Here is a 72,089-nt window from a genome sequence, read left to right as displayed (position 1 = left end):
CTGCTTCTCACGATCGGAATCGACTTAATTTTGTGACCCACATATCTAAAAAGCAATACGATCTGACGGCTAGATCTTACCAGATCTACAAATTATTTTTTTAAAAAAAAATTGGTAGTTTCTTTTTCTGGTCGCCGGACACCGTCCATTGCAGATTTCGACAATTAGAACTGACCATCGAAATTGCCTTGGCTTTGTGATCCATGTACCCAAAAACCAAAAGGATCGAACAATTGAATTTTATTAAATCTGAAAAAAAAAAAAATCTAAAAACTTAAGTGCTTACCTTTAATTGGAGAACTCCAATCGCCAGAGTCTAGCACGACAATCAAGTGATCGAAGAAGAGAGATCGGACTATCAAAAGAGAAAAAGAGAGAGCGGGTCGACGAACAACGACTGTGGGCATGAGAAGTAGAATAGACGTGGGCCAGAGAAAAGAAGATGGAGATAGAGACACAAGCGAGAGAGAGAGAGAGGAAGCAGTGATGGCGTTAGGGTTTCTTCACCTACTATTTTATCATTCCTATATATACGAATAATAATAACATAATATACATATATATTGTTGTGTTCCCGTGTTTTAACTTTTTAAAATTTTACCATATCATCGCGTTTATGTCGTGTCATTTACCATGTAGGGCTTACCACGATTCGATTTGAATCGTGGCTGAATTGAAACCATTCCTTTAAAAACAAAATCAAAATCTTCTTTTCAATATCAGTTCAAAAATCGAAATCAAAATCAAAAACTTATAGTGTGATTTAGTTTTTAAAAATAAATAACTAGAACTGAAATCATAATCGTAACTAGATTTTGATTCCAGTTACAATTCAAATCATAAAAACAAACATTTAAATGTGCAGCGGTCAAATTTTCACCATTACACAACTTACAGTTAAAAAACAAAACAACTATCAAAAACATGACCATTGTTTTTTTAATAATTACAATTTTTTTAAAAAAATACTTAAAAATCCATAAATGCCAATTCAATTTCATTTTTTTTATTAACAAATCAATTCTACTTCTTGCTGTTAATTCATTCTCTCAATTTTCATTTTAATTCAGTCTCTCCATTTTAATTTTAATTCATTATATATACCACTTCAACTGGATTTTTTACAACTATAATCTTCTAATTCTATTCAATTTTTTATCAAAAAAAATATAAGTGACAGGTAAAGAGTAAGATTGGGAGATCTACCCAAAGTAAGTCATTTCTTTTTGAAAATCTTTCTACACAAAAATTCCAACACATAAAAATTGATGATGAAGACAATAATCAACAAGAGCAACATACAAAAAAAAAAAAAATTGGAAGCCCAACATTTTCAAGGTACAATTCAAGAAAATTTATTTGGCAAATGAGTATATACAAGTTATTTGTAACTATTGTGGACAATTATTCAATCACAAAGATGGATAATGTGGACATGGGACGTTTAGGAAGCATTGAATAGCAAGCACGCAACTCAAGTGGATCTTGGCAAGATACAATCTCAAATAACTTCGTTTGGCGAGATACAATCTCAAAAGAAAGAATTCGCTAAAATAATTTTTATTGAACATTTATCTTTTAGTTTTGGTGAAAAAATAGGATTTGTTAATTATTGTCAAAATATTTTAAATCCTTCCCTTAAACATGTGCTTAGAACCACTCTTACACGTACATTTCATTCACTTTATAAAATAGAAAAAGAGATTTATAAAAAATTTTCAAAAATTTGAATAGCAAAGTTTTTATCTGTAGTGATATTTGCAGTAATAATTGACAAATGCATTCATATATGGGCATTATATATCATTGAATTGATGATAGCTGGAACATTAAAAAATGTATTATTGCATTTAGAATTCATCATCAAAAATATTTACAAATTTCTTAGTTCAATTTTGCAAGAATATTATTAAGTGAATAAAATTTTTCTATTGGTTTTGACAATGGTTCTGCTAATACGGCTTCTATTAGAGATTTGAAAAAAAAAAATTATTTTATATAAGATGTTCATGCCATGTATTAAGTTTAAGATGGATTGAAATCTCTAGAAATTTATTTTATCTCTATTAAAAACACTATTTTATATTTGTGGGCTCACCCACAAGTAATAAAAGAATGGGCTAGATTTTGTAAGGAGAATGGAAGGAGACCTAAAAGAGTTTTTAAAGATGTTCCAACACATTGGAACTCAACTTATGAATCATTTTCTCATAGACAATTATTATGTGCTTTTATTGCAAATGATGTTGCCTCTATTGTTTTATATTCCTATTCCCGACAATTAAATACTTGTGAAAATTTTTAAATTTATTAAAAGTTTTTAATGATGCTACATATACATTGCTCGGTGTTTATTATGTTACATATTCATTATATTTAATAGTATGCATTAATATTGTAAATGTTATGCAAGAGTATGAAAATGATGGAGAGTTAAAAGAAATAATTAGTTTGATGAAAACAAAATGGTGCAATTATTTTGATGAAAACAAAATGGTGCAATTATTTTGATGAAATTCTTGAAATTTAACTTGTTGCTATTGTTTTTTTATCCTAGATGTAAATTAGATTGTTTGTTTGACCATTTGACTTTGTATGTTGAATGTTGAGGAAAAAATCATTATTGTAATATCCCGAGAGCCCATAGAAGTTAGTTTATATTGAGGATAATGTAAAAAATGAAACAACACCATCTAGATACCTTTTGAGCTGAATGTAGGTAAGGAACTCTCAAGTTAAGCGTACTTGAGCTGAGGAAGCTCAGGGATGGGTGACCCCTGGGAAGTTCGCCTAGACCCATCAGGTGAGTTGTTTCGGTCCTTCCTATCGCTCGATGCGGAATGTTACAGGTGATATCAGAGCCGACCCCCTAGCCTCTGAGCGTGGTGGTAAGGCAAATCTCAGTGAGGATGCTGAGTCCCTGAGGAGGGTACATGTGGGCACCTTAAGCGAATCCCACATCGGCCATGCAAATGGGGAAGATCTAGACCCGATTGTAAGGTCGCATGACGAGAACGTCATGTGCTTAAGAGGGGGAGAATATAATACCCCAAGAGCCCATAGAAGTTAGTATATATCGAGGATAGTGTAAGAAAGGAAACAACACCAGCTGGATACATTTGGGCTGAAAGTAGGTAAGGAACTCTCAAGTTAAGCATGCTTAAGCTGGGAAAGCTCAGGGATGAGTGACCCCCTGGGAAGTTCGCGTAGGCCCATCAGGGTGAGTTGTTCCGATCCTTCCTATCGCTCAATTGGACTTAACATTATGATGTTGCATAAAAAATAAATTACATTAGGAAGTTCATTTTTGATATATATATATATATATAGAGAGAGAGAGAGAGAGAGAAAGAGAGTTTAGTGTTAATTTTAATAATATTGCCCAACAATCTTCTCAATCTTTAAATATGGAGGAATTTTATATAATGAGTAAGACGAAATTGTTGGATCTTTAATCTAACGTTGGGCTTATATGTGAATTATTATGCATTGCGGACTGTCAAATAATGTTAGGCCCAATTAAAAGTGATCTATTAAGTTTTGAGTTATTTGGGTTTTAATGTATGTGATAGGGTATGAATCTTTAATGTGTAGAGACCCAAAGGGTAATTCTATTTTCTTAATGGGCTGAAATAGAAATACTAAAAGATAATAGGGAAGTTATCTATATATAAATAGCGGTTATGGTCCCTGAATCATACTAATGATTCTATTGTTTCTGTAACTCATCATCAGAGACAGGTTGCAAAAAGAAATCTAAAGGGTTCTCTTAGAAATCGTATTGATCTATAAGGTTAATTGCACGACTCTAGAGAGAATAATTTTTATGGATTCAGGTATGCTTCCGCCTATTATTTTATTTATTCTTAGTGGTTTGACATGAATGTTCTGAGGATTTGGGTGATAGTTTTCACAAAGGTTTATTTCTCTACAACAAATGATATAAGAGCGCTTTTCATGTTGAATAATTGAGAATTGTATTTTTTGATCCATGATTTACTTTTGGTGTTATGGTATTTGAGATTTTGGAAACACCAATTTTAAAAAAGAAATTATTTTATAGATTAAGTAATGGATTTAGGCCTCTGGCCGCCAATAAGAAAAAAAGTTGCATCCATCTAGTTGTAGCGTTCAGGCCAAGACGACTCTAACGGCTGCCTCTCTCCCTAAGGAAGGAAAGTCCTAGGGTTTCCAAACACAGGCCCATAAGGCTCGTGAATGTTTGGGCTGCGAGCAAAACCTGCAGTAAATTCAGTAAATTAAAATAATTATTTTAATTATTTTAATTAAGAGATTATTTTTTATGCAATTTTAAATTCAGATATTGGCATGGTTTTATATATATATATATATATTGAGATAAATTAATTAAAACAACATGTCACCAAAGTGACATCTCTTATGGAAATTAATTTGTCTTGAATTATAAATGGTTGTGTCTATGTAACTTATGTAAATATTTATCAACCCAAAGAAAGGTAAATGTTTAACATAATTGCATGTGCATCCGTGATAATAAATGCTGGATAATTGTTTAATTTTATATGTGACCAATAAATCAACCCAAAGGAAGATTTATTGTTTGTATGTTTTATTATTAGTGTTTGATTACTACACCAAGATACCACTTACAATTTAATATTTTGTCCAAAGACGAAATTATTAATAGATTGCCCGGTATCTTGAGATGGGATTTGTGTTTATTTGAATTTATTTTTGTTTTGAGACTTATATAAACTTGTTTTGTTTATTATTCTCTGTTCAGAAATCACTCCTACTAATATCACTGCCACCATCATTTTTTTTTTTTTATATTAAATGGCTCTAACTTCAAGTCATGGATCTTTACTTTGTGATAAAGGTTGATTCTCTCACACCTCTTATGGATACGAATATCTCTCATCAAAGGAGGGAGATGGAAAAGTATGAGAGATCGAATCACATGTGCATGATGATCATAAAGAAGGCCATTCCAGAAGCATTCAGGGGCATAATATCTGAAAAGATCACTACAGTTAAGGATTTCCTTACAAACATTGAAAAAAGATTTGTCAAGAATGAAAAGGCTGAAATTGGTACACTCTTGACAAACCTTAATTTCAATGAGGTATAGGGGTAAAGTCAATATCAGGGAGTGCATCATGGAGATGTCTTATCTTGCTTCTAAATTGAAAGCACTTAAGTTTGAACTCTCAGAGGAATTGTTGGTGCATTTGGTTTTGATTTCACTTTCGACGCAATTTAACCAGTTTAAGGTGAGCTACAACTGTTAGAAATAGACTTGGTCTCTAAATAAGCTTATCTCACATTGTGTTCAGGAAGAGGAAAGACTAAAACAAGATAAGATAGAGAGTGCTTACTTGGCATCAATCTCTAAGGACAAAGCAATGAAAAGGAAAAAGAATACGAAAACTGTAGGTACAACACCTCATAAGAAACAACAAAAGAAACCGACTAACTCAATTGGTAAGGATTGTTTCTTCTGTAGAGCTGAAGGGCATCGAAAGAAGCATTGCACCAACTATCAAGCATGGCATGCTAAGAAATGTATGCTTCTTAATTTGATTTATTCTGAGGTTAATTTAACTTCAATACCTAAACACACATGGTGGATAGATTTTGGTACAACAACTCACATCAGTATGTATGCAGGGTTGTAGTTATCGAAAGCCAAATGATGCTAAAAGATACATTTATGTGGGCAATGGCAGATGGTTCAAGTTGAGGCAATAAAAAAAATTAGATTATTGTTAAAGACTAGATTTTATTTGGATTTTGATGAAACATTTATTGTACCGTCTTTTAGACTGAATTTGATTTCTATTTCTACTTTGGACAAATCTAGTTATTCTTGTTCATTTGGAAATGAAAAATTTAGTTTGTTTCATGATTCAAAATTGGTTGGTTCCGGTTCTTTGTCAGGCTACGATAATCTTTATTTAATTGATACAATTGCTTCATATAATGAATCCCTATAATTAAGTGGATAGTGCTTGACGGACGAACGGATTGATGCACAGGTTGACAAACCCGGTTTAAATTACAAGTTTAACCCTTGCTGAAAATTACAATTTAACCCCCAATTACTTTTCAATCCTCGCGCCAAGAAATGCTCTTTATCTTAGGGTTTAGCAACATCCTCACAGAATCTCTCACACTCTCTCTCTTACCGACTGAAACAAGAAATCTCCCCCTCTCGCCTCACTCGATTTTTCACACTCTCTCTTACTCTCAAGTACAACTCTCTTACTCTCTCTTACACTCTCTCTTACCGACTGAAACTTTCGGTGTCTCCCCCTCTCGGTTGCTCTCTCTTACTCTCTCCGTCGTCACCGTCACCGTCTGGAACCCCATTGCTACCGATGACGAGCTCTCTCTCTCTCTGTGTGTATTTTTTAACCGATCTCATCTCTTCCTATCGCCGGCGACGAGGTCTGATATTCGACGGAAGCAAGAACCCTAGGTCTTTGTATTTTTTACATTGGTATATTTTTATGTTGCTTGTATATTTTTATGTTTCAGCCTCTAATGCTATTTTCCTTTGATATTTGTATGTTTTTATGTATTTTTATGATGCAAGTGATATTATGTTTCTTCTGTATGTGCATTACTTGGCTACTCACAAGCATTCTCATATCATTTACTAGAAAGCTAGATGTTGGATGTGCAGATTTAGTTGAGTCATATCTGCTGAGTTCACCACCAGCAAGCCTTAATCTCACTGGGTTAGTTCCAACATTCGTATTGTTTCTCATGTTAATTATTGAAACAAAACAATGCCATGTCTTTGTTGCAATAATTGTGAAAACCTGTCTGCATAGCTACCTATTATAATCCTCTTTTTTTTTTAAAAGGCTATCATTTCTATTAATTTTTGTGCTTAGTATTATTATTACGCAGACATAACTTGGTAAATTGTTTCTGAGGTATGGTTGAGATAGATTGCTTAGGCTTGGTTGTCTTGGTTTGTTGTTAATACAAGTTGTAATGGTATGCTTAAAAAGACTTAGGAGTGTTAAGGATTTTGTATATTTATGCAGTCTTTAAAATTGTGTAGTGCATTTGCATATTTTAGAAAACAATCAATTTTATTTTAGAAGACGAAGGAAACCAACAATGAGTGACATAGGTATGTTTGATTTTTTCATTATATTCTAATATGAAGGAAACCAACAATAATATATGTAACATTATATTCTAATATGAATTTTTTTTTTTTTTTTTAAGAAGGAAATCCTATTGTGCTTGCAGAATCATTCAAAGATAATGAGGAAACTTTCGTTAATAATGAGGAAATTATCAAAAATAATGAGTGTATTGTGTTAGAAGAAGAGAGTGATCTTGTCCCTAAGGTTGGAATGAAATTCAATGAGGAGAAAGACGTTTTTGAATTTTACAAAAGATATGCTTACGATGTGGGTTTTCTTGTTAAAAAAAGGAGTTCGAGGAAGGGTGATGACGGTGTTCTAAGGTATGTGGGATATGCATGTAACCGAGAAGGAAAAAGAAATATTAAAGCTAGCACCTCTCTGAATCCTCAACCAACTGTTCAATTAAGGTGTAAAGCTAGGATAGCAGCATGTTCAGACGTTTTAGGAACATGGCGAATAACCATTGTCCATCTTGAGCATAACCATAAAACAAGTCCAACCAAATCTAGGTTATATTGATGCAACAGATAATTAAGTGAACATGTCAAGCAGCAGCTTCAAGTTAATGATATAGCTGGAATTCCATTACATAAAAGTTATAACTCAGCTGTTGTTGAAGTTGATGGATATGAGAACCTAATGTTTGTAGAAAAGGATTGTAGAAATTACATTGATTAGGTGAGGACGTTAAGACTTGGTGAAGGAGATGCTACTACTATTCAAGCTTATTTTTCGAAGATGCAAGCCTTTTGCCCGGGTTTTTACTTTAGTGTGGATTTGGATGAAGATGGCAGATTGAAGAATGTATTTTGGGCTAATAATAGGTGTAGACAAGCATTTAAGGAATTTGGCGATGTTGTCACATTTGACACCACATACTTAACCAATAGGTACGACATGCCGTTTGCTCCATTCGTTGGCGTAAATCACCACGGACAATCGACACTGTTTGGATGTGGTATTATTTCCAATGAGGACACCAGGACTTTTGTGTAGTTGTTTAGGACATGGCTTGAGTGTATGGAGGATCAGGCGCCTACAGGAATAATCACTGATCAAGATAAGGCTATGCAAAATGCTATTGAGATAGTCTTCCCTAACACAAAGCATAGATGGTGTCTATGGCAGATATTAAAGAAGTTACCTGAAAAATTTGGTAACCATAACTGTAAGTCATATATTCTTTCAGGCGTACATGAGATGGTGTATGAATCACAGAGTCCTGAAGAATTCAAGCAGGGCTAGAATATCTTCATTGAGAAATATGCACTGCATGACAATGATTGGTTGTCTGGACTTTACAAAAAAAGATGTCGATGGGTCCCATGTTTTGTGAAAACCAATTTTTGGGTAGGGATGTCAACAACGCGGTGGAGTGAGGGTATGAACGCATTCTTTGATGGATATGTACACTCGAAAACCTCATTGAAACAATTCGTTGAACAATATGAGCGGGCAATGAGGTGAAAAGTTGAAAAGGAGTTTCAGGCCGACGTAAGGTCTTTTTCTTAGATGGTCCCATGTGTATCGAGGTTGGCCATTGAGAAACAATTTCAAGAAGTGTACACAATTGCAAAATTCAAAGAGTTTCAAGAAGAGTTAACTGGGACGATTTATTGCTCGATTGTGTCTACCGAAGAGGGACCGCTTGGTACGAGGTATGAGGTGCGAGAAGATATCATAATTGATGAAAAAGTGAAGGTCAATTTTTTTTTAGAAAGACAATTGTGATATTGTTTGCAGTTGTCACATGTTCGAGTTTAAGGGAATAATTTGTAGACATGCTAGCACAGTATTGATCCAAAATGGTGTCAGATCCATTCCTGAGAGATATATATTACGGCGATGGAGGCGAGATGTTAGTCGATCCTACATGAGAGTGAAGATCAATTACAATGGTTGGATTAGTACGCCTAGCCAATTAAAATACGATCAACTGTGCAGTGCATTTGCCAAGGTAGCAGACAAGGTAGTAGATGATGAAGAACGAACCCGGGCAACTATGGAGTGGATCCAATCTCAATTGAATGCATTGAGCATATCCAATGCAAATCCAAGCTATGGCGGTAATATATATGCTCAACACAGTGTGCAAGAACAAGTTCGTAGTTGTGGAGAGACAGCAACGGCTTCAAGTAAGCAAATAATTGATCCAATATGCTCCTAGAGAAAAGGAGCCCCTAGGAAGCTTTGCAAGAAGGGCCCATTGGAAACACGTACAAAGAAAGCTAAGGCATGGGTTTTATATATTTTTTCTTGCTTCAAGGCAAGATGTTGTGATTGAATAATACATTTTAATGACAATTATTTTCGTTTGACGTCTAGGTGGGATCCTCAAAATCAAACAAAACCAATGCCCCGAGTCAAAACATTGTCGAAGATGCTCAAGCTTTCAATCAAACTTTTTCACAAGATGCACAGTATCAAGCACTTCCCCCAATCTCCCACTCACAACAATTGATGGTAAGTAGTTAGATAAAATTTGGGTCAAAATGTTTTCGCATTGTCTTTTAGGTTGATATGCATGCATCTTTTTACAGCTAATCTCTTGAAATGCTGCTCACGGAGTGCCTATGGTGCCTACCTCTCACACGGGTCATCCTTGTATGCCAATATACCCGCCCCATCTACTGCCCGATGACAACCCACCAGAATTTTGAGGTAGGTTACCTTATTTTTGGTAGTTGCAAATAATGAACCTGTTTTAATTTGACAGATGGTATACTTATGCGACTGAACCTTGAAGCATTATTTTAATTTGACAACAATTCAAAGCTTCGATAATTACATTTTATTTTTGCAAACATCTTTTCTTTTCTCTACTCAAATTGCAGTTGCTTCAAAATGATTGAGGCATGAATTGTTAGGATTCTGTAAAATCTTTCCAAATAAAATGACTGGTATAATTGAAAGGGAAAGGAGGTGGGGAGAGGGGGGAGAAAAAATCATCTCCCTTTGGTCAAATCTCTCTTGAACTTGGATCTTCTATAGACTTTAATTTGCTCTGTTTTTCCAGCCTGGGTTTCCTCTACCTAATCATTTTGATTACAACAGTTTTAAAAATAAATAAATTGAAATATAGCTGATCAAGAAGAAAAGAAAAAAGAAAATAAGTAAAACGTAAAGTAAGATACAAGAGTTGCTTCACAATTAATATTTATGCATATCTGAATAATTTACTTTCATGAAAGAAATTAAAATAGTGCAAGAAAAAAACATATGGGATAAGAGTTTAGTTAGTGAAGAAAATCATAATAACCCCATGACTTAACAAGAAGCATGGTACAGAAATTAGAGAACAAGAGAAACACCAAAAAGGTTGACCTTAGTTAGTGAAAAAAGTTGAAGTAGCTGTACGTTGTTTTCTACCCCCCTCCCTCTTCCAACACAGCTTCAGAAACTGCAATATAATAAAATAAGAGGTTGTATAACTAATGATAAAATACAGAGAAATGTTTTTTTTCCTTTTTTTGCTTGATGATAAACAAAGGTTTTGTCGATTTAAATGCAGACTAATGCCATCATGCTGGTTAACTATTACAGCAAGATTTACAGGCTAGCACAATAGAAGGTAATTCTTAAAGTTCAAATTCTTATGCATCAAGAATCCATAATTGCCTTTTAACATTCTATAGGAGGTCAAATTTGTACAACAATCAGAAGTGCTATTATTTCGTTCAATCACTCAGAACTTGCAAATAATGAACCTGTAACCTTTATAAAGGATAAGAGCTGCATCCTTGGTCCTTGTGTTGCTGATAATGTTTGGCTGTCAATTCTGAAGTTGCTTATGATCTTTGAGATCCATTTAAATTAATGTTTCAATTTTTATTCTGATTGAACCTTTCTACAAACCTGTATTTTTACATGAAAACTTCCATCTTTCCCCATTGGATTTCTGACTTCTTTCATTAACTTACTCTTGTACTCTCCATCTGCAAGCCGTGCATTTTCTACTCTTGGAAGGAAAGAGGATGCTCTTCTAGTCTAGGAGCAAGCTTATGAGTATGCTCTTTGTCAATATGCTCTTCAAAACAAGCTACTTTAGCTTCAAAGGAACAGCCTTGAGATTCACTTCTAGCCTCTTAGTATACTTAATATGCAAGTCTAGTCCTCTATCAAAATACAAAATGGTCCAATAGGTGAGCCATTGGCCACCAGTGGAAATTAGGTAACAGGCCATGGGGCTCATCTCATCTCCCTGCATTGTCTTTGTCTTGAGAAGGTGAAGCCTTTGTTTGTATTCTTGTTATTGACTTCATCCAAACAAGGACTATACCAATTGTGTTTCATGGGAGACCCAGTGCCTGTTTGTGTTTAGTTATAGTTTTTGTATTTTCCTTTTGGTTTTTCCTGTTTTTATTTTCATTTTTTAATTGAAAAATGCCCTTTTATATTTTATATTTTAATTAATTTTTTCCTATATAAAAGTTATTCTTTTATAATTACAAAAATTACTAATTAAAATAGTAAAATTAATCTCTTATTTTATCTCTTAAAAAAATTACAAATTAAAATATTATGTTGTAGATATATAAAACTTTTACAAATACATTAACACATTGAATAATTATTGTGAAAAGTTCCATTATTATTGAGAGAGTAAATGATTATAAAAGTAAATATTTTTAACGAATGTTGATTTCATCAAACTCACCTTAGATTGAACTAAGTCGGAACTAGAATTTATAAAAATTTTAGATTGAAAATTAGATAGATTAAGACTGATTTGGTTTATATAATTTCTTTTCTTTTCTTACAAATTTTAATACAAATTGGCCAAGACTAGTCTACAGATTGGCCAAGCCAAACCTAACCCACGTAGTTGACAAGGCAAAGCTTGGCACTAAGGGACAAATATCCCATTTCATCTCTTGCTAGTCCACATAGCAAGTGTATATGTTCACATATAGATAGTTTCAACCTCAATTGGCACTACCCTCTACAAACATGAATTTTTTGAAATATTTTGCACAACATTCCCAATAGCATAACAACTTGAGAAATTGAGACGTCCATTGTTTTTAGGTGAGGTATTCCAAATTTCCAATGATTTTATCATTTCAGGAACCAAAAAATAATATAATTGACGTATTATTTTTTCTCAATAGAATGGATATATTTTATGTAAACACATATGAAGGCACAAATATGTAATCACTAGCAAGCAAAATTTCATCATGATTTTAAGTCCTTGATACACAAACAAACAACTTGCACGAAACAAGCACATTTTTACTAACATAGATTATCCTTTACATTAAAGGCAAATACCTAAATCTACTGTCATCGTTTTTCGACAGCCATATAATTAATAAAAAATAACTCAATCCTAGCACTATTAGAACCCTAACAAACTTCATTTCTTTATCATGAAGCTTTATTTTCAACTGAAAGTTCGCTTCCTGAAGCGTCAATATTTTTTTTTTTTCCTTAAAGCTTTTTCTTCTAAAGCCCTCACTTGTTCTTGAAGTAATCTCTCCTTTTCATCACTATCATTTTCGTTACGTTTTAACTTATCCAACAAAACTCCGCATAATTTTTTCTCACGATTGGTTCGTTCATCATCGATCTATTGAAACCATTTGCAATCATCATCTTATCCACCAAACCATCCAACAATCAATTTTAAGAAAATCATTAACAACTATTTCATTTATAAGATAAAAATTACCTTCCAAAATCGACATCGCAAGAATCTCCTTCCAGGATTAGGTTTAGTCTATGAAGTCAAACACCAAATAGGCACACCATGGTTACACATGATTCCTTGATGCTCGGTTGAAGAGTTGATTGAAGCTTCATCCATTTATAAATTAGACGTCATCTTAACTAAAATATTTAAATTTACATCTAATTGTTAGTTTGGGCATTAGTTGCAAGTCTGTAATCCAGAAACAATCAAATAAGATAACAACACAACTATCCCAAACCAAACTGAGAAAATTAATTGCTAGAATGCCAGCTAAAATATGTTAGAATACTACAAATCAATCCTCTCTAGAAAGCACTAGATAAATAAACACCATCCAAGAATAGTAGGGCCTAATAACAACATAATAGATAAATTTATCCTTTTAAAAGATAGGTGTAGCAAACACACTCATGCATACAAACACGCAAAGAGAGAAGGAAAAAAACAAAGTTATAAATGTAAATTACAGGCATCCAACAATGACAGCATTCAAAGACAAAGAGCACAAGATTTATAGTAGCTCAATGCCACTCTCACCTACAAGATTGATCTTGATCTTATGTTCCACTATCCAATATCGAGTTTTTTCTCACCCAATCACACTTAAAAAACTTGTCATCCCTAGATTCACAAGCTTTAAGCAACCATTCCAACACAATGGTGAGCAACCACTTGCCTTCAAGCCAATAAATTTCTTTTTTTTTTTTGCTGAAAAATCAATAAGTTTTTAAATAAGAGTAATAGGATCATTCACACTTTAGACAAGATAAAGCACAAATATGAACAAGAATGATAAAACATTGCAACCTAATAATGAAGATTCAGGAGCTTTATCTTATTCTTCAGAACTGGAATATCAACACAATAGCAAGCCTTGTTTTCTCTTAGCAGGAATGTTCTTTCAACACTAGTAAACATAAAGCAGTATGGTTGAATGTGTTTGATACTGTGTGTTGTGTCTTCAAAAACATTTGATGGTCGATTATCTATATTCGGTGACCTAAGTACCTTAACTGTTGATATTAACAGTTGACAAATGGCCCTTAAGTTTACAAGGTATATTTTGGAGCAGAAAAACAGGGAGCATAACTGATCATCTGTTTGTCCAGATTATTGGTTGCCTTTTGAAAATAGTGACCAAAATACCTCAACTATTTTGGTATCAGAGAAAGAGAGAAAGAAAGAGAGAGACAGAAAGAGAGAGAGAGATTACCTTCGGCAATAGAGGAACAGCCCGTGAAATCAGAGAGAGAGAGATTACCGTCGGCAATGTCTTTACAGCCCGTGACAGTGAGGACAGAGAGCGAGCGATAGCCCTAAATCAGAGAGAGAGAAAGAGAGAGAGATTACCGTCGGCAATGGGGGAACAGCCCCTGAAATCAGAAAGAGAGAGATTACAGTCGGCAATATCCTCACAGCCCGCGACGGTGAGAACGGAGAGCGAGCAAGAGAGAGAGAGAGTTGTAATACCTAGGAATGGTTTGAGGATATAAACGGTATTTAATGAAGAGCATAAATGGAATTTAGAGAAAAATAAGACTATAGGATACACTTACACAGCTTTGGACGACCGAATTACTCAGAGGGAGTACCCCAGACCCTAGATAGCCAAGAAAAATGGTATAGTATCGACGAGTGATTTAAATTATGATTTTTAGTGATAAAAGAAATAAGATCGAGAATAGTTTTCAATACAGCAAAAATACAGCTGTCAATTAGGTCGTATTACCGAATTATTATAGACGGTGTCCGAAAAATCAACGGAGTGTGTCTAGAACTAATATTTGATGTATAGAACAACCCTTAAGTGGTTTCAAGTTGAATCGAGTGGATTTGAGGTCAAATCGATCAATCGTGCGTAAGTGTAATTTTCTAAAATTTGTCCGAGGGAGGTCAAAACGGTAATTTTTCAAAAGTTTCAAGGGAGAAATGAGAATTACTAATCTTGAGGGTCTTAGTGATGGTGCTAGAAAGATCTGGGGCTTGAGGATAAGGGCCAAAATGTAAAAGAAAATTTCAAGAGGGCCAAACTGTAATTTTCGAAAAAGCTTCACGCGCATGGCAGATCTGGCCGAGATTTTGGCATGAAAATCCAGAGATTTGGGCAGCAAATCTCGTCAAGGCATGGCCAATGACGGTCCTGGTGGCGTGTAGGAGAAGATTTGGCTGGAAATCGGCCACGTGGGGGTCAGATTTAGCCTATAAATACCAAGGGTTTTTGGCCGAATTTGGAGCATCAAATTGCTCGATTTTGAGGGCGAATCGAGGGAAACCAATAAGGGGTTTTTGATCCTTGAGGCAAGAGGATCATTTCTGAAGAATTTCGTGAGTTTTGGAGTTGGGTTGAAGGAGTTTCGGAGTTGGGTTGAAGGAGTTTCGTGGGTGGCTGGAAAAGCGAGGCGGTCTGCCTACCGCCGCTTGTAATCGACCGTTTGGTAGGTTTTTCGATGGCCTTTCGGCCTGAAACTGGTGGGGTTGGGATCGATTCTTCGTGGGCTTTCAAGGGGTACCGATTTCGAGGGCATCGGAGTAACCGCCGACGACTAGTTCGAGGTTGAAGACGATGGCGTGTGAGCTGCACGCGCCAGCCTTTGCTTGCACCCACGCGCCAAGGGCGTGAAGGCGCGTGACGAGGGGCTTTTTGGTAATTCAACTTCTAGAAATTTTATTTAATTATTTTATGAATTATTATGTAAAAATATTTGAGAAAATAGTTGTGTAGATATTTATTTTGGATTATTAGAGAAGAAAAATGGGAGAAAAATAGGAAAATGTGAGAAAATTAAGGAAAAAATTATAATTGTTGGATAAATATGATGATTAAGGTGCCTTGAGGGTTGAGACGAAGTGACTCGTGCGAAGTTCGAGGCGTATCGCGCTTTTCAAGAAAAAATCGAATTGCGCCTAAAGGTGAGTGGTTCTATCGAAAAACTCGTTTGTGGCATATGAATGGTTTACTGTTCATCCCCATGGCTAGGTTATTGATGGTTTTACAAATGATTATTTACACCTATGATAGATTTTGTACGATAAATTGCATACATTGAGATGTTGATTTTATGCATGTTATGATTTTTCGGCATTGGCATGTTGTGTTGTCCATGTGGGACGTGGGTTGTTAACCTGTGACGTAGCCCTCGAGTGATAGCACTCGGGATGCGTACCAAGGGTTAATGCTAAGTGACCCACTTAGGATGGGGCTGAGACGGACTTCACCTTACGGTACTCAAGTGGCAGGCTGAGAGTGGACACCACCCCAGGTTTCTTTGAGCAATAGCATTAATACCGAAGTGTCGTGGATTCCGAGGATAGTGTTGATGTGACACTCTTGGGGCTACGGTTGCATTGGGTTTTAGAATACTTTTGAGTAGGAACGTAATGCCTAACAATGACAATGGGGTGATTCCTGGGTTCATATGTCGAGGTTGTCCCTCTTAAGCAGGATTGTGTTTGCCAATGGATCGATGTGGTCGTGTCGCCTTTAGAGATATTGCATTTTCCCCGGTTAGGGCTAAGTGTTATGTGGGATTCTCTCAGACTGGGGCATGTCGGGATTTATCGATTTTATATATGATTTTGCATATCTGCATGAAAATATTTTTGAACTCTCACTTAGATGATTCAGCATCTAATTTGGACTATGTCCCTGGAATATTCAAACGTTCTAGGTGAAAGTAGTGGCGCCAAGGGAAAGAATGTCATCGAGATGTAGTTATTATGTTTAGTTTTCGTAGGTTTTTGTCTATGATTACGATGTTCAAGGGTTATGTAATATTTTGATATTTTCATGTGAAACATCGATCTGGATATTTAATTGTAAGAGGAATTGGTCGGTTATATATCATTGAGGTTTCGATCTTGCTTCCGCTGATGTGATTGATAATACCTGTCTTAGTCTATTAATTTTTAAATTTTGATATGCTAAGAAGGTATAATTGGGATTGTCGAGAAATGATTATAGATTTATGTTGTGTGTATGATGATATTGAAAAAAAAATCCGAAGATCTCGAGGTAATGCGCGTTCTGGGAAAACGGGGCGTTACAAGAGTTGTCGGCAATGGGGGTGAGGACGGAGAGAGTAAGAGAGAGAGAGAGAGCAGGCGACCTAAACCCTAATTTTTGAATTTGGGCGAGGATATAGTCTGGGCAAGGAACTTAAAATTGAACCCCAGGTTATCGCGAGATTTTGACACTAAAATCTCGTGAAAAATCGGGTTTATCAACCCGTGCGTCAATCTGTTCGTCCGTCAAGCATTATCCTAATTAAGTATACAAGGTGGAAAGAGAAAATTAACCACTGAGAATTCGACTGCATTATGGCACAAGAGATTAGGTCATATCTTCAAATGGAGAATGGAGAGACTTGTGTCAGATGAAATTCTAGATCACTTAAATTTCACAAACTTTGATGTTTGTATTAACTGTATAAAGGGAAAACAAACCAACGAAAGGAGATTTAAAGCAAACAGGACTATGGATGTCTTAAAGTTTATACATACGGATATTTGTAGGCCAATCCCTACGATTGCTTAGAATGGTCATTCAGTAATGACAGCAAGTTGAGCTCGTTCAATTATTTTTGCAAAGCATAATTATGATGTTACACATATAGGCCATGTGAGAGATTGTTGGATCTTTAATCGAATGTTGGGCTTCTATGTGAATAATTATGCATTGCGGATTGTCAAATAATATTAAGCCCAATTAAAAGTGATCTATTAAGTTTTGGGTTATTTGATCTTTAATATATCTGATAGGGCGTGGGTTTTTAATGTATAGAGACCTAAAGTGTAATTTCTATTTTCTTGATGGGGTTGAAATAAAAATACCAAAAGATAACAGAGAAGTTATCTACATATAAATAGTAGTTATGGTCCTTAGATTATACGAATAATTCTACTATTTCTGTATCCCATCATCAGAAATAGGTTGCAAAAAAAAAAGCTAAAAGGTTCTCTTAAAAATCATATTGATTTGGAAGGCTAACTACATGATTCTAGAGAGAATAATCTTTATGGATTCAAGTACACTTTCGCCTATTATTTTATTTATTCTTGATGGTTTGATATGAATGCTCTTAGAATTTGGGTGATAGTTTTCACAAATGTTTATTTCTCTACAACATGAATAACTATTATTTCAAAGCCAAAATAAATCAAGGAGTTTATCAAGTTCTACATCAAAAATTGTTCTGTATTTAACAACTTCTTTTAAGTTTAATGTCTATCCATCTCTAAAAGATTTCCCAATTTTAGAATGGTGGGAAGAACATTCAAGCAATTTTTCTATTTTTATCACAAATTATTAAACAAATTTTAGCAACTTTTATCTCAATGGTGATGGTTGAACAAAAATTTAGTCTGAGAAAGAGTATTTTGGATGAGACGCAATCAAGTATGACTCTTAAATTCAGCGAGGCACAAACTTTTGTGAATGATTGGACCAAAGCGAAATTTACACAATAAGAGATAGTAGATGATAATAATGAAGATTTATAAAAGATTATAACTTAAGGTACAACAATCGGACCCTCGCGTCCGATTATTGTAACTGAATTATGTGGGTTTTGATTTTTTAAGTCCAAGTTTATTTTTTTTATATTAAAAAATATAAAATTATATACATAATATATTGTAGTTTCAGTTCAAATCGATTCTAATTAGAACCGACTCTGTCAAAGAACCAAAATCGAATCACAATTCAATTTGAGCTTCGCCTTCAATTGGAATCGAAACCGCCGGTTTCGGACCCTTGCGTCCGTATAACGTGTTAAGGGCAACAAAAGGTTTCCATTGAGAATGTGATTGGACTTGGAGGGGTGTATGTGGGAAGGCCACCAAAATTAAAAATTAATTATTAATTTTGAAATTAATGATTAATTAAGACATAAATTGGGTTGTTCTAAAAAGTTTTAGGACTAAAAATAAAAACTATATTAAAGGTAGGAAGACATAAAGTTTAACAAATAATAAAGAGAAATTGTCATTTACAAATAACAAAGAGATTGTTATTTTAGCCATCACCACAAACTAAATCAGATTTTTCTTTTTCAAAATTAAAAATTAATTACTTTAAAGATGCACAACATTACATTTAGAAAGATGCTTTCTTTCTTTCTTTTTATTGTGCCTCTAATCACTATTTTTTAGAGGCTAATAATATGTCTCTAAAAGTTAATTTTATTAATTTTAGAGGCAAAAATACTAAAAGATAAAATCTACCTCAACTAATTTTATTATTTTTAGAGGAAAAATTAAATAAATTTGCTGTTAAATCCTAACCTTTTAAACTGTTGAATAAGTTAAAGACACATAATATTATTATATATGAAAGTACTAGGATGCATTATTTTTATCTCTAATTAGTAATTAATGACTCTTAATTTAAAGACATAAATACTGAAATAATGTTAAAAGTTATGACTGATGTCATGTGATGTCTCCTCATTGAAGAAGATTAAGAAGACTATGTGCAATTGTTTTCTCTGTTTAACACTTTTTTCAATGAAGATGCGATACATGACTGTCATGACTTCTAGCAATATTAATTTTGATAACTTATCTTTTAAAGACAATTTTTTTGTGTCCAATCATAAGATGGAATTTAACTAAGACAACTTGATGATTGTGTCCAATCGGTTGTGTCTTGAATTCAAAAGATAACTAAAAGATTATGAGAGCTTATGTTGTAACATCAATTTTAATATGAAAGAGCTTAGACTAAAAGATAAGCCTTACAATCATAGATATATAAACATTTTTAGAGACCAAGACTATGCTTACTCTTAACTAAAAGTGTGACAAAAATCTAAAAAACAAAAAACATTTGCTATACTTATAGGTAAAAAGAAAAGAGTATTATATTTTGACTTGGAGTCAAATTAACCTATTATATATATTTTTAGATCATTGTACTTTAAATGGCTAAATTACCGATAATACTTTTAAACTCATGACATGTTAACCATATGATAGATGTTATCTTAATGTTATTCGGTAATGTTTTAATTATATTAACAAAGTCAACTCTATACTCAATTAAAAGACCTTGAGACAATCATAAGCGCCCAAATCAAGCCCCAAATATCTAAATTCAATGAACCCGACTCTCTTGCAAACACCCAAATTGAAATTTTAAGTCTAACTTTGAAGGATCCCACACAACCACAAATTATCCAAATTGAATCCAAAATTGAGAACTCCATTTAGTGCATTTGGAATTTAATTTTGGGTATAATTTTCAAATTAGTGTTTGATTGGGGATAGAGTTAATGTTATTAATAGAATTAAAATATTGTTAGGTAACATTAAGACGATTTTTATCATAACAACTAACCTGATACCAAATTTAAAAGTATGATGACTTATTTGTTCTTTTTAAAGTACATGAGTCAATTTAATCTCGAGCTAAAATAAATTGACTTATTTAACACTTTATCCCAAAAAGATACATATAAAATAAAGTGACATAAATAATAAAAAAAAAAAGTGTCAAATTAGTATTTGTACTTTAAATTCAGAGTGAAATTAAATAACCCCTCATACTTTCAAAAATAAATCTTTTTTACTTTCAAAAGAGCTAAATAGGCCTTCCTACTTTTAGACTCAAGGCAGAAAGCAAAAGTTCAAAACTAATGACTACCAATCTAAATCAAACCACCAGCCATTAGTGCACTACATGCATTTTTACAAAGCCATTTGCAATCAAAGAACCCTACCTCCCACAAAACGGATTCAAAAACCTTAGATTTGATGGATAGTGTTTACATATATAAGAGGTAATGTGACCCCAAGTTTGTAACTATGATGGCATGACCCACTTGAAAATAGTAGGGCAACTTAACCCCAAATAAAGCATAGTAACTAATTTAACACTTTATCTTAACAAATATCTATATATATTTATATATATATAAAGCATTATAGCCAACATTTAATCCTCTACCATTTTTGTTAGAATCCCTAAAATCTCTCCCAAAATTTCTATTCTAAATTTGTAACACTAAAAAAAAAAAAAATTAAAGCCAGATTTTAGAGACAAAAATTTTTGCAATCTCTAATAGAGAGACCAATTTAGAGATGAATTGGCCAAAAAGCTATTAGAGTCGATTTAGAAATAGAAAATATCCATCTCTGCATCTCTAATTTTTTTTTGTTTTGTTTTGTGTAGAGATGGAATTGTCTCTGATCTCAAAAACGAAAAATTTTCCATCTCTAGAATTTTTTTCCCAAGCCAAAGACAAAATTTTTCTATCTTTGATTTTGGAGACGAAATTTTTTATCTCTAATAAAATAAAATAATAAAATAATAGTTATTTTTCACATATAAAGGTAATTATTTTAATAAAAAAATTGTTATTAACTTAATTATTTTTTTGATAAAAATAACCTTTTATAAATATAATTCTTTAAGATTACTTTAATGATAGAGTATATATAGTGATTTTCCACGAATATTAGAGTTCTTTGGGCAAATTCATTGTCACCATCAATTTTCAAGCTACCCCATTGTCTTTGAAGTTTTGATCAACATGTAGTTGTCTTGTTGCTTTGGATTTCCTTGCTTTATTTTTTATTTTATTTCCCACCAATTCACCCTTAGGGTGCGTTTGATAGACATGAAAAATGAGGGTGGAATTTATTTTCCATCTAAATTTCAAGAAATTCTACCAAATACCTTTTTAATTTCATGGAATTCGAATTCCATTTTAGTTCAAAAAGTGAATATTTTCTTTGAAATCAAGTAATTTGAATTCCTAGGGATTGGGGTGAGAATTAGAATTCCACTCTCATTTTTCAACTTTATCAAACGCATCCTTAAATCTAGCTTTGAACCATCTTTAACCTCTTCTCCCTTCTTTTCTCGAGGACGAATATAATATATATACACTAAGCTGAATTGACTTCAATGAATTTATTTAACTATTTTATAATACATACATATCTATGTATATACTAAAGCTAATTAAATTTGACTCGGCTTAAAAAATAATTTTTTTTTAATTATTCCCGTTTACTTTGAAAATTACAAAATAGTAATTAACAAAACTTGACATTTACAATTGTTCTAATATTTTAATTAAATGAGTTTTCAGAACTAACTGTAGGAGAAGTCTGGAAGAAAAACAGTCAACAGATTTATAGAATTGATCGATAGATTAGTGCAAAAATTTGAAAATCAATCGGCATTAAGAGCAAAAATGGTTGACATACTTGAAAACAATCGACCAGTTTATATGCAGAGGTCGTCGACCACTCACGACCCAGAGCCAAAAAATGACCAATAGACAGCAAAGACCAAAACGATCGACCATTCCTTACAAGCCGACAACTTGTCATTTGATATTTAAAATATTTTGCTTCATTTTCTCTAACACTTTAAAACCAATTTTGAAACATATTTAGGAGATTCTCTTGAATCATAAAACTTTATTTTTTCAATCTCCATCAAAATATTTAAAAAATAATAATTTATATTTTGAAGAATTATTAAAAATAATTTTTATTAAATTAAAATATAAATATAAAAATAATATTTTTTATCATCAAAACCAACACAAAAGCAGATAACATTACCCAAATCCTTCAATCATTAATTATTAGCAAACATCCTGTCCTTCTGTGGAGGGTGTCCATCATTACAAAAATTTCTGGCATGTTGAACCAAATCAGCAATTAATTTATATATGAAAATGGAAGTAGAGAAACAAATTAGGAATGTGATCTTTTGTCTAGGCACAAACTATAAAGTGATCGAACCATGGCCATATGGAGCAATAACACTCAAACACATCATGTATGTGAATTAATCATGACATTGATAGCATTAGCCTCTATCAGAATCCAACTTGGGGAGCCGGCGCCGGTGTCGGGGCAAAGGAATCATCAAAAATTCCTGCAGAAACAATGGAACCAATTTGAGAGAAATACAAATAGGCAAGACAAGATGTAAGGTTTTGAAGTAGTAAAAAGCGATGACCCATCATTTTAATGGAACCCGAATTCAATTGAGTTGAATTGGTTTAGTTTTGTTTTATGATTGGATCTGTTTTGGATTCAAAATTATAGAGCCAGTCAAATCTAAATTTTTATAGAACTTTGAACCAATCCAACCCAGAAGTGACAACCAAAGAGCTGAAAGGAGGAATGGCACTGACCGCATAAGAGGAGGTTTGGCGGAGGAGGCCGCTCCTTGGCAGGATTGGGATCGTTGTCGAAAACTCTTATGTAGAGCTCTTGGCCCATGTACCAGTGCTTGAGGTGTTGCGATCTCAAGTTCCACATTCCTGGGTTGTCCAAGAAAGCATAAACCGCCGTCCACCGGCCTGGGTACACTTGCACCGTTGACCGAACAACAGGATCGAACAAGTTATAGCTGCTACGAGATTCCGGCGTCCATTCTCCATCGCCAAAGCCCACAACGTAGAACCCAAAGCCATCCAAGTGCCAAGAATCCATCACTTCCAGCTCGTTCTTGAAGACGATCTCCAGCCAACCTTTGTGGACGCCGCTCACCACAGAGATTCCATAAGCAGCAACGTCCTTGACGGAATGGATCGGTAATTGATCCAGCTGGTAAACACCAGAGCCATTGGCAAAGTGATCGGCTAGCTTCAATGGGGTATCTGGAGTGAGATAAGACACATTGTTCACGACGTAGCGTGAAGATCCATCTATTTCGGCTGCTGATGCGTGGAGAACAAAGGTCTGCGATAGGGTTACGTTGGTTACGTTGAAGGTTCCTTGTGGGTTCGGCCTCGCAGCTCCTGTAGTCAAGTTCCACCTGATCACAGAATAGATATATAACTATGAGATTTTCTCTTCTGAAAGTTTACTGGCAATGAATGGCAAATCCACCACCCGGGCTTAGCGAGTGCACTTTTTCATTAATATCATAAGGGCTGCATACGAGGGGGGAGCCTATTAAACATCAGGCAGGCTGGTTTGTATAGAATGTAAGGAGACTCGAGTTTATTTTTATAGAATTTTGTTGTGCTGTGCTTCAATCTTTGAGCTTGGCATTTCTATGTTAAACGAGCTTTTTTATTATAAATATATATATATATATAATATGTTCAATCTTTTATAAAATTCTCAAATGAATGTAGTGTTGGATTTTTGGCTCCTCCCAAGTCCCACATCGGTTGGGCAGTGGGAGGGAGGGCCATATTTGCATTATTTAAGCACCTCCCCCCTTTGTGTAATGTATCCCTTCAAGCATCCCAACAAGTGTGCATTTATTGCACTTGTACCCCCTCATTTTGTGTGTCTATTTCTCTTACACACTTTGTATTTTCTCTCTTTGATATTAGTGAAGATTTGGTGGTGTCCGAGGACGTAGGCCATATTGGTCGAACCTCGTTAATTTTTTGGTGTTCTGTTTATGTTTATATTCAATAGTTTTTGTCGGGTATTTTTTGGTGCTTTTGATTTTGGGGAAAATTGCCCGATTTTCCCAACAATTGGTATCAGAGCTCAAGGTTCTTAGTATGCTCTGTGGTTGCAGTTGAGTCTGATCTTCCACATCAGAAAAGATCCTTGTTTGGCCAAGTTTTTCTTAGTATGTTCTGTGGTTGCAGCTGTGTCTGATCTTCCACATCAGAAAAGATTTTTTTGGATTGTTCCGCTTTGATAACTATTGAATATAGAAGATGGCAGAGATGGCAGGCGAAAAGAGTTCAAAACAATCCATATCGGGAGCTTCTTCTTCGTCCACTTGGGCGAGGAATCTGGCGAATACAAGAATTGCAGTGGAGGTGTTTGACGGCTCGGGTCATTTCGGCATGTGGCAATGCGAGGTTCTAGACGCTCTTTTCCAGCAAGGTCTAGACATCGCCATTGAAGAAAAGAAACCAGAAGATGTTGAAGAAAAAGATTGGAAGACCATCAATCGATTGGCGTGTGGTACAATTCGATGATGCCTGTCCAGAGAGCAGAAGTATGCATTCTCGAAGGAAAATTCTGCCGGTATACTATGGAAGGCATTGGAGGAGAAATTTTTGAAGAAAAGCGGTCAGAATAAGCTCTACATGAAAAAGAGATTGTTCCGCTTTACTTATGTTCCTGGTACCACAATAAATGATCATATCACTACCTTTAATCAGTTGGTAGCTGATTTGATGAATTTAGATGAAACGTTCAAAGATGAGGATTTGGCTTTGATGCTGTTGGGATCCCTTCCCGAGGAGTTTGAATTTCTTGAGACGACTCTACTTCACGGGAAGGTTCAGGTATCTCTTAGTGAAGTTTGTGCTGCTTTGTATAGTTATGAGTTGAGAAAGAAAGATAAAAAGGAAACAACGCATGACGCAGCAGAAGCATTGATTGTAAGAGGCCGTTTGCAAAGCCAGAAGAAAGGAAAGAGAGGGAGGTCTAGTTCGAAACCCAGACCGAACAAAGATGAATGTGCCTTTTGTCGGGAGAAAGGCCACTGGAAGAAGGACTGCCCAAAGTTAAAAGCTAAGGGCAAATCTGACAAAGGGAAACCCGTCTCAAATATTGCTGAAGTTAATGATGAGGATTCAGACCTTTCATTAGTTCTTACGTCTTCAACAAGCTATTCTGGAGCTTGGCTTTTGGATTCGGGTTGCAGCCACCATATGTGTCCTAATCGGAATTGGTTCTTTGACTTTCAAGAACTTGATGGAGGAGTTGTTTACACAGCAAACAACACACCTTGTGAAACAAACGGAGTTGGCACAATCCATTTGAGGAATCATGATGAATCAACCAGAATATTGACAGATGTAAGATATGTGCCGAGTTTGACAAAGAATCTCATTTCTGTGGGAACATTGGAGTCCAAGGGATTGAAGGTAACTGCAGAAAATGGAGTTATGAAAGTGTTCTCTGGCGCACTTGTAATATTGAAAGGTATACGAAAGAAGAATAACTTGTATTACTATCAGGGTAATGCAGCCATTGGGACAACAGCAGCAATAGCTTCAGATGATGACAGGGATACAGAAGTAACCAAACTGTGGCATATGCGTTTGGGACATGCAGGTGAAAAATCTTTGCGAATTTTAGCCAAGCAAGGATTATTGGAAGGCGTCAAGACCTGCAAATTAGACTTCTGTGAGCACTGTATCAAAGGGAAGCAGACGAGAGTGAAGTTTGGCACTGCAATCCATGATACTAAGGGTATTCTGGATTATGTTCACTCAGATGTGTGGGGACCATCCAAGACAGCATCTATGGGAGGTAAACACTACTATGTAACCTTTGTTGATGATTATTCCCGAAGAGTATGGGTGTATTCTTTGAAGAAAAAGGATGAAGTGTTGGGATGTTTTCTTAAATGGAAAAATATGGTGGAAACTCAGACTGGCAGAAGGATCAAACGACTCAGAACAGATAATGGTGGTGAGTATAGAAATGATCCATTTGATAAGGTCTGTCAAGATGAAGGTATTGTTCGACACTTTACAGTTAGAGATACACCACAGCAGAATGGGGTGGCAGAACGCATGAACCGAACGTTGCTGGAGAAAGTTCGGTGTATGTTGTCCAATGCTGGGTTGGGCAGACAATTTTGGGCTGAGGCTGTGACTTATGCGAGTCATCTCATTAATCGATTGCCATCAACTGCTATTTGTGGAAAAACACCTTTCGAGGTATGGTCTGGAAAACCTGCTAATGATTATAATTCCTTACATGTTTTTGGTTCCACTGTATACTATCATGTTAAGGAATCCAAGTTGGATCCAAGAGCAAAGAAAGCTTTGTTCATGGGGATCACTTCTGGAATAAAGGGCTATCGACTCTGGTGTCCGGAATCGAAGAAGATAATCTTTAGTAGGGATGTTACTTTTGATGAATTTGCCATGTTGGAAAAAGTAACAAATGAAGTTGTGCAACAGTTTGATGATGCTCCACAACAGGTGGAGAATACTCCAAAACAGGTGGAGTTTGAAAGAAGAATTGACCCAGCAGTAAGTATCAAATTAGGTGGAGACACTCCTGCGGCAGAAGAGTCGTCAGATGAAGAAGAGGTTCCAACCCAAGAACCTCCACAGCAACAAGAATCAATAGCAACAAGAAGGCCACGACGAGAGATTCGAAAGCCTGCTCGATTTGTCGATTTGGTGGCCTATGCATCTCCAATTGTAAATGATGAAGTTTCTGCCACTTACAATGAAGCTGTCCAAAGTTCAGAAAATGAAAAGTGGAGGAAAGCTATGAATGAAGAAATGCAGTCCCTTAAGAAGAATGAGACATGGAGGCTTGCCAGCTTACCGAAGGGAAAGAAGGCAATTGGATGCAAATGGGTATATGCAAAGAAAGATGGATTTCCTGACAAGAATGATGTTCGCTACAAGGCAAGGTTGGTGGCTAAAGGCTACGCTCAGACGAAAGGTATTGATTATAATGAAGTGTTTTCTCCAGTTGTGAAACATTCTTCCATTAGAATTTTGTTGGCCTTGGTAGCGCAATTGAATTTGGAACTAGTTCAAATGGATGTGAAAACCGCGTTTCTACACGGTGACTTGGAAGAGGAAATCTATATGACTCAGCCAGAAGGATTCAGAGTTGCTGATAAAGAAAATTGGGTTTGCAAACTAAACAAATCGTTGTACGGATTGAAGCAATCTCCGAGACAGTGGTACAAGCGATTTGACAAGTTTATGTTGGGGCAGAGGTACACAAAAAGCAAATATGATCACTGTGTGTATTTACGTAAGCTACAAGATGGATCTTTTATTTATCTTCTCCTATATGTTGATAATATGCTGATAGCTTCAAAGAATAGTGGAGAAATTGAAAAACTGAAGACTCAGTTGAATAAGGAGTTCGAAATGAAAGATTTAGGTGAAGCCAAGAAGATTCTCGGCATGGAGATAATCAGAGACAAGAAAAGAGGAAGGCTTTGTTTGACTCAGAGAACATATCTGAAGAAAGTACTACAACGTTTCGGCACGAATGAAAAGTCAAAACCTGTGAGTACCTCGTTAGCTCCTCATTTCAAACTAAGTGCATCTTTATCTCCGAAGAGTGCTGCGGAACAGGAGTATATGTCAAAGGTTCCGTATGCAAAAGTTGTTGGTAGCTTGATGTATGCTATGGTGTGTACAAGGCCCGATATTTCACAGGCAGTTGGAGTTGTGAGCAGGTATATGCATGATCCTGGAAAGGAACATTGGCAAGCTGTGAAATGGATTCTACGGTATATTCTGAACACCGTAGATGTTGGCTTAGTATTTGAGCAGGATGAGAAAATGGATAATTGCATAGTTGGTTATTGTGATTCCGACTATGCTGGTGATATGGATAAACGTCGATCTACGACTGGTTATGTGTTCACATTAGCAAAGGCACCGGTCAGTTGGAAGTCTACCTTACAGTCTACAGTTGCTCTATCTACCACAGAAGCGGAGTACATAGCAGTTACAGAGGCTATGAAGGAGGCTATTTGGCTTTATGGGTTGCTTGATGAATTGGGAATTGGTCAGAAGTACATCAAGGTACATTGTGACAGTCAGAGTGCTATTCATTTAGCAAAGAACCAAGTTTATCATGCAAGGACGAAGCACATCGACGTAAGATATCATTTTGTACGGGAAATTCTAGAAGAATGAGAGATACAGATTCAGAAGATCCCAACTGCTGAAAATCCTGCTGATATGATGACTAAGGTTGTGACAGCAATCAAGTTCCAACATTGTTTGGACTTGATTTATATCCTTAGTATTTGAAGTTAGCGCTTCATAGCGCATTTGAAGACACCTACTGTTGATTGATTCTTTGAAGAGATTGTTGAGGACTTTGGTTGGGATTTGGGAGATTCGCCAAAGTGGAGATTTGTTGGATTTTTGGCTCCTCCCAAGTCCCACATCGGTTGGGCAGTGGGAGGGAGGGCCATATTTGCATTATTTAAGCACCTCCCCCCTTTGTGTTATGTATCCCTTCAAGCATCCCAACAAGTGTGCATTTATTGCACTTGTACCCCCTCATTTTGTGTGTGTATTTCTCTTACACACTTTGTATTTTCTCTCTTTGATATTAGTGAAGATTTGATGGTGTCCGAGGACGTAGGCCATATTGGTCGAACCTCGTTAATTTTCTGGTGTTCTGTTTATGTTTATATTCAATAGTTTTTGTCGGGTATTTTTTGGTGCTTTTGATTTTGGGGAAAATTGCCCGATTTTCCCAACATGTAGCTCCACCACTTGATACGGATCTATCTGAGTATTTTCATTTCTCAACTCTCTCAAATAAAGAATATTGTGTCACCTGATAGACTTGGCTTGGTTAACTGAAAATTCGATGTCAAAGGGGTCGGGCCCATTTGGGAGAGGCCCAGAAGGAGGTGTGACCGAATTGGCATAGTGCAGCAGCCCTTTGGCCACAAGAGAGCTGTTATCAGGAGCATCGAGCAGTTTTGGAGAGGCCATTATGTAATAGTCAGCTTCATCTTGACCGGCCGTGACAAGAACAGAGTAAGATTGGCCAACATGGACATCAAGAGAATCCAGAACGATCTGATTGGTGTAAGACCCTTCTGTTTCAACCAGCACCATAGGATGATTCTGAATCCTCAAGTTAAAGCTCAAAGCATTTCCAACATTCGTTATTCTGAATCGGTATGTCTTTCCTACATTGCATACCCATATATAAAATCATAAATAAATAAGTAAAATATAATAAAAAAAAAATAAGGTGTTTTGAGTGGAACGAGATTTATCCTCTCTTGAACTACTATTTCATCATAATTAAGCTTGCCTTTTGTGACAGTGAAGGACTCGTAGGCCTTTGAGGTTGCAAGGCCATAAGGGCCTTTCCCATTCATCAGTACCGCATCAGGGATATCACCGAAAGGAGTCATCTTGTTTTGCAGCCTTCCCCTACCCGTCTGTAATTAAATCAATTAATATATTGAAAATCTTTGACCGTAGACTATTAACGTGATGAAATTAAGTCGTGATAATTATAAACTGACCAACCTTGTAGTCAGTGTAAAACCAATCGCCGATGAGGAGGTCGAACTCGGCCTCGGGTTTGGGGAAGGGGATGTTGATGACATTCCTGTTGTTGACCCGAATGGGGCCGAATCCTCCAGCTGCCTTGTGGAAGTTGATGGATGGGAAGTAGAAGAAGCTGCCGATTTGGTCTTTGGTCTGGAACACATATGTCCAATTCTGGCCAGGTTTGATGGGGCAGTTTGTGCCAGACACCCCATCTTGCCATGAGTTTAGCCTCTGTTGTATGCCATTCCTGCACCGCCGTGTGTGTGGGTGTTTGTATTAACCCAAAAGCTGTTTGGAAGCTCAACTTTTGCATTACAATGTCGTAATTCGTTCCAAGGTAACTACAAGCATGCATCTAATGATCTAGTAAGAACCCACTTCAGCATATAAATCAATGCTAGAGCTTCACATTTCAACATTAATTTAGAGTTATTTCACTCCGCTCAGTAAGATCAAACATATCTTCAAAAAGTAAATAGTGTTTCTTTTTTTATGTTTTCACATACTCCCTCTACTAATTCAATCATCCAAATATATAAGTTATTTTTATGTTGAATTTGAATTTTGAAAAATTAAAGTAACTCATAGGGGCTTGTGTGGAAACTTGTAAAACTAAAGGAAGTTTGTGCAATGAACAAAAAACATAGAGATCTTCAAAAACATTACTAAATCATAGGGAATATCTTAACAAAGGATACAAACTTATAGGGAATTTGGTGCAATTTAACCTTAATTAAATTAAGTTTTAGTGTTCGAAACTCCTTATTTTGTGAGTTTGGGGCAAAGCCGACTGAGTATATAGACTTTATTTTTCCTTTTTTTATTAAAAACGATTTTTATAACTAATTAAAATTCATGACATTCTAATTATAAAAAAGTAACTTTAGTTAGCATCTTATTAAATTTGTGAAACAAGATGAGTAAAGCACTAAAATACCATGTTATCAGAAATGGTTCATCCAGATTGTTGAAGACATTCACGTGAACAACATCATTGGTGGTGGCATTGACCAGAGGTCCTGGGAAAACTCCATTGATGGTGATGATCTGTTCCACATATATATACAGATCAACTTATTTAAATCATAGAGTAGAAAATGAAGAAATAACTACACCAATTACATCTACAGCCTATTTAATTATGGATCAAAAACTGCTAAATTTCAGGTTTGGCACTTGAAGGGCATCCTTGATGAATTGGATTCAAAAACTGTTTTTAAAGAATTGGCACATAAAACAAATGACTATATATAATGCACAAGAAGAAATAATGCAATTATTTATATATATATATATATGGTGACATACAGGCTGCTGAATGGATAGGGGGTTGATAGTGGTATCAATGGAAACATCCCAGTCTAGGAAAATATCAGCTGCTTTTGCTGTGTTGATAATAAAGATGATCAGTAGTAGCAACCTGAAGAGGCCAAAGGAGGCCATTGGAAGACCTGGAAGCTTGCAATGAGGAGCTAGCATTTACACATACATGTATATGTATGTGTCTGTGTAGATGACTTGAAGAGAGAGAGACAGAGAGAGAGGTGGAGTTTCCTAAGAAAATACTTGTGAGAGAACAAGTACAGGTACAAGGATCATTTAGAATTTGGAGCTGCCAAGCCGTCCTGATGACATGCCGGCTGAGAAAAAGTCGCTACTTTTTGGGTTGCCATAGTTTGCAAGAGAGTGATTATATATTGCTGTCTTCTGTCTTGGGATAAATGTCATTATCCTATATAACCATTAGGACGCGAAGCTTAATTCTTCACGCTCCAGACTAATCAGCTAGCGATGATTCCAACAATTGGTGCTATTCTAGGACTAGCCAGTTCTTTTTTATTTTTTATTTTTTATTTCTTTTAGTAGGTAAACGATGCACAACCCTGCTTTTGATATGACAATTGGCAAACCCAATGGCTTTTACTTCCTTCTATTGCGACTAGGTTTCAGTACCTCTCTGTCCACAAGGTTCCTAACCATGGGTTTTAATTTGTTGCAGTGCCTTTACTCTCCACAAGCGGTAACATCTTCAGCAACAGTTGGGCTCATCTTCAGTTTCCTTCAAATTGTGAAGCTATGGTGGGGCTATAGTCTCTTCGTGATCATGTCCTCTCCAACCTTCTACTACTTGCCTGAGTCGTCTTATAATTTGACTTGAGAATTGGAACCCTAATGATTATTGGGGTGGGTCGGAAGTTCACGCTGGAGAGGGAGAAAGGGAAAGAATGATGAGAGAGGCGTCTAGGTTTTGTTCTGTAATGTCACTGACTTTCTACGAGGAAGAGGAAGAGAGAGAGGAACCAGCAATGCATCTTGGTAGATTTCAATGAACCTAGTGAAGTGATAGGTTCATCGCAATCCCATTGAGATGTTGATGTTAGGTTTCTGGTAAGCCAAAGAGAGAGCAATAGCAATAGATAAAGATAAAAGAAAGAAAGGATGGGATCAGAAGTATGGCAAAGGAAAAGTCTAGAGAGCCAGACATGTTTCTCGACAGGGTTATCGAAAAGGAACAAGAAGACAAAATTGCCCCGCCGACTTTACAAATTTATAAAGTGGGCTACTGTTTGCTCTCTCTCCTCCCGTGGTCGGCCATTGCCTCACAGCTGCCTTCGCCTCGTTGTCATGCCGTCATCGTCTCGCTGTCATCGCCTTCCCTCGATCACCTCATTGCCATTGTCTCGCCGATGGCAACGAGGCGACGACGGAATGGCAACAAGGCGAAGACAGTGGTGAGACGGCGACCATGGGAAAGGAGAAGAGAGAGCACTAGTGGTCTACTTTGCAAATTTGCAAAGTGGGCAGGGGCAATTTCATCTTCTTTCCCTCTTTCTATAAGTCTCTCTGTCACCTTCTCTGGCCCTGTAGAACGACTCATGGCACAATAATAAAGTATTTGAAATTTCACATAAAGTATCGAATTTTGAATTAGTGTGACCTTTTGAAAAATAAAATTATTGTTGGAATGCAGTAGTTTGCTGGAAAATAGTAATAAGACTGAAAGACAAGTCTCACATAAATTGCGTCAAATATCTAGCTCTAAGTGTATATAGATTATAACCGCATCTGAATTTATTCGGAGGTGCATTAGAGGGAAATGTCACCGTCTATGAGAATTAGTCCGGCAAAATTCGAACACTCCGGGTGAATTGTTATGAGTATTTCTCAGAAAAAGCTAAGTAGGCTGGTCTCGACCCAACAGGTAGGCCCAATCGCCTAAAGCCCAATAGACCCAACAGCCAAGCTCGTTAGAGCAAATTCACGCATTGCTGAAACTTGAGCTCAAGTCGCGGATCTTAGTGAGTTCCCAACAATGCTTCCAGTGAGCTCTCAGCAATATACCCAACGAGCTCCCAACGATCCCTCTAGCTCATTGACCAACAGTGTAACGTCCCGCTTTTTCAAGCATTAAATAACTTAGGAATTTCGGGAATAAATTTTTTTTTTTTTTTTATAAAACCATCTCCCGACAATCCTGTTTTACCTTCTCAACACACTAAATAAGAATCAATAAGTTAAGACAAGTAAGCATCATAATTGCGGAAGCTTGAAATCGAAACCTGATATGGTACATAATCAATTTCACTTTATAACAGTATAAGAATCCATACCATACATTAACATCATATCCTCAATATTGAAATACATAAATACATGGAGATTCCAAAATATTCTAACAAGACTAATCATCAATAAAGCATCAGCTAAAACATATCCGAGTCAGCTGGCTGAATCCATCGGCCACGCCACCACGTGTCGTCTTATCTCAACCTGCTCTTTGCCTAAGCTGCAAGTCTAAACTGGAACGTAGAATGTTCCAGGGGCATAACCCATTAGAAGATGAAACTTCTAATGAGGGTCCAAAACATATATATACGAATGCATGATGCAATAACATGAACAACATTTGCCCTTAATATAACTTCCCAGGCCCACCAGGCCGACACGGAATCTTAGGCAAATCCCGAACCTCTGTAGAATAAGCCTAACGTTATTCCATCATTGCCTTAGGGGAATTATGGCTACATTCTGGGGCGACATCCCGTTCCCATGCACAAATATCAATATGACAATAATATCGTGTCATGCAATTATCACGACTTTCCATGTAATATGACAAAAAGAATCATATCTTTCGTAAATATTATGCATATATAAGCAATCATATCTTTCATAAATATCATGCATAATAAACAATCATATTATGCGGGATAGGAAAAACTCACAAAACATGTTTTGGATAAAATTATTCACTTTTAGCACGAAATTCGAACTTCCTTGAAAAACGTGTATCGCCTCGATATGCGTGCCCCGCCTCGATTTTCTTGCTAACTCTCAAAAGTTGCACCAATCACATCATTTCGATTATCTCAAACATAAAAATGATAGTTATTACTAAATATTCTCAATATTCCATTTATTTCCTATTTTCCTTCATTTTCTTTCATTTTTCCTTCAAAAAATCCCAATAAATACATCGAGACTATTTTCTCAAATCTATCTTCACATCAATTCATAATAGACTATAAACTTCCAAGGAAAAATACTGAACTTACCCGGATGTTATGTTTTTACGCAAAACGAGGTTCTTTGATGCTAAACCGAGACATTGGGAACCTGAACTTCAAAACTTTTTGTATAGACCTCCATAAAATATTTTTCTATATTTTTTTTTTCATTTTTTCTGAATTTTTCCAGAAGCCCACACGCGTCTGCACGTGTTTAGGGCAAGTGGCGCGCATGAAGCACCAGCGCGTGACCAGCAAGCGCCGGTCGTCTTCTCCGGCAAACTTTTTTCGGCGACGGCCGATTGCTACACCCCTCGAAAGCCCTCCTTAAGTCGATCAAGATGGCATGTTTTGGTGCTCGAAATGAGACCCGAAAGTGCTCCGACCGGCCGTTTACAGTCTCGGCCTTGCCGCCTGCTTCGATTTTCCGATCAGGCCTTGAAAACCCATCAAACCACCACCAAAATGCTTGAAAATTTCCAGAAATCATCTACTCCTCATAGGCAACAAAATCCCCTTATTTTGGTCGCTCAATTCGTTCAAAAATGACCTCAATTTGAAACCAACTTCCTTCTCAGATTCGGCCTTCATTGACGCCTATTTATAGGCCATTTCGATCCTTCAAAAGCTCGATCTCGACCAACCCAACTCTCCTAGAGTCTCTACTTACCCCAAGTCGGTCCAAAAACCCACCGAAATGCTCTATTTTTCGCGATCAAAATGGGTAAACTTTCAGCCACTTTCGACCGAAAGTTAACTCGATTCCGACGGGATTTTGGCCATTTGTTGGCCAAAAATCTCGTCTTGGCCTTGCCCCCGAGGTCCCCCAGCCCTTTCCTAGTGTCTCCCATGGCTAAATTCGGCGACGAGATGGCTGGTCGACCATGGTTGCTTAGGATTTTCTTAAAATTGCATTTTAGCCCCTTGCATCTTGGCTTTCTCACTTTAACCCATTTTTACAAAGTCCCTCAACTTTTCATAATTTCCATTAAGACCCTCAAGTCTTAAAACATTCATTTGACCGCCGAAAATTCCAAGAAATTATCGTTTTGACCTCCCTCTGGTAATTTCAAAAAACTGCACTTTGGCCCGAATCTTTATTTTAGCCCTAAACCTCTTCATTTCTTCTTGAAACCACTGAAGGGTTGTTCCTTATGAAAAACTGAAGGCTATTCAAGCTTCCGTTGACTTCTCGGAAGTCGTCTGTAATAATTTCGTATTGCAGCCTAATTGGCAGCTGCATTTTAACTGTATCGAAAATCGTTCCTGATCCGATTTCTTTCGGCACTATAAATTCTATCTCGGGGTGCTTGTTAATGCCACGTAATTTTTCTTTGGCATCTTAGCTCCAGGGCACTCTTTGCAGTCGATTCAGTCATTTTTTTTGGGTTATTCAAATACTAATCTTCTCTGAAATCCCATTTTTCTAATAAATTGCTTATTCTTAATTAGTCCAAATTTCTCGGGTATTACATTCGCCCCTCCTTAAAGAAATTTCGGCCTCAAAATTTTCATCTGACCGTTAAGGTAACTAAGACAATACATAGCTTATTACCCGAATACTTCAAATCAAATGTCCATTTGGTCCTTGACAAATACTTCAATTTGAATTTCTTACACGTCCGATGCTTACAACCATGCCATGTCATTTACATAATTTTCTGTTGTGTCTCTTTACAGACGACCACATATCTTCCCACATCCTAGGCACACACATCCTACCCCGAAACTTTTCAGAATGCCATCTTGCATCTCAAAAATCATAACCCTTGGGCTAACCACAATCATCAATAACACTCATCAATCACACATGCTTTTCGTATCTCGTTCATCAGATCCAGCTAAACAACCAGGCTAGTGTTAAAAACAGACGATCCTTTTGGCACTATACTCATAGTAGCAGGCCAACAAGCCTCCAACATCTGACACTCACAGCTATCCACCTAGGTCATGCATCAGGCACTTCTTTGCCACACCCCGGGTGATACGAAGTAGTGTAGTCGTAGTCGTCAAGGAATTCCATCCACCGTCGCTACCTCTCGTTTAGCTCTTTCTACGAGAACCCATACTTTAGGCTCTTCGTGGTTCGTGAGCACATCAATTGTCCCATCATTTTGGTAGTGTCTACATAGCCTCAAGAGTACATACCACATCTACTAGCTCTAAGTCATACACCGAGTAGTTTTCTTTGTGCCTTGGTGTAATCCACACCCGAAACTTTTAAGAATGCCATCTTGCATCTCAAAAATCATAACCCTTGGGCTAACCACAATCATCAATAACACTCATCAATCACACATGCTTTTCGTATCTTGTTCATCAGATCTAGCTAAACAACCAGGCTAGTGTTAAAAACAGACGATCCTTTTGGCACTATACTCATAGTCAGCAGGCCAACAAGCCTCCAACATCTGACACTCACAGCTATCCACCTAGGTCATGCATCAGGCACTTCTTTGCCACACCCTGGGTGATACGAAGTAGTGTAGTCGTAGTCGTCAAGGAATTCCATCCATCGTCGCTACCTCTCATTTAGCTCTTTCTGCGAGAACCCATACTTTAGGCTCCTCGTGGTTCGTGAGCACATCAAATGTCCCATCATTTTGGTAGTGTCTCCATAGCCTCAAGAGTACATACCACATCTACTAGCTCTAGGTCATACACCGAGTAGTTTTATTTGTGCCTTGGTGTAATCCACACGTGATGATTTGGTCATGTTGCATTAACACGCAACTCGATCCCTTGAGCTATCTCAAACTCTCATTGCACCCGGCAGATTATTCTCATTAGATTTTTCTCACGATTCCTATTATAGGCATAACTATTTCAAAGTGTCCAATCACGACCTTCTGACAACAGCTTGCCAAAACACCTTATTTGAAACATCTTAGCATTCTATTTCGAAATCTGGTTCGCAAAAATTTCATTTCGAACCCTACGTTGTTCCATGTTTCGAAACATAGGGTTGAGACTATAAATACCCGAAGAGCCTCGAACTCAACTTTTGCGTGTCCGAATAATTTTTTTCTTTCTTTCCGAAATCTCCGGAACAATAAAACATTTTTTTCCCATAAAGAAAATTATTTTTCTTTTTTTTTTATTTTCTTATTTCTTCATATTCTTTCTTCTTCTTCTTCTTCTTCTTCTTCTTCTTCTTCTTCTTCTTCTTCTTCCTTCCTTCTTTCTTCTGCAACGCACCGACCCTGCGCGAGAATCGCCGCCGCCGCCTTCTAGCATCGCTGCCACCCCCAACGGCCGTCGCTGCCCCCTCCACAATCACCTGCTTCGCCATCGGCCGCGAGCCACCGTGCGGCTTCTCCGCGCCCCAGCCGCCGATCGCAGCTCCTCCCCGCCATCATCGCCGGCCCAATCGGCCCTCGCATCGGCCAGATCCGGCACGCCGCCGTGGCCGCTTGCTCCACCACGCAGCTGCAGGCCACCGCCCGGCCTTCCTCGGCTACCACTGCTACTGTCGCCATCCCTACCGCTGCTGCCGTTGCTGCCAGATCCAGGTTGATCCGACCTGACTCGGCCCGACCCAACTCGGCCCGCTTCAGGTTTTACCCATCCTTGATTCGACCTATTTTATCTGACCCATATCTGTTTTGACCTATCCATTTAGATCTGACCCATATCTGATTTGTCCAAATCTAAGCCAAAACCTAGATCTATTATGCCAGTGTTCAACCTGTTTCGATGCGGTGCCTGCCGAGTTTTGAGGAGATAGTGTTCTCTGTTAGAACGGGAGGTGCTATGGCACACACCAAGATGGGGTGAATTGGTTATATTAAAAATTGAAGTAGAGAAACAGATATATCAACCGTGTAAAAATAATCTTGTTTTGTGAAAAGTAAATATGAAATCTTATGAATGAATGAATGAATTAAGTAGGGATAAAAATGCTAACATGAACAAATAAAAACAGGAAGCACAGAAGACAAAAGATTTATAATGGTTCGGCTTTCCAAGTCTAGTCCACTACCTTAGCTACCCACTAAGGATTTTGAAACCAATTCACTATCAACCCCCTACTCAACCCAAGTAGGTCCTCTAGTCCGTGACTAGGAAAAACTTACAAACCTCCCAATATAATGGGCCCTTTAGCTTACGCTAGGATAATAACAGTAATCGTGAAGATGAGAGTCTAAGAGTACAAACTCTTAGTTACAAGCTCTCTCCAACTGATAAATTTAGGCTTACAATGAATGTAACAGTGTATACAAAGCCTCAGAAATGTAAATACAGAGAGAGAAGATATTAATCGCTCGATGTAAAAATGAAAGCTCGGTGGTTGAAGATATTAAATGTTTTCCAACAATCTTCAATCGATTCTCCCAACCCATATTTATAGTTGATGGTAGATAGATCCAAAAATCCGACCGTTGTGGTGGTTGGGCGAGCATTAAATGCGCCAAAAACTAGCCGTTGTAATTTTCTGTGAAACACATAGTCGACAGATCAAATAGGTTAGTCGACTATTTTATCAAATAAAGCTAGCCATAGTCGACAGATAGAAAAGCATAGTCGATTATCTTATAACACAAAAATCTCATAGTCGACAAATCCTTTTACATAGTCGACAAATCAAAAATTACAAAGAAAATTTTGAAATTCATGAACAAACATAGTCGACAGATGAAATAGCATAGTCGACTATCCTTTCACAATAGTCGACAGACGCAAAAATAGTTGACAGATGCAAGATATAGTCGACAGACTGAACAAGCATAGTCGACTATCCTTATGCATAGTCGACAGCACTAAACAACATAGTCGACTATCTTTTTGGAAAATCTGGAAACTTGACAGATAACATGAGAAGCACACTTGATTAATACAAGACATCACCACATATTTACATTTCTTTAGTTTAAGTAAATGTCCTCATTTTGTTTAATTTATATTTTACCTTCCATTTACTTTAATACATAAATGTAAATAAGAAAGTACCCACCATTTGGATTCAATAAAAATATCAAAAAAAAATCAAAATCCATAAAAATAAAAAAGTAGAATTTGGATTTTAGTAGGAACTTAGGATTTTGCGATTTTACCACCTCCAAGATATACACTTTTTATTTCTTGAAAAATTCGTTAAAAATCATTTTATCACTAATGAATGTTAGCTATTGAATTACCGGGAGTTAGTTTTCTAAAAAGGAAACATTTTCATATATGTCTCCTTATAAGGTGCTAGTCTTCCAGACTTAGAAAAATATTGAAGCGTTATCAAAACGAGTTTCAAGACATGATGCATGAACTAAAGGATTTTTTCATACGATTAAGTTTCAAGCCAAAACCTTTCATGCATATTTCAAAATATGAAAAACTTATATTGAAAACCTTTCATTTGAATTTCTAGTTGGTCTTTTGCCTTAGAACAATTTTAGCTTTATGTTGACCAACGACTTCAAAGCTAATTCAAAAAACATTTTAGGATATTTTATCATAATACATGTTTATTCACATCTCCATGTAAAAGAATATAAATCATTTGGTTTTCATTTTAACAAAGTATTTGAAATTGATTTTTGTTGAAAACCATAAACTTGACTCATGACTTGGGGATAAAACACGATATTGTTTTTCATCATCAAAACTAAACAAAAGGGTAGAACATCATTCTCCACACTATATCTTTGCTCCTTATTTCTGTCATGAGGCATTCGCTCATTTTGCTGCCATCCACAACATTTTTGGTGCCAGAATTGCCTCCATCCTCCTGGTTCATCTTCCAGTAAGTGACCGGCTTGTAGCTGTTATGACACTCTTATTTGAAGCTCAAGCCCGGCTTCAGAATCCTGTTTATAGCTGTGTATCTCACATTTTAGCCCTTCAGTAACAGATTAGTGACTTGCAAGCCCATCGAGCTTATTTGCAAAATTCACTATTTGCATATTATTCCTTGCATCCCCAACCTGTTCCTCAACCTGTTCAAAACCTAATCTGGAATTTCGATCTTCCTATCATCCTAGAGGATGTCCCTTATCCCAATGTCCCAGAGACTACTCTTCCACCTTACCCTGGTGAAGCCAGCAGTAGCCAGATGCCACCCCCAGATGACATCGATGAGTTGGGACCTGTCGTGTTTGGCAACCATCGTCATCACTGAGCATCGGCATTATCATTAGTTTTATGGTTTCCTTTTTCCTTTTAGTAATTGTACGGCTTGATTTATTGTAATCGTTTGGACATATGGAATGTATATTATGCTTTGGATGCTTTAACGTTCCATTCCCTTGTCTTACCTCCGATTGTATATTGATCATCAAATATCTTAGCCTCTTGTAGCTGTTTTAATAATTCATCAAATCGAGATGAAAACATCAGCTCTTAATTATCACCTGATAATTCACATCCTTAATCAAGTCACACATGGCTAAGCATCCAATATCCTCAAGCTATCATTAACAGTTTCATCATTAAGAAATAATCCCGTTAAATCTTCCGAGAATATATCTTAGTTATTTTTCATTTTTCTTACGGCTTTTCACCGACCACAAGTGCCTATACCTTATAACAATAGGCTTATCATTTTCATAACTTGCTGACATCATTTTAATGGTCGTCCAGTTATATATATCTCAATTTGCCTACTGGTCTACCTAGACCAGTCGTCTAATCATATGAGAGTTTCATTCTAAAATTTGAAAATCTCGAATCTTTAATCGATTTGGGTCTGCAGCTTCCCTTATTGCGACTCGTCATCTCGGCACACCTGCCGTCACTTGATTTCCTCGATCCCGTCATCCAATCCTTACTGGATTTCTTCATGAAACCCTAAAGTTCCATCACGAATCCCTAGATCCTCAAGAAATTCCTCAAGAATCTCAAATCACTTTATCTCTGAAAATCCTGAATCAGATTACGATATCTGGTTCTAATCACTTTTTGTGAACTCGATTTCCTTGCAATTATGGCTCTCAATTCACCGCTTATCATAGCGCTTCCGAGTTCATCTTGTCTGGTTGACCACCGATAACTTTACCTGATTCCATGGATCCATCTGACACGTTGAACCGTAGTCGCAACCTCTACTGACTAAGACTCCTCATCATTCCTTGTCCCTGTCATGAGTCCAACTCCTTCTACAAGAATATTCATTCTAGGCCCTCGAGCCTCCCATTGCTTGTCGTGTCATCATCCCCAAAGATGACCACGAACCTCGATGTAATCCTTTAAATAGGACACTCGGTCCATATTCAACTCATCTTACCTTAAGTTAATTTCCTAGGTTTCCAGCCTCGGTCAACAATAACTAGTGGCACACCTCACATCTTAGACCTCTGGAATTTGGAATTCTCCACAAGGTACAAACCCTACTGTGTTACCCCAGATTTTCAGCATCTGATCGTCTTCTCGGCAGTTCACTAAGCAACTTAGACCCTGGGTCCCAGACCCATACTACAAGACAGTTTACAAGCTTCCCCGGTACGTTGATCATAAGCTCATTACAAGCCTTCTGCCTTGGTTCCTAGATCCAGATCTATCACTGTGAACACCCATCCAGCTGTGTCGCCACGCTGCTAGGGTTTCTTTATCTTGTCTTTACGAGTCACATTGGTTGCACCACCTTTAGTTCATCATTTGACGCGTTCACGCGTCATCATTTGGCCTCTTGTTCGATCCAATCTGATGGATCCCTTATCCGTACATCATATTTTCTAGATGTTAAATGATCCTCGAAAATCCTTATCTTTTGATCCTTAATCTTGACAACTAAGCCATCAGACTAATCTTACGCTAGCTTCTATCAGGCATTCTACTATTCACCAAGAATAGTAATCATCTACTGAAATAGTGTCTGCTCGTGAATAGTGCACCAGGTAAGTTCCTAGGAAAGAGAGGTGGGTCACAAACGGACACACTTAAGTACCAAGTCTTTCCTTAGCCAGAACTTTCCTAGACATGCACTTCCACTACACCATACTTATCCAGTAACCGTTAACACCCAAATCTTACGGTGGCTTTGCTTATCTAGCCACATGCAATATTTTCCTTAGGTTCGCTCTAATATCGACCATACTAAATTCACTCAAGGCTCAGACATTTCCTATGTCTTTAACAATTATGCTCTGATACCAACTGTAACGCCCCGCTTTTTCGAGCATTAAATAACTTAGGAATTTCGGGAATAAATTTTTTTTTTTTTTTTTATAAAACCATCTCCCGACAATCCTGTTTTACCTTCTCAACACACTAAATAAGAATCAATAAGTTAAGACAAGTAAGCATCATAATTGCGGAAGCTTGAAATCGAAACCTGATATGGTACATAATCAATTTCACTTTATAACAGTATAAGAATCCGTACCATACATTAACATCATATCCTCAATATTGAAATACATAAATACATGGAGATTCCAAAATATTCTAACAAGGCTAATCATCAATAAAGCATCAGCTAAAACATATCCGAGTCAGTTTGCTGAATCCATCGGCCACGCCACCACGTGCCGTCTTATCTCAACCTGCTCCTTGCCTAAGCTGCAAGTCTAAACTGGAACGTAGAATGTTCCAGGGGCATAACCCATTAGAAGATGAAACTTCTAGTGAGGGTCCAAAACATATATATACGAATGCATGATGCAATAACATGAACAACATTTGCCCTTAATATAACTTCCTAGGCCCACCAGCTCGGCACGGAATCCTAGGCAAATCCCAAACCTCTACAGGATAAGCCTAACGTTATTCCATCATTGCCTTAGGGGAATTATGGCTACATTCTGGGGCGACATCCCGTTCCCATGCACAAATATCAATGTGACAATAATATCGTGTCATGCAATTATCACGACTTTCCATGTAATATGACAAAAAGAATCATATCTTTCGTAAATATTATGCATATATAAGCAATCATATCTTTCATAAATATCATGCATAATAAACAATCATATTATGTGGGATAGGAAAAACTCACAAAACATGTTTTGGATAAAATTACTCACTTTTAGCACGAATTTTGAACTTTCTCGAAAAACGTGCATCGCCTCGATATGCGTGCCCCACCTCGATTTTCTTGCCAACTTTCAAAAGTTGCACCAATCACACCATTTCTATTACCTCAAACATAAAAATGATAGTTATTACTAAATATTCTCAATATTCCATTTATTTCTCATTTTCCTTTATTTTCTTTCATTTTTCCTTCAAAAAATCCTAATAAATACATCGAGACTATTTTCTCAAATCTATCTTCACATTAATTCATAATAGACTATAAACTTCTGAGGAAAAATACTGAACTTATCCGGATGTTGCGTTTTCACGGAAAATGAGGTTCTTTGATGCTAAAACCGAGACATTGGGAACCCGAACTTCAAAACTTTTTGTACAGACCTCCATAAAATATTTTTCTCTATTTTTTTTGCATTTTTTCCAAATTTTTCCAGAAGCCCACGCGCCCACACGCGCCTGCACGCGTTTAGGGCAAGTGGCGTGCGTGAAGCACCAGCACGTGACTGGCACGCGCCGGTCGTCTTCTCCGGCCAACTTTTTTCGGCGACGGCCGATTGCTACACCCCTCGAAAGCCCTCCTTAAGTTGATCAAGATGGCATGTTTTGGTGCTCGAAAGGAGACCCAGAAGTGCTCCGACCGGCCGTTTACAGTCTCGGCCTTGCCGCCCGCTTCGATTTTCCGATCAGGCCTTGAAAACCCATCAAACCGCCACTAAAATGATTGAAAATTTTCAGAAATCATCTACTTCTCATGGGCAACAAAATCCCCTTATTTTGGTCGCTCAATTCGTTTAAAAATGGCCTCGATTTGAAGCCAATTTCCTTCTTAGATTCGGCCTTCATTGACGCCTATTTATAAGCCATTTCGATCCTTCAAAAGCTCAATCTCGACCAACCCAACTCTCCTAGAGTCTTTACCTACCCCAAGTCGGTCCAAAAACTCACAGAAATGCTCTATTTTTAGCGATCAAAGTGGGGAAACTTTCGGCCACTTTCGACAGAAAGTTAACTCGATTCCGACGCGATTTTGGCCACTTGTTGGCCAAAAATCTCGTCTTGGCCTTGCCCCCGAGGTCCCCTACCCCTTTCCTCGTGTCTCCCATGGACGAATTTGGCGACGGGATGGCTGGTCGGCCATGGTTGCTTGGGATTTTCTTAAAATTGTATTTTAGCCCCTTGCATCTTAGCTTTCTCACTTTAACCCATTTTTACAAAGTCCCTCAACTTTTCATAATTTCCATTAAGACCCTCAAGTCTTAAAACATTCATTTGACCCCCGAAAATTCTAAGAAATTATCGTTTTGACCTCTCTGGTAATTTCAAAAAACTGTACTTTGGCCCGAATCTTTATTTTGGCCCTAAACCTCTTCGTTTCTTTCTGAAACCACTGAAGGGTTGTTCCTTATGAAAAATCGAAGCCTATTCAAGCTTCTGTTGACTTCTCGGAAGTCGTCTATAATAATTCGGTATTGGAGCCTAATTGGCAGCTGCATTTTAATTGTACCGAAAATCGTTCCTGATCTGATTTCTTTCGCCACTATAAATCCTATCTTGGAGTGCTTGTTAATGCCACGTAATTTTTCTTTGGCATCTTGGCTCCATGACACTCCTTACAGTCGATTCAGTCATTTTTTGGGGGTTATTCAGATACTAATCTTCTTTGAAATCCCATTTTTCTAATAAATTACTTATTCTTAAGTAGTCCAAATTTCTCGGGTATTACAAACAGTTAGCTCGCCAGTCAAACTATTTAGTTGGCATAACAACATTATTGTTGAATAATTGGAGACATGGACCCACTTATATACTTTACCTGAGACAAGTCAAATCCTTCGTAATGAGAAACCCACTCTCGATTTTATGGAAATGATAAGGATAATTTGTCTCCCATTATATCATCTTTATACTTTTATATCTTATACAATTGTAAAGATCCCTCACTATAAATAGGGGTCAAAAACACCATTGTAAATGAGACACAACCATAATAATATGATGTGACTCTATCAGAATGCCCAGAGAACAGTCGTAGAGTAGACATCGTTCTGCTTAACCATTTTTTCTACAAAATATGTACATAATCGTTTTTAGCCACTTTTCTAAAAAAAAATATTTTTAGCCACTCAAACAAACTAATTACATTCTATAACCACTCAAACAAACCAATTACACTCTATACCACTCTTTTTTTTTTCATTTTTTTTCAAAATTGTACTTAACTGAAAATGTGACAGAGTTAACACTGGATGGGTTAAAACTTATAAAAAAAATGACAGACTTATAAAAATAATTGACAAAATTAAAACTGAGTCAAAATTGGAAAGTGATTGTTTTCAGCAATTAGTTTGTTTGAGTGGCAAAAAAATGATATTTTTCAAAAAAAATGGCTAAAAATATATATATTTTTTGAGACATAGTTAGTTTTTACAATTTCCACTTTAATCAATCCCTTGTAATTAATTGTAAAGGATTTACACACGGTTTTTATTTAACTTTATTGGGATAATGTGTAATTATTTCACTATTTTTTGAGGTTTCGGTCTTTCGGAAGTGTACTCCGAAGTGCGTTTGCATTTTTAGATCACAACGTGTCGACTCATGGCACACGGCACGTGTAGGCACAGCCCACCAAGCTCTTTCTTGGTAGCGACATGTGGCGGTGAGAGTGAATCCCCGCCAACCCTCCATCAACCTCGCGCTCCTGTCCTGTCTGCCCTGCAGTAGCCAATAGACATGTTTTGCTCATAACAGCAAAAGCGAGATAAAAAGGACCTTAAATTACACTATTGATTTTTAATTATAGTCTTAGTAATATATTAATTATAATTTTAATTATTAAATCAGTCTCTCTTTTTTTTATTTAAATTCTATTAACAAAAATTGACTTGATATAAATAAATATAAACCCCAAAATTACTTAATTACTAGGTTCAATAAATTAATTTTAATAATATCAAGTGATTTGAAATTTATATTAATGTGTAACATGAATATTAACAAAATTTAACAAAAATCAAGAGACAAAAATTAAAATAAAGTGACTAATTTTTTTATGAGTATAAAGTTTAGAGACTCATATTGTAATTTACCTAAGGCTACAGCAGTCCAAGAACAGTATTTTTATTTGATTTAACTATATCCAACAAATTGAATTAATTTAAAGTAGGTATAAACCTATATTTAAAAAAATAAAATTTTATGAAATATAATTATATATAATAGATAATTAAATATGAATTTAGATCATAATAGTTGTTATATTTTTGCTATAAAAGGACAATTAATTATACTTTTTCATTATGAATATTTTTAATAAATTTATTTATACAAATAAGTGATCTCTTAGGATCACTCAATTCATATGTCAATATGATTCACACCCTCACCTCAAATTAATGCAATACACAGAAATATAAATGAGAATTGAAAACAATAATAAAATAGAGAAGAAATAATCAAACTACATAGTAAAGATAGCAAGATTTATCCAGGTTTAAACCGCTCCCGCATCTAACTTTCAAGATTTGAGAGAAATCCATTAACGAAGTGATGAAATCAGTACACAAGAGTCCCTCTCACGCACAAACACGAATATAATCAATATTAGAAATTGCAAAGTCTATTTTTTTTCTAACTTTCCCGTCACATGTTGCACTGGCACAGCAAAATGAATGATTATTTTACAAGTTTTTACGACTTGTAAATTTTTCTTTTTCCAAACACATATCTTTTTAACTATTAGCTTAAAACACATTTAATATAATCTGAAACACATTTTACATAAAACTTTAAGTTAAACATAGCTTAAAGTTAATTGAAGATAAAAAAGCTCTAGCCAAACAGCCTCTAAAATGAGGTAAAAAAAAGTCATTCCAATTTAAAAAAGAAAAATCCTAGAAAGCCTGATGGGCTTACCAGCGACCTTATCGAAAGGGGGCAAAAAGATAATTTTGCCCCTATGTCCTACTCTCCCCTTCCCCTCCCATGGATTTGCTCTGTCCCTGCTGCTCTCATTCCCCTGCTATGGCTGCTACCCTAGCATCGCTGTCGCCCTCGTCTTGCCTGGCCGCTGCGTCTTCGTCGCCTTGCTGCCTTCGCCTCGCTACCTCGTCAGCGGCCATAGCAGGGGAGACGAGAGCAGCATGGGTGGGGTAATTTTATCTTTTTACTCTTTTTCTATAAATTTCTCTGTGACTCTCTCTGACTCTATAGTAGAGCTTTTTAAAAAAGTACCTAATCAATCATTCTAGTTTTAAATTGGAGACCATCCTAGCCATTGTGATTATTTTCTAACGTTATCCAATGATATTTTAATTATATTAATGGCAAAAATTTTATCCCCAATCAAAATAATCTCACACAATTATATTTTATTTTTTAAAAATATAATGATCAATTTGATCCCAACTCTTAAAATACAATAAGTTATTTGACTATTTTTAAAATATAATGATCAATTTAACTATTTTTAAATTATAACAAATAATTCTCTGTCACACCCAAATTATTCCCATTATATAAAGCAATTAATTTTAAATATTTTTTTTATCACCTCAACGAGTTTTTATTATTAAATTTTAATTTTTATATTAATAAAGCAAATACACTAAAAGCTTTTTATAAACAAACTTTTGAAAAATATTCATAAATTTAAATTCCACTATAAAGCATACCAAACAAAGCCCTTAATGGAGAGTTTGTTTAATGTCTTTCAGAGTCTTAAGTGATGGCATTGGTAAGTAAGAAATATCGTTGATTCGTTACACTGTCAAAGTTAAGGTTCACTTCTTCCACTATAATAATTAATTGGTTGGGATGCGTGTTTTTATATATATATATTTGCAAATGTAATGATGGGTGCGGCATCCGCCGCGTCATCGGCGGTGACCAAAACGGTGACCTCCAGGTAGCGCGAGAGCTCTCCGCGCTTTACTTCTCGAATATTCTTAACGTAGTCGTCGACGCTGAAATAACAGCGAGGCCGATGGCCAAAATGGGAACTCTCTCTCATTCTGCCTCCGTTCAAAACCCTACATAGTTTGTGTTCTGTTCTCTCGCTTTCTCTCTCTCTCTCTCGCTGAAAATCCATTCGCTATTTATTCTTCTTCTCTCTCTAAAATCCCTAATTTTATCTCTTGGATTGGATTAGATGGGTCTCGATCCATCGTCTGCAGAACCCCCGACGGCGTCTCTCGCGCCAGGGTTTCGGTTCCACCCCACCGATGAAGAACTGGTTCAGTACTACCTCAAGCGCAAAATCTGCGGCAAGCCCTTCCGATTCGATGCCATCTCCGTAATCGATATCTATAAATCGGAGCCCTGGGACCTTCCCGGTATGCTATTCCACTCTATTTCTGTCCGAATTTATGTTCTTATTTTCATGGAATTGACTTTGGAGATGCTGGGTTTTCACTTTTCATTCTCTTCTTTGGATTTTGCGTAGTTTGGTTGATGAATTGTTGCGCAAGTTGTGCGCTCTCGACGTTATGGCTTTCCCTCTATCTAGTCTCTAGATTTGTGGGTGTACGGTTGTGGAAAAATGAAATGATTCTATTTCGGATGAACTAATTCAAAACTTGATTATTTGTATTTTGATCACGTAACCACGTGTCTTGAAAGAAAAGCTTAAATATTTTCACAAAGGAAACAAAATCTATAAGGTTTTTGTTTTGTTTTCTGTTTACGACCAGGCACGTGAATTATCTGTTTCATCAATGGCCCAACTCGAAATTGGTCAATTCACCATTTTTGGGACAGCCGAATGGGCCTTAACTGCTGGGGATTCGGGTTAGATGAATGTGTCTATATTGGTTATATATTGGGATATTATGCCTCTAAAAGATAATTGGTGGTTTGGGGTCTTAGGGAGGTCAAGGCTGAAGAGCAGGGACTTGGAGTGGTACTTCTTTAGTGTATTAGATAAGAAATATGGGAATGGATCAAAGACCAACAGAGCTACTGAAAGAGGGTACTGGAAGACAACAGGAAAGGACAGGCCTGTTCTCCATAGGTCCTGGACTGTTGGGATGAAGAAGACACTTGTTTATCACATTGGCCGAGCTCCTCGTGGTGAGAGAACCAACTGGGTGATGCACGAGTATAAGCTTGTTGATGAGGAGTTGGAGAGAATTGGAGCTGCACAGGTGAGAATTTTATGATTTTTGTCTCTATGAAAAATTTAACTTAAAGTGATTTGTTTGTGATTGAAATGTCTGAATGATTTTTTATCCTAGACATGTTTATTAATTTTTAGGGCAGGAAAATGGAATTCTTTGACAGAATTTACTTGGAAGATAAACATAAACCGTGGAAAACAAGACAAATTTTTAATAGGCCAAGGCCCTGAAGCAAATAACTCAAATTGTTTTCAAGTTTGGTTTGAGATCTAATGGATTTTTTTTTTTTTGGTTCAATCTAGAAGGATGCATTTGTACTGTGTAGGATTTTCCAAAAGAGTGGTTCAGGGCCGAAGAATGGGGAGCAGTATGGAGCACCATTTGTTGAGGAGGAATGGGAGGATGACGAGTTAGTTATGGTTCCTGGGCTAGAGGTTGCTGAGGAAGTGGTAATTGCTGATGATGCCTATCTCGATGGAGATGACCTGGAGCAGGTTTTCTCTCTGTCTTTACTTATTAAAGACCCTCCCCCCCCAATATATATATATATATATATATGCAATTGGGAAAATAAAGGAAAAAGTAATTTGGATTTTTTTTCTAAATAAATTTGAAGTAAAATAAGCAAGTAGCATCATAAATATCTATCTGCATGACAATTCAACGCAAATGAGAAATCATAGGGTGAACTTGCCAAAAATTAGTAATTGAAGTAAATAACCTAAATAAAGGGCTGGCCACTTTAAATGTACTTATAATATTTGGTAAGTTGCACTAGCACAGACAAAATAGTTTCTTATTGTGATTATTATGATCTGGAAGGGAAGCCACACTTTTAATGCGCTGTATTCTTTCATATCATCTTGCTGCAAAATTAGATTATCATCCTTCCAGACCATAGTTACCATGTTCTGACTCATGGTACGCATTCAGGTACAAGGTACACCACTTAGCTAGATATGCATTCGTGGGGTTAGAATTAGTTGGTACCCCAGTTTGGTTTGTGGTTTGCTTTAAATAATGTATTGGTAGGCTTACTAAAATTCAAAGGAATAATTTTGTTATATTCATAAGATATTGCAATGAATGTAAGGTTCAACTTAACTACAAGCAAGTCTGCAATTACATAAAACAATAATAGTAGAACCGAAACAAGGGGGAAAAAATGGAATGCTAACGTAACAAATTTGAAGCTAACAATCATCTCAAAAGCTTAATGATGAGAGCACCTAAATCCCAAATATCTAACCAGTTTGTCTATAATTTACTTTTTTCCCCTATCTTTAGAATTGCTTCCTTTCACAAGCTTAGATGATGGCTTGTGTGTGGCAGCAAGCAAAGCTCTCGAGCAATCTTATGTAGCTTCCTCTTCATTTGGCATTTCAACCCATTCACTATCTAGAGAACTCCATCTTATCTCTTCCAATCTGGTAGTAGAACCTCTATGTTATCATTATCTGGATCAATATCCCATCTTCTATAAGGTTCAACTTTATAATTTTGACAAAATTGTGATTGAAGACTAATATTTGAATGAATAAAAACCAGTTTATTAGCCCTTGTACTGTTCATAATTTTGGGGTCGCCATTTTTGGCAATCCAAGTTGCGTCCCTCCCTGTTCCAATATGCATTCATACCGCGAACAGATTTGCACAATCAGAAACACAGTTCCTGGGGGTGCCAAGAATTGTGTAACTATGTTCCAGACCAAGAAAATGTATGCTGATGCTTTATCATTTAACTTATAATTGAATAACAAATGTCACACTTCCAATGCATTGCGTCACACTTCCAATCCGTTGCCCTTTTTTAATCAGCTCTATCCATGGCCTTATAGAAGATATGGCCATTAATAGAGTTGATTGAAGATCTAGAAATCAAGTAGCTGACTTCACCTAGTAGGATTAAGGCTTGGGATTGTTGTTGTATTGGCTTAAAGTAGATTATCATCTTTTAGGTTAGAAATATGGAACGCAATGCTTTTCTCATTTAATTTATGCCTCGCTTGGTTCCATATTTTTTCAGATGGTAGGCTTCTTTACAACTTGATATCTTAGAGAAATTTGATATCATTGAAAGCCTTGAAATGACATATGCAGCATGTGATGATTTCACTTGTAATTTATTGTAGTACTTTCCCAATTTGGGAAGTTTTTGACGCAGTGCTATTGTGTGCCTTTGAATTAGGTTGGTCTTTATCTTGTTTCAGGGATCACAATTATTGTGATTAGTCACTAACTATTCTATGGTTTGGTTCTTGACATGTTCTAAGCATCTTCTTTTTTATTATCTTCATTTGGAAAGAAAACTCTTAACAAGAAATTAGGGATATTGTTTGGCATGAGCTCTATTTGAAGCATATAGATTGATTCATTCTTAGAGATCACTTGTGTTACGCAACAAACTGAGGAAAAGAAGTTAGGGTGGTATTCCCATATGTTTATCTATTTGTGATGTAGAAGGGCTTTCCTCTGGTTGGGACTTGGGGTTTTTTTTTTTTTTTTTTGGTGGGGGGGGGGGGGGGGGGGGGGGATCAGTCTGATTTTAAGTTTGATTTTGCTAGTGTGGATGGGTATCACTTTTATAGCAGGGGGGTTGTTTTGGAATTAGAATTATAATGGTTTCAACAGAGCACTCTTGGGTAGATTGGTATGAAGGCTTTCAAATAATCTTCCTTCGGAAATGGTCATGGAATCCAAATATGGATCATATGGGGGAGGAGGTGCTACCGGCTAGTTGAATCTTGTTATGGGGCTAGAAACTTTGGTTGGATCATTTTCTCTTTTGTTAGAATTTTTTCTGTAGATTCATAGCATAGCAGGCATTGGCTTCTGTGAAGATTTTTTTTTTTTGGTCTCTATTCTCATAGAGTTGTCTAGTGCTTTTTTTATTTAAATTCCTCATGGACATGCTTAGGTCAACTCCATATATGGGTTTGGAATCTGTCAAATTAGTGAACATTCGTGGTCTTTTCCTTTTATGTAACTCTTTGTAACAAAGATAGATTGAATTTGTCCTTGGAAATTATGTGGTGATTGAGTGCTCCACCAGGTGTGGTTTCTTTGACTTGTCTTGGGACTACTTCACTTTGGTGCCGTTATCACTTCAGATGATCTGAGTGCAAAGGAAGCCTTGTTATAACTTCTTGTTGATGTGTGACAGAGGAGAAATTGCAAAAAGGTATAACAAGAAGGGAGAGGAGGGAATTAGGCACAGAGCAGAGAAGAGAGAAAAGTGGGAGAAGCAATTGACTCTTTATTTTTTTCATACTCAGCCATGAGTTGTGTTTACATCAAGTATCTTTTTTATAGACTAAATTTCCTATCACAAAAGCTATTAAATTGAAACTAAAAATTTAAATGAAATCTATTAAAATCTTGTCACAAGAAAGCTGTCTGATCCAATTATAAAATTTTAATATGAAAAATATAATTATTTAGAAATTAATAACTGAAAATTCCGCAGTTTTTATTTTCTTTGAGAAGTGGGTGGGAGTCGGCTAGTCATTTTCTCCTCCATTATTCAGTGCCTTGGTGAGGCTTGTCATATTATGAGAGTGAAGGTATTTTTGTTTACTATACCTTTTTGTGTTGTGTGGCATATTTGGAGGGGGGAGATAAACAAAAAGCTTTCTGAATTCTCCTCTTTTTGGTTAAAGAAAAATGTATTCTCATTTCATGTTTTTGGTAGGTTGAAAGAGATGTACCTTTCCCTTTAATATTTTGTGAAGTTCCTGGATGGCCTTTTGTTGTTAGTTGTATGAGATCTCTTGGCAATGGATTCACTCCCTTATTGGAGTTTCTGTTATATATGTTACTCTGTCAAAAAATTATTCTGGATGTACTTCTGAAGCTCCAGTTCTGTTTTGTGATGGACCAGTTCATGTATTTTTTATGAAACTTCATAAGTAGGGTTAGATGTTTAATCAATTGTATTTGTGAAATAGAAGGGGAGAAACAAAAAAAAACAAAGAAAGTAGGATGTTATAGAACAGAATAGCATTTGATGAATGATGATTTCAATCTCGATCACACTAGGGGTAGATTGAAGGAGGCAACTGCTGGGCCCGACAACTATGATTAAATATCATGTAGTTCCTAGATATGATAGTTCTTTATTGTGGGAAATTTAAGTTGTAGAACTTATTTCTACATTTCAAACAAGTAAGGCTTGAAATCTGCAATATGGAAGCCACCAGTTCCAATCAAGTTTTAGAAAGCAAAAATAATGATGACGACAACCACATCAACGATCACAAGCCTTGATCCCACTAGGTGGGGTTGGCAATATGAATTTTAGACCTTCAACCCTTCTATCCATGGTCAATATCCTTTATAAGGCCATTATATCTTATGTCACCCTTAAGGGTTTTCCAGCAAGTTTTCTTTGGTCTTCCTCTCCCCTTTATTAACAAAATTTCTTCCATTTCTTCCACTAGCCTCACAAGTTCATAAATCTATCTTCTTGTCACATGTTCAAACCATATTAATTGTGACTTATTCATCTTATTTTCAATAGGCCCCACTCTATCCTTATCATGTATGATATGCTTTGTCATTTTGTCTTTTCCTGTATGGCCAACACATCTACTGTAACATTATTATCTTAGCTGTGGTCATATTTTGCACATGTTGGTACTTAGCTGTCCAACATTTTGGGCCATTAAACAAAGATGGTTTTATAGTTTGTTCGATTAGGCTTTTCCACATGCCTTTAAAAGCGATTTTACTATCATATAAAGTACTAAAACACACTTTCACTACCATTCTACCTTAAATCAGAGTAACATCCTCCATAATCTCCTATTCTTTTTGAACAATTGATCTAAGATATCAAAATTGATCCCCCTTTTTTGGAATAATTTGAAATTGATGATTTTTTAGGATAATTTGATCTCCAAGTTTCACAACAACATCATCTGTACTTCTATCTTTATTGAACTTATGTTGCATATACTCAGTTTTTGACCTATCACCTATTTAATTTAAGACCTATGGGTTTTAAGATGTTTCTTCATAATTTTAGTTTTTTGTTCATGCATTCTTTTGTCTCATCCATTAAGATGATATTGTCAGCAAATAACATATGCCAAGACACTTCTTCGTCTTGGATGTGTTTTGAAATTTAGAAAACAAAAACATTATAATAAAAAAAGTTAAAAGCCTTATTTAACTTGCATTTTAGTATAAAATTGTTTTACAATAGGAAGAGTAATGCACTATTGATAGACTAACCTAAGAAACGTAGCATTTTCACAAATCATCGTACAACCATGAATAGGCATGGACTTATCGAGTCAATTGTAGATTTATTTAGAATTTTGTTGTTGACATTTAGGGGATGGAAATTTCCATATTGAGTACAATTATCTATGACTTTTTACAGACATGAAATAAATTACAAGTTCATACTTACAATTCATCAACAAAACTATCCGGAATAGATACTTAAAATTCTTCTTTTCAAGCTGCACTTATAAGGTATAGAATGTAAAAACATGACTTTTTGAACCATATTTCAGTAGTGTATTTGTACTGTAAACATTGAGGTAACTGTTAAGTGTTTTTATGTATACAAATAGAGCGTTTATGTATGTTAGTTACTTCTCTTCGTATTTTCTGTGCCCTATATTATTAAGAGTTATGGTGGCTCATCATGTTGTTTTTTATTCATTTTACATGTTTATCTCTATGTTTCTTAAGAGACTAATTTTCAATACCTTTGATTGTTAAAAAAGAATGGGAGATTATAGAGAATGTTACTCATTGAATGAAGGCATGATAGTCAAAATGAATAAGTTCTTCTAGCATTTTATGTGATTGTAAAATCCATTTATTGGATAGTTATAAGGCCGTTTTTGTTGTATGACTTAATGTTGGGTAGTAGACATGTTTAAAATAGGAAGTGGCTTAGATGAGAATGTCATGATTGATGTATTATTACCTTACTGGAAAAGACAAAATAAGAAGTGAGATCATACAGAATAAGCTTGGAATAACACCTATTGAAGACAACACGTGGAAATCATAATTAAGATAGTTTGAACATGTGAAAAAGACTAATAGAAACACGTGAGGCTAGTGGATAAAGTGGAGGAAGGCGGCCTCACAGAATATGGCCATGGAACCATGGAAAAAGAAGTTGTTTTACAATTCATGTAACGAACCTTACCTAATGAGGTTAAGGCTTGTGGTTGGTGTTTTTGTTGCATCAAAGTTGGTTTCTCAATAAAGCCCATAACACCTGCTCTTCTAAGGGAGATTTACTTGGATAAGCCTGCCCTTTGATGAGATGAGAGAAACCATTGATGGGATGAGAGAAATCATTCTTTGTACTTGGCAAGGCAGCAGTTTAGTTACATTTATATCTTAAGTTTTTCTGAAAGGCACAATGGGTTCTGTTGGCAGGATGTTTTTGATGTGAGGTTTCTCCATTGCATGGTGATATTTGTGACTGTCTGCTGCTGTTGCTTTGTTGGTTTAGAGTTCCTATCTTTCTGGCTGGTAACATTATTGAGAGAATCTGCAAATGGATCATAAATAAGAAGTGGTATGTTCAAGATCACTGTGTTCATATTAGGTCATTCTGCAAGATTTCCATGTATAAGGTACAAACTTCAGGCCCTTCATTATTACCTTTGAGGCATTGAAACAAAACTAAATGAAAGAATCATGCTGTCATTGTTGCTGCTAATAGGATTTCCCATCCTGGTTGGAGACTCAGTTGCGCAGTGAGTGCAAACATATGTTTCTGCTATGGGGCTGAAGTGCATTAACTGTTTAATGGTTGCATATTAAGCATCTATTTCTTGTATGTTAGGTCTGGGCAACATCTGAGATTCTGGCACTTCATCTTTATTTGTCTTAATTGTCTTCGAAGCTAAATTTCTAATTTTAGAATTGGCTGCAGTGTCGATTGAGTGTCTTCTTTACACGAGCAAATGTTTATTTAATGCACCTTTATTATTTACTAAAAAAAGAAAGGAAATGGTTCATTGTGCACCCTTGCCTCTGCACATGTTCTAATGTTTGCTTCCCTTTTCCCTCCAGATTCTTGATGCAGAGATTCTATCAGATGAGGTACCGGTTCCATCCAGCTTCTATTATGTTGATAACAACAGTCATACCCAGGAGCCAGTGAATTTGGTTGATGATACTAAAAATCTGTTGGTGGTTACTGGTGAGAATTACTGTCCTTCAGAACAGCCTGATGGCCAGATACTGTTTGATCTGCCAGTGCAAAATGACATGAACGTGAAGCCAGTAAAGCATGAATATATTGGTGAACCAAGCAATACAGTGAATACTGTGGATATAGATTACTTGCTTGATGAACCATTCTTGGATGCTAGCAGTGATCCTCCATTTGATGAAGGGGCATTCCTGGAAACTAACGACCTCTCGAACCCCATTGAGGCAGATCCTTCTGGTTTTGACATGCTAGATGAGTACCTTACATTCCTTGGGGCAGGTGATGACGACTCACAATACCTGGCCTTAGATTCTTTGGAGATGATGATTGGAAGTGAGAACCTTGTTTCTGGCCAGGCATACCTTCCAGAGAAGGTAAACTTAGATTAATTGAATTGGCTTGTTGCCTCTGGTGATCATTTTTGAGTTTGGAAATTAATTTATTTGACTGCACATCAGGATGTTGATGGAGGAGGCCAGCAAGAGACTCCAGAAAGCCAAAAAGCCGTGGGAGGGGACAAGGATGACGTTGCATCCACATCAAAGAAAGAGCCTGGTAATTTTGAATCAGGTATAGTTATCCCGTTACTGTTCTAATTTGGCTTGACCCCTGTAGCTTCTTGTGAATGTTTGTATTGGGTTTTGTGTTACATATATATCGATTTGTGCAGTGTTACCGCATTCTATTGATCTGCATTTTATGTTGTTTCCAATGATGCAGATTATCAGAAGCCATTTATCAAGCAGGCAAGTTGCATGCTGGAAAACATCCCAGCTCCGCCTGCATTTGCTTCAGAGTTCCCTTCAAAAACTGCAGCTCTTCAGCTGAACTCTGCGTCTGATTCTTCAAGTTCAGTCCATGTTACTGCTGGTATGATTCAGATAAGAAATATAACCTTGACCAGCAGTGGGACGCACTGGTCGCTTGGCAAGCACGTAGACGTGAATATCATCTTTTCTCTTGACCTGCCACAAAATGTTGCAAGTTCTGCCGGTTTGGAGCCAATGGCAGGCCTACTCTTGGGAAAGGCTGGGTCACGGAGCTGGTTTTACCTGATCTTTTTTTGGGTCCTGATCCTCTCAGTGAGTTTCAAAATTGGGAGTTACATCTACACGGGAAATGCATCGAGGTAAGGGGTCGATTGTTGGGCAAGGATGGCAATTTGATAGAAACTGACTTGTTAATACTATGATAGAACATTGGGTTATTAGAAGATTTTTTACTTTAAAATCATCACCATCTGAGATCTAGGGACTTTGTGAACTTTGTTATTCCACATGGAATTGTATGCTCAAAACTGCCTTTGGGCCATAGTTGCTGGATATTTGTCAGGGGTCTGGAAACGATTTAAGCATTGTTATGGGAGTAAGAAGCTTTGGACGCACCTATACTGTCTTTTTGAGGCTCAAATCCTTAAACATTCTATATTTCTAGAGAACTAACTTTGTTTATTAGGGATGGGTGGATGGATATTGTAAGCTTTCCAGTCTGAACTTCTCTTGTTACATAGACCAACGATGAGTGGTATGTGTCAGCTTTCAATTGCTCCAATGATAAAAGTCCAGTGACCTCTCTCTCTCTCTCTCTCTCTCTCTCTCTCCCCATATTCTAAATGATACAGAAAGTTGTAGAAATTCTTAATTTTAATATATGGTTTCTTACGTGATTCTAAAGAAACGTAAGATATTATAAATAAGGGAATGTTTAATTTGTAAAGACATACAAGATAGGTGCTACGTTCTAAAGTGCAGTACAAGATGTTTTTACAAAACACATTTTGAGTGTTTTCTTTGTTAATCTCTTCTTTATTCTTTTGATTTAAGATATATTTTAAGGAGTAAGGAAGAATTTAAATGGCATACATTCCGTGTCTTATTTTTGTAGAAATGTGATTGTTGAAAATGTTTAGGGGTACTTGATACAAGAGTAGTTTTTAAATTCTTGAGAATATTAAGTCGGAATTTATATTTTCATATTTGATATAATATTTATAAAAAAATAGTATTCTTAACATTTATTTTAGTTAACTTTTTTATAAAAAAAAATTCACCAAGGTTAAGAATCTTGAATTCTCAGATAAATTTAACAAATAAAAAGATTAAAATATCATTTACTTTTTTATAATTTTATGACCCTTTTATAATTATTTTCGTTATATCTCTTTCACGGTTGTATATATGTACACATATATATATATATAAAATATGTAAAAATATGATACTTTTTAACTAGAGACTGCGAGTCCCAATATTTTATATATTAGAAATAATTTATTATTTTTAAATAAAAAATAAAATAATAGTAATTCTTAAAAAATAACATGAATTTTCATAAATGTTGCATTTAAATCAAATATAAAAATGTAAAATTCTCAAAAATTATATCAAATATCTCTAAAAATATTTAAAATTAATCAAATATAGAATTGCATAAATTTTAGAAATTAAAAATTTTTAATAACATTCTTAAGAATCATAAATTTTAAAAATCTAATTTTATTTGTTTTGATACGAAACGCCGGTTATAGAAAAGTAAAATTATTGTGTTTGATATGCATGACAAGGTATGAATCAAAATCTAGCAATGCAATATTGTCTTGTTTGGTATTTTTGACACTTTCCTTAGAAAATATTTAAAAATTTCAGAAATACCGCTATTCAGTTAAATTGAAATCTTAAGAGATATTTATTAAGTATTAATAATCCAAAATAAGATAATAAATTAAATATATTACATTTTTATTTATATAATATATAATATATTATGATATAATATATCATATATACGTGATTTAATTCCTATATTACAAACTCATACATATCATAATATTATGAAAATATATATTTTTCATAAATATTTATTATTGTATATAACAATACGTTATGTTATTATATGGTAATAATAATATATTATATTATTGTATATAATATATTATATTATAGGTTACTATATGTTATGTATTTTTCTTTATAGTATATATAGATAATAGTATATTATAGAGAATAATATTATATTAATACGTAGTATTACATGTAACAAAATATATATTATATATTATATATCAAAATAAAGTAACATATTTAAAGTTTTAATGGAAGTAGTAAATATTAGGTTTTTATTCATTTTTGCAATAAGTCTGAAAGGGTAATTTGTCAAAAAACAATTTGGGTTTACTTTCTCATTACTTGAAAAGTAATTCAAATTACATTTTCATTAAACACGAGATAACGTCTCTCAAGATAAAATTACTTTCTTAAAAATACAATATACAAAATGTGTAATTTTAATTAATAAAAATTACATTTTCAAAATAAAAAAATGATTCACTTTTATCGTATCAAATGCTTAAACTTAAACTTAGAACTTTTTCTTGTAAATGAATAGAGTAACTTAAGTGACACACAAGTGCTTAAAGATTCAGCCCATGATCATTTTTCCTACCTTCAAATTAAGCAATCTAAATTGGGATTTAGGATATGATTTGAGGTATTTTATTAGTTAGGCATGACTTGACAGGTATTCAACAAATTTAATCTATTTAGGGAGAGTATGGATGACAGAGATGGAGATGAAAGGACAGGGAGGGACTCACAATGTGTGTAATTATTTTATTCATTATAACACCAGTACTTTATGTATACATACAACTAGACTAGACCCAAACTGCTGCCAATGTAAGCCAAAATTAGTTACCTGCCAGCCACTGGTTAAGTCTACACCCATTCTTGTTGTTAGGCTGTTCACAGTTAAGATGTAACATAGTTGACTTTTTAATGTGAAAAATTCTATTTATAACCATACATTTTACTTTTCACAATTCATTTTTAATATTCCTAAAATACCTTAAAATAAAAACTCATATTTGCCCTTCATTTAAATCTTTGACACTCAACCACCCATCATTATTCTTCACGCGCGTTCACTCACTTTCTCAATCATGATCACCATAGCCACTTTACTCACCCACTGAACATCGTACAAGCACTATTATTCAATACTTAGCATTACGTAACCACTATTATTCAATATTAAATATTGCTCAGGCTAATTCTCCTCGCCATAACCAATTACCAGTACTATCAGCAGTTACTACTAGCAATGGAAGATTATTATCCATTATTATTTATGTAAAGTTTGACGAAGAAGATAACGAGTATTCCTATTCCTGTTTTGTCGAGAAACAACACAATTTACAACATCTATCACTAGTTCAATAACATAATTTACATATACATAGAAGAGGGATGAATTAAAAAAATAAGATTAATTAAAAAATAAAAAATACGCCTTGAAATCCACCCGAACTTCGGGGTTCGGGGTTGGGGGATGCCCCCGAACCTCGGGATTCCGGGGCTAGGGGATGCCCCGAACCCCGGTGTTCGGGAAATCCCGAATTTCAAGATTCGGTAAGCACCCCAAATTCATAGATTCGGGAAAAATTTTTTCTCCCGAATCTATAAATTCGAAAAAAAACATTTTTCTCGAAATTATGAATTCGGGAGAATTGCATTATATAACATATTATATAATTAATATAATGTTATATATGTTATATAATAATATATAATATGCATACTATCCATTCTCCCGAACTTCAGGGTTCGGGAGAATGTAAATGTGTATAATATATTATATATTATAATACTATTATATATATTATATAATATATGTATATTATACTATTATATATTATAACTATATACACATATATATATAATGATTTTATATAAATAATTTCAAACATATATAAATTATTCTGAATGATCGTGCCCCAAATATTTGGATTAATATTATATATATTTTTGAATTAATGTTGCTTTAATTTTAATTTTTTTTGAGTTAAATACAAATCGTAATAATATTATATTTATATTAAATTTATGACATTTTATTATAAATTAAATAAAGTTAATTTAAATAAAATCTAACAGCAAATACTAAAATAAAATATTATTACAATGGGATAAAATTATTAAATAAAGTTAATAAAATATTATTACAATGAGGTTCGAGAAAGCCTTAACCCTCCCGAACAACGAGTTTCGGGGGACTGGGGCTCCCTCGAACCCCGCTGTTTGGGGGGCAATTAGCTCCCCCGAACACTGAGATTCGGGGGTGCGGGTTCCCCCGAACGCCTAGGTTCGGGTGGTAACCAAGCATCGGCCGGCTTCTAGGAACTCCAATGAGTCCTAACACTATCGCATCTATATGAAATCAAACTAGAAGGCAAAATTTTTATCTGGTTATGCGATTTGGGGGATTCCAACAAGCTATACTAGACAAGCAAAGTGGACGAGGCAAGCAAAGTCGGCGGCGCTGTCACAGAAGCAGAAGAAGAAGAAGAAGAAGAAGAAGAAGAAGAAGAAGAATAGGATTTGATGCGCGTGAGCGTAGTTTTTAAGGGTTGAGTGTGTGGAGAGTATATTTGGCATGTAAATGATTGCAAAAAATAATAAGTGTGGTTACAAATAGTAAAATTTAATATTATAATTAGACTGGTTACGAATAGCAAATTATATGATTGCAAATAAAATTTCCCTTTTAATATAGGATTTACACTGGGGAATGCGCACCCAGTCCATTCCATTGGGAAGCTGACTCATTACAATCTGATCAGGCAAGTGGAACCAGAGGAATTATGATCATAAAAGCTTCAAGCCTTTTTAAATATCAATTTGCACTTTGGCATGTTCAAATCTGTTCAGCCAAGTGGAAGTGGTAACAAAGGAATTGTTATCATAAAAGCTCCGAGCCTATCAAGTATCATTTTGCACCTTAGCAAGTTCAAAACTTCTTTCTCCTATACTGTTTATTGCATTATACCAGTTATACAGCATATATATATATATATATATATATAACAATACAACTTGAATGGATAATATCCTGTTTGCTCTTTGTGAACCCTTCTCAGGTGATTTCTTCTTCAGCAATGTAGGTTTTGTTTGATTAGTTCTACATTTCCCCCGGAAGCATTGTGTCTTCTGGTAGATCACACACAGCAACACCCTGGAACAGAGCCAAAAACATTTTTATGTAATCAGCAGTAGACAGTGGTGTCATCACAAACAATGAACCATGGCATTTGGCTGCTTACCTCTCCGGTGAGGTGCGCCACGCACCTCTTCTCGGCAAGCAATTCGGCTTCAGTCTGCATGATAACAATACAGGTCGTATCAAGAGCTAAACGGGGAATTTTCAGTGCCATCTACTTTGACTAATAATATTCCAGAAATGCAATCCGGATTAACATTTGAGATATGCCAATTTAGTTTCTGCAGATCAAGAAATACCCCCCAAAAGAAGATTGATCTGCATTTTTCAGAAAGTTCTAAGCACTATTTGATCATATTGACACGATCACTGACACCTGAACTTTTTACATGAAATGAATGGAATTCTGTTATTGCTATGATGGACTGACGAAGTCCCCAATAAATTGACATGTACCTTGGCTATTCGTCCATGAAGATAGTCATCAAATATTATGTCCTTGACAAGCTCATAATCTCCATCTCCCTGAAATAGTGGAAATATATTTCGAAATACGCTGTCAAGAATAATTGTTAGAACAAATGGTATTGGAAGAAATTAACTGGCGAACGATTTACTTTTGATCTGCACGGCATGCTGAAAACAAGACCCTCTGCTATACCATATGGATTCCCATCGGTGTAAACCTAGATATGAATTGTTAAGAACTGTGAGATTAGTAAACCTAGATATGCATTGTAAACCTAGATATGCATTGTTAAGAACTGTGAGATTAGTAACTGTAGAACACCACCAATTTATAGGGAATTGGAACAAATGTTGAGTTGTCCTGTTCATAATGGCATCATGCTTATTTGTCAATGAGCACTCTTTTTCTGTTGCTCTTTATATGCTTTCCAAAAAAATATGATAACCCATTCTTCTGAAGGGGTCATAGATGACAGATCGAAAACCACAAGAAAAATAGTATTTACAGACACAAGATCATATGCACTTGGATTGTCTTAGTAAAACATTAAAAGGGAATTAAGACTTCAGCATTCTTTATTAATGTTGATTAGCCTTAAAAAACCAGTTTCGCGTAAAAAATGTAAAAATAACTCACTCCAGAAGAAAACCAATCACCCTCAGGGGTGGGAGTCACAAGGGACCTAATGGCATCAACAATTGAGACGGAAGTTGATGCAGCCGAAGATCTTCCCCACTTCTCAATAAGCACACCACCTCTCTGTAGAGCCATTCGCAACACTAAACTAGTGAAATTAAAAAAGACACTTCTAATATATATTTAATTATGGTTAGCCAGATCTTACCTTCTGGACTTTTTCAGTGAACTCCTCCTCCAACCACTTGGTATCCTTAATGACCTCTTTGACAGGTAAGCCATTGATTCTAGCATTCAAAAAGTCTGGAACCTGAAAAATTACATAACTAACATCTTTATTGAGAGCAAACCATCACATGCAATTCACTTCCTTCAAAGAAACCGCATAATAACCTGAGTGGTTGAATGGTTTCCCCATATAGTCACATTCGACACTTTGTCATAGAAGACACCTGCCTTGAGGGCCAGCTACACAAAACAATGCTGCATGCTTAATACTTTTACTTTTCTGATATTCTTTTTGTATTGATACATGAAATACAAAGACAAAACAGTAAGTCCCAGTTTTATACCTGGCACTTTGCTCTATTCTCATCTAATCTAGTCAAAGCGTGAAAATTCTTAGCTGGTATGTTTGGAGCATTTTTCAAGCAAATCAATGCACTGCATATGGAAGAATAACCACAGTTAGCAAGAACATACCTCAGAAGAATTACACGAGTTGGATGTTGGAACAGAAAGATCTATTACTTAGTGTTGCAGGGATTGCCCACTACTATTACTTTGACATTGCGCGATGCGACTGCATTAAGAGCTTTTCCCTGTGTTGTTTAATCCAAATCAGTGGCAGAAATAATGATACTATTCCTTTTTATTAAATGCTAAAAGGACCCACAATTAAATGCTAAAAGGACCTGTTTAGCAAAAATTTGCCCATTTATGTCTAATAAGCCAGCTCGTTCCATTCCAGGACCCCGAGGCTTTGCTCCTATCAGAAGTGCCCATTCAACATCTTGGAAGACATCATAAGGATCTATGCTAATACTAACTTCCCTCAACAAAGGAAATAACGAATCCTCTAGCTCCATGGCAACTCCTGCATGCATTGAGACTCACGCTTATGAACATAAAAATACATCTATCATCATTTGAGAAGAAATAAAAATCTAATCTTTGGATAACAGCACGTTGATATAAAAAAATCCCAGTCGGGAATTTGAAAATACTACAATCAAATTTATGGTAATAAATGATAAATTGATTGTGCCTCTGAAATGAATAATGAGAACATGAATCTTCATTGATAGGATTCAACCATTAGATTTTTAAGATGAGAAAGCCTATAATTATCATGTTTACTATTTGTTCTTAGGATGATGCAATGCAAGTGCCCAACATATAGGTGATGAAGCACATGACCAATCAATTTTGACACAATCCCACCACACCCAAAACCACCTGTAATAAATAGGTTTGGTTCCAATCAATTAGCTTAACAGACCATAATTGGACAGGTAAAAAGAAAATTTGTTAATATGGGCTTATATGAGTATCCAATAAAAATAAAAGTTGTATCCAATTAAGCTCAACTCAAAATGCCAAAATGGAATGAAATTGAGTCCAGGCCCCAGGGGTTCTCAGTGTTTACCATCCTCTTTGTTTCTTCCCCTTTCATGCTCTCCTTACTAACCGGTGTAACATCACGGTCCTCACCCAACAGTGCTAGTTGAAGGCAATTTATAGGCTCATGGGATGAAGTAATATACCCAAGACCTTCCTAGGAGACTACTGATATGGGATTGTATTGTGACAAACTCCCTTCTTTCAATATTTGGTGTCCTCACCAGGCCAAAAATCCATAATGATCAGTCTAACCCAAGTCAGATTCATAACACTTTCTTGGCCCGCACCCACATAGTAGTGGTCTTACGCTAGTTTTGATACCACTTGTAACATTACGAGTACTCACCCAAAAGTGCTAATTGAAGGTGATTTATGGGCTCATCTGACCAGGTAATATACCCAAGAGCTTTCAATAGACTATCGATGTGGGATTGAATGGTGACAACCAATCAGCCTCATCATCAAGCTCAAGCATGGTTCCTACACAGTGAAGTTGAGTGGTTTGAAGATTACTTGTTTGATGGAAAATTGCTTAAGTAGTGTGAAAATGGAAAAAATATCTTTGATGTAGAAACCCTCCATCAATCATTCTCTCATTTCATCTCTTTTACAGGCTGAAGAGGAAACCTATGAGAAGAGAGAGAGAGAGAGAGAGAGAACATTCTAGAAGGTTTCTGGACAGTCAGTATGGGAGAGAATACCTTTTGTTCCAACACCCACATTAGTAAGCTGAAAATGGCAGTGATGGGTACAAGGCTGACCAGAGGTAAATGGCAATCAAAGATTATTTTGGAAGGACATAATGTTGTAACAGGCTATGTTTACGATTTTAAAGGTTTTTTTATCTCTACTACACTATGAACTTCAATTTATTTATATATGGTTGATTAGAATATGATCCCCACCCAGATACTATCACATTTTCTATGATTTTTGACTAATTTTGCCAAGTCAAATAAAACATCCTCTTCCTTTCTCATTTCATTTTTTTTCCCCTTTCTTTTGGAATTCATATGATCTGTAAAAGTTTTGAATGTTCAAAAGTTCATCTTTGATGCAACTGCCAGATAAAAAAGATCCTTTTAATGAAAAATAATATTACTGGCGTAAATTTATATGTTACATTATTTTTTTTTCTTTTTTAATTATGAGGGCTAGCCTTGGGAGCAATGGTAAGGTTGTTCTTTTGTGGCATAAAGGCCATGGATTCAACTTATGGAAACTACCTCTTTGCAAAAAAGTAAGGGGAAGGCTGCAAATAATTATGACCCTTCCCCAACCCTCGCAAAACAAGGAGCCTCATGCTCTAATACACCTTTAATTACGAGGGCCCATTTATGCTATATATAATTTTCCTTTATCTGAGAATGTTTTCAAGGTCCTGGAAATTTTACATGCTAGAGAGGTAGCATTATATGGGTTGGTCCATTTTGGGTCAAATCTATGAGTAAATGGACATGTTTTAGAGAAAACATGCCTCAAATATTTTCAGACTGTCTTTACAGCATTTTATGTTAGTTATTGCATAAAATTATGCATGCTACTCCAAACAATGGCACAGACAAGTAATCTCAGTTAAGAACCATACCTTCCAGAGCTTGGAATGATCTCTCAGAGCCTAGAAGTTTCAATGCAATAGGTTGATCTGGCCCAAAAACTTCACCAGATGCAAGCTGGAACATCAAAGCAAGAAAGGATATGGTTTGAGACATTCCAAAATGCATGGGGAAAAATATCCCACTAGTTCTGATTGGGAACGAGTGCAAAGTCATAAGAGCCAATCAAGATGTACTGATATTTTACTGGGAGGTAAATTAATTTAGCTGTCATCTTTCACCAATATGTTATTGACCTTCTGAATGATATATAGGAGCAGGGATGGATTTTCCACAGGTGGAGCTATTCCACAGTGTCAGCAGTAAAAGTTTGGAATGCTAGGATACAGTCATAACAACAAAATGGAGCTATTGACAGTAAAAGAAAGAACCTTCATTGGCTGAAATGAATCAATTTAGATAGCCCTTTGAACCAATGATTGGGACTTGCATGTCTACAGATAATAGCAAGCTTCAATTATTTGAAATCAATCTTCATTTAGAATAAAATTCATCGAAGAGGATGAATTATCCATCTAATGGTAAAAATTATGCAATGATGTGATCTTCAATTTTTATGCCTATAGAAAAAGTACTTCTAGTGAAATGAGTTGTAACATCTTGTCAAATTGGACAAATGGTCTCTTTCTATCCTAAATGATCATCTATTATCCATTGGCAAGTAAGCAATTTTAAGGAATAGGAAGTTTTCTTACTTTGAAAAGTAAATGATTAGAAATCATCCCAGCAGCACCTGAGACTGCTATGTTTATCAATTTCTTCCAGGATTTCGTCTCATCCTCCTGTGAACAAAGTAAAACAACAGTGGTATCATAAATTTGAGAGACCATACAATGCCATGCAGAGAAACATAAGCATCGAATTCATAATTTTCTTAGTTGCCTCTGTCTTATTATTCTCTCTTATTGGCAGAGGGGGGGTTATTATTGCTTTTGTCCTAAGATGGCATCAGATTGACAGATCTGTGAAAATGTTTCACATATTTCATCAAGGACATATTTACAATTGCAGGCTCATAGCACCAAAACTTGTATCAAATGGAAAAGGAGTATGATCTTCTAACATGCTTGCCATCCATATCAATGGAATCAGAAAGCAAGCTGAAGATTATAAGAACAGATATATATCCAGATTCAACAACATGCACAAAAACATCCTTTATTTCAATCTATGTAGCCAAGAAAGAGAGGAAAAAAAGAAAGGAGGAGGACTCTGCCATATTATCTCTAAAATCAAACAAATAGCGAATTTCCAATATAGCTAAACATGGGATACAATTTAGAAAAAGTAATAATGCATAAATGAGTAATAAAAACAAAATCCAGCTCAAATGTAATATGGTTAATTTGAAAGTGAGGAACATTCAATTTGGTATCCATAAAATATCAGCAGCAACAGGACAAAATGAGCATGACCATGATGCTTGATTCATTTCATATTGTTGCTAATTCTATCTGTCCCATTAATCTGAGTAACTGCTTTCATGTGATAGATCTTAAGGAGCATCTTTGCAAAATTTAGTGATGAAGAATAGCAAATCTCATAACATTAAACAAATAACTGAACAAGAAGCAACAAAGACAACAAATAACATAACCCAACTTTTTTTGATTGGTTATAGAAGACAAACTAACAAGATAACTTCATTTCTTCTTTTTATCTCAAGACAAAATGAGCTCTAATAACTATGCATGTCGATTCCTATCAAGTGTCAGTCCCAAGCCTGAATAAAAGAAGAGGGATACATTAGGTAGTCTATAACCAGCATAAAATTTGTCAGGTCAAACAACATGAATAATGAATTCCAAATTAAATTTAGCTAGAATTCTTGTAGCCAATCCATATAGTAGAATAAAGGCTTGGGTATTGATAGATTGACAAATGAGCTCTAATGATCAATCAATATGACGAAACTGCCATGTTGCACCAATAACCAATAATTCAAAAATGTATATAACTTAATCCGTTAGGCTAGACATATCAACAAACAAAACGAATGCAATATTATATTCCACTGACAAAATATTACATCCAAGTCTAGAATATTAACTAAAAGGGAAATAGGAATACAACTAGCAATGATGGACAAACCAATGCAAACTTCTGAGCTGAAATCAAGACAACATCACGATTTCAAGAAAGCAAGCAATTGAAGAAGAACTCACAGCCTTGAGATCATAGGTGAGACAGAAGACTCCGTAGCATTCGGGCTTCTTCTTGGCTTCTTCAGCCTGCAAAGGGGCTGCTGCTTGAACTTGGCTAAGATCAAACGAGAGTCAGTTCATTAGAACGCACCAAAATTCGGGCGGTTAATTAACAAGCAGCAGTGTTTGAAGAAGAAAATGAGATGAGACAAGACCCACTTGGACACAACAGAGCAGTAGACTCTTCCGGTTTGGGTCCGAGGAAGCAGGCGGGGGCGGAGAGCAAGACGGCGGTGATCGGCGAGGCGGGTTGACAGTGACAGGCGAGAGTGGAGACTTGTTTTGGTGTACGACGTAGATAGCTCTGCCACGGCCATGGCAGCAGACAGTGAGCAAGTTTAGAGCTGCAGAGATAGAGAGGGAGATGAGGGGAGAGGGCAGAGAAGGAGAGACTGAGAGAGAGGAGTTGGGATGATGTTGTGATTTGAAGCAGAGGTATAAGGCCATGCATCTGACACTTGTCACCGCCATCTCAATCTAGTATCATCCACCACTCCCAACACTCTATCTCTGCCTTTGCCTTCTTCCAACTTTTTTTTTCCTTTTTTTCTTTTTTACAGCAAGTTGCTATAAACGGCGTACGGAGGACTCCTAATTTAAAACTTCCAAAAATTTTAAAGCTTTATCTTTCATCATTAGGTGAAAGCTTGATTTTATCCCAATATAATTGACACTTTAATAAGATAAGAGTTCTTACATTTTGATGAAAAGATATTTTTATAATTTTTTTAAGAGTTAATTATAACATTAATTACATGTATTTTTCTTCTTATAAGGTATCACATGTTATGCTCTCTTTTCAATTGTCCGAAAATACTATTTAAGCCGGTGAGCTCCAAAAACTCAACTACTATATGGTTTGAGAATCTAAATTAAATACTATCGAGGATCTTGTCTGATAATCATGAAAAATGATCCTATTGAAAATTCTACTCACTTATTAAAAATTCAACCTATATAAATAGTATAATTCTCAATAAATAAACATGAAGATACACTCCTAAGCTTACATAGCATTTCAATGCTTGTAGTATCTTCTTCTTAAGTACTAATTTGATTATACGAGATTATTACAAAAGACAAAAAATCCCACTATTATAATACCCTGACCGTCAAAACAATTTTTAATGAAAGTATCATTATCAAATGCTTTTTGAAAATTAAAATATTTTGAAGAGTGTAGAATGGAGTGAGAATTTATGTTAGTAAAGGATAATTTAAAATTAAGATAAAATATAAATTTAAATACGTTAATTGATAAAATTAAAAGTTGAATATAAAATTAAAAACAATTTGAGAGCTAGTTTACTCTTTTATATATCAGTTTTGAGGTAATTGAAGATCTCCATCTCATCAATAAATATATGAGACATAGTTTTTTTTTTTAAATTATAAAATACTTATTTATTTATTTAATAAATTTACATCCTGATTCAATATTGATGCCTGCATTTTACATTTTTCAAACGAAATATTATCTCATAGTAATAAATTTATATGTATTTATATGTGTGGTTGGTATGTGGTAAACAAATTAATAGGGTAAATTAGAGGAAGTACTTTTAATGTGTGATATTTTTATTGAATTTTTTTAAACACAAAATAATTATATTAAAATATATAAAAAATTTAAATTCATAACCTAGTACTTATTATAAAATATGGATTACCACCTAAGCTTATTTTTCTTTAAATCATTCAACGATAGAATATTGTTGTGCAGTCAAAACTTGAATCCCTCAAAGCCGACCGAATTGGAGGGCTACCCTCCAATGACAAATTTTGGAATCAACAATCCTATATTATTTATGTGTGATATTATAATAGACAATATCTCCTACCATTTAAAAATTATACCAATCACTGTTAAGATTTTAAAAATGTGCCAAATTCTTTACTACTACTTGGCGAGGTTAAAGGGCTAATCACTGTTCAATTTGTAATTTACTTGTCCACTCCTTACGTACGTAGTCTCCTGATTTGAGATCATCCTAAGAATTTTGGTCTCGAGTACTTCCCAAATACTTCTGCAAGAAAAAAAGAAGACAAAGTCTCATTTTTCGATAGGTTTTTCAACACTTAAGTCAGCTACTATGCACAAAAATAACACAATAATAATGCAATAGAAGTTCGTGTTAAAAGAATAGTCTAGGTAGAGCGACGCAATGGTTGAGATGAAATTAGTTAGATGGGCTTGAAGGGCCATACATAGGCATCGCCTAGGCCTTGGATTTGTTGAAAGAAGGGATGGGCCAGGTTCTTGTTGGGCCTTCTTTTATCCCAGGACATTTTGGTTTTTGGCTATTCTAGGCTTTGTTATTAGTATCCATCTAGCGTTGTAATCGAGTCGAGGTTTCATGGAGCTTAGACTTGGCTCAAGTCAGCTAGGTTAGTCGGTTTCTCAGCTCAAGCCTTAAAATTCAACTCAAGCTTGAGGTTGATTCATGTGAACTTGACACGAGATTGAGCACCTACTAGTAAGCCTAAGATGGATCAGGCTATGAGGAGATAGTAGTAGCAGAGAAGGAGGCAATGAGCAGTGGCACAGAGAGATGAAGATGTGCTACGGCAAGCGGTGGTAATAGACAGTGCTTCAGAGAGGCGGCAATGAGCAGCAACAGGCGAAGAGAGGGGTTGTGTAACAACAAACGATGATAGTAGCAAGCAGTGGCACCGAGCCATGCTTCAGAGGGGAGAGGGTGTGCGGTGATGGTGAGAAACCACAAAAAGGGAGGGGGTGTGCTACGACAGAGGGCATTAGGGTTGTGCGGTAGTGGCAGGTGACGACAACATAGATGTCAGCTTTAGAGAGTTAAGGGGTGTGCGACAATAAGGGTGAAGGATACACAAAGAGAGAAACGAAGGTAGCCGATTGCTATTTTTTGATTACATATATATATATAATATATATAATGCAATGTATCGAGAGAATGGAGAAAATATGTCGGATA

The 72,089-nt window shown here is 35.9% G+C and overlaps 3 protein-coding genes across 5 annotated transcripts; 1 reads left to right on the top strand and 2 right to left on the bottom strand.

The window, feature by feature from the left end:
* Positions 1-22,682: 22,682 nt before the first annotated feature.
* On the bottom strand, positions 22,683-37,800 carry LOC127805602 (monocopper oxidase-like protein SKU5). The gene is made up of 8 exons (XM_052342352.1): positions 37,602-37,800; positions 31,122-31,285; positions 30,751-30,860; positions 29,790-30,060; positions 29,569-29,698; positions 29,080-29,440; positions 23,004-23,629; positions 22,683-22,741 (listed from the first exon to the last, which is right to left on the bottom strand). The coding sequence occupies exons 1-8, from the start codon at positions 37,798-37,800 to the stop codon at positions 22,683-22,685; spliced, it is 1,920 nt and encodes a 639-aa protein (XP_052198312.1).
* A 10,361-nt stretch (positions 37,801-48,161) lies between these two features.
* Positions 48,162-58,034, top strand: LOC127806228 (NAC domain-containing protein 53-like). Of its 2 annotated transcripts, XM_052343377.1 has the most exons (7): positions 48,162-48,325; positions 48,438-48,621; positions 49,154-49,431; positions 49,707-49,898; positions 56,455-56,970; positions 57,055-57,166; positions 57,317-58,034. In XM_052343377.1, exons 2-7 carry the CDS (start codon positions 48,438-48,440, stop codon positions 57,727-57,729), a joined length of 1,695 nt encoding a protein of 564 aa, XP_052199337.1. In that variant the 5' UTR covers positions 48,162-48,325; the 3' UTR covers positions 57,730-58,034. The 2 variants fall into 2 exon arrangements, with proteins under 2 accessions (XP_052199337.1, XP_052199338.1); XM_052343378.1 differs by having other exon boundaries at positions 48,262-48,621; positions 49,710-49,898.
* A 4,198-nt stretch (positions 58,035-62,232) lies between these two features.
* Positions 62,233-69,573, bottom strand: LOC127806862 (malate dehydrogenase [NADP], chloroplastic). Of its 2 annotated transcripts, XM_052344409.1 has the most exons (14): positions 69,298-69,568; positions 69,100-69,193; positions 67,630-67,716; positions 66,907-66,991; positions 64,610-64,791; positions 64,446-64,516; positions 64,268-64,358; positions 64,089-64,163; positions 63,904-64,005; positions 63,696-63,818; positions 63,208-63,276; positions 63,047-63,115; positions 62,694-62,747; positions 62,233-62,605 (listed from the first exon to the last, which is right to left on the bottom strand). In XM_052344409.1, the coding sequence occupies exons 1-14, from the start codon at positions 69,453-69,455 to the stop codon at positions 62,552-62,554; spliced, it is 1,314 nt and encodes a 437-aa protein (XP_052200369.1). In that variant the 5' UTR covers positions 69,456-69,568; the 3' UTR covers positions 62,233-62,551. The 2 variants fall into 2 exon arrangements, 1 of the variants encoding a protein (XP_052200369.1); XR_008024520.1 differs by lacking the exons at positions 62,233-62,605; positions 62,694-62,747 and having other exon boundaries at positions 63,696-63,838; positions 69,298-69,573.
* Between the last annotated feature and the right edge of the window lie 2,516 nt (positions 69,574-72,089).

The sequence above is a fragment of the Diospyros lotus genome, chromosome 7, assembly GCF_014633365.1.
Source record: "Diospyros lotus cultivar Yz01 chromosome 7, ASM1463336v1, whole genome shotgun sequence".
Taxonomy (NCBI): Eukaryota; Viridiplantae; Streptophyta; class Magnoliopsida; order Ericales; family Ebenaceae; genus Diospyros; species Diospyros lotus.
The sequence above is the reverse complement of the archived record's forward strand: the minus strand, read 5'-3'. Positions and strand labels throughout refer to the sequence as shown.

Coding starts and splice junctions, on each gene's coding strand:
- LOC127805602 (XM_052342352.1), bottom strand. CDS start 37,800: ATGGCGACAGTAGCAGTGGTAGCCGAGGAAGGCCGGGCGGTGGCCTGC. Junction 31,286..37,601: donor CGCGGCCGATGGCGAAGCAG/GTGATTGTGGAG, acceptor TGTAAATGCTAG/CTCCTCATTGCAAGCTTCCA. Junction 29,699..29,789: donor GGTTTTACACTGACTACAAG/GTTGGTCAGTTT, acceptor ATTTAATTACAG/ACGGGTAGGGGAAGGCTGCA.
- LOC127806862 (XM_052344409.1), bottom strand. CDS start 69,455: ATGGCCGTGGCAGAGCTATCTACGTCGTACACCAAAACAAGTCTCCAC. Junction 69,194..69,297: donor TACTGCTCTGTTGTGTCCAA/GTGGGTCTTGTC, acceptor GTTTGATCTTAG/CCAAGTTCAAGCAGCAGCCC. Junction 63,819..63,903: donor TCACTGAAAAAGTCCAGAAG/GTAAGATCTGGC, acceptor ATGGCTCTACAG/AGAGGTGGTGTGCTTATTGA.
- LOC127806228 (XM_052343377.1), top strand. CDS start 48,438: ATGGGTCTCGATCCATCGTCTGCAGAACCCCCGACGGCGTCTCTCGCG. Junction 49,899..56,454: donor ATGGAGATGACCTGGAGCAG/GTTTTCTCTCTG, acceptor TTTTCCCTCCAG/ATTCTTGATGCAGAGATTCT. Junction 56,971..57,054: donor AGGCATACCTTCCAGAGAAG/GTAAACTTAGAT, acceptor ACTGCACATCAG/GATGTTGATGGAGGAGGCCA.